This window comes from Cibotium barometz, chromosome 64 (assembly GCF_041138505.1).
Source record: "Cibotium barometz isolate CiBa-2024 chromosome 64, ASM4113850v1, whole genome shotgun sequence".
NCBI lineage: Eukaryota > Viridiplantae > Streptophyta > Polypodiopsida > Cyatheales > Cibotiaceae > Cibotium > Cibotium barometz.
Genome location: NC_141109.1, coordinates 15,687,752 through 15,759,840, shown reverse-complemented (window position 1 = coordinate 15,759,840; position 72,089 = coordinate 15,687,752).

Here is a 72,089-nt window from a genome sequence, read left to right as displayed (position 1 = left end):
TCAGGACCCTTAGGCTAAGGTCCTTTTTACCTATTTTCAATTAATTCCAATTGCACATTGGAAAGTTCTTTTTGAATTTCTATTTGAGGGGAAACTATTTAAGACACTAGGAGGATTTTTATATCCAAAAATATCTCAATTTTAAATTTCCTCCCTCTAGACATTTTCTCTCTCCAGGCCAAAACAGGGTGAAACATGATCTTTCTTTTATTTCTGAGAGGGGAATAATTATAAGATCAGAAGGGGAGGTTCTTACACCTGCACACCTCAAAATTTGGAGGGAGGAATCTTACAATATCATCCTTATGCATGTTTAATTTACACTCTATATGTGTTTCTTCTTAAGGTTTTATTTTACGTGGATATAAATGACAAGAAATGGTGGTATGTCATACAAGTTTATCCCCATTCAAAGAGTATTTTTCAAGATAGGTATGTTAAAGAGCTCATAGACAAACTCGTAGTAGTAAAAAATGCACACGCGGAGGGTCAAGTACAAGATCAAGAATGTGAGATACCACCAACTAATCAAGATGAAGGTGTCCCTATCCAAGATGATGAGGACGCAATTGAATCTGGGCATAATGATGATGGTGATGATGATGATGTCAAGTCCACTAGAAGTGGGATAGATCTTTTTGTTGGTCTTGCAATGGGATATATGAATCTTGAGATAGACCAATTAGCATGTATGGATTTGATGGAAGATGTGGCCGATGTGCATTAAACAATTTCTCAATTTGCTAGTCTTGATTAAGTCCATATTTGATTGTATTACATTTTGTGTTTTTTTGTGTTATTATATTACAAAAAAACCTAATCCTTTGTTCTCAAGGGAATATTGTGAGCTCTTTGGAATTCTAGAATTTTATTTTCAAAGTGTTTGGCTATACCCTTGGTTACACATGCCGTTATACACCTGGTTACACACGTGGGGCTATAGCGCGTGCATAGCCATGCACCCTGTAGAGTTGCACCGGGTCCCCTCTCACTACTCTCTCTCCTCTTCACATGGATATTATCTTCTTATCTTCTTGTGCAAGACCCCTATAAACTCACATACACACATAGGTAGCTATTGGCTGCACACTGGGGCACCCATGCATGTTGGGTGCTACCTAGGCATTCCGATAGCTACCTAAGTATGTTAGTAGCTACCCTCATACACCGGGAGCACCCAACCAATGCATGCGGGGGTGCTACCTATTCATGCGAATAGCTACTGGCATGCACTGAGAGCTTCCAATGCATACCAGTACTACCTGCAGGTATGCACTAGGAGCTACCTAGGCATTCTGATAGCTACCTAAGTATGTTAGTAGCTACCCTCATACACCGGGAGCACCCATGCCGGGTGCTACCTATTCATGCGAATAGCTACTGGCATGCAGTGAGAGCTTCCAATGCATACCGGTACTACCTGCAGGTATGCACTAGGAGCTACCTAGGCATTTTGATAGCTACCTAAGTATGTTAGTAGCTACCCTCATACACCGGGAGTGTTGAAAGAACGGTAGAGGGGGAGGAGACACACACACAGGAGCAAACCCTAATGTATATTGCAAACCCTAACCATAGAGGGAACATGTCCACTCTCACACAAAGCATAATGCACTAATCCATAATCCACACAACACACAATGAGTTGTGTCCACACTCTACTAACCCTAGCTAATGTCCACACACTATGACCAGTTGGACACGCGGTCATTTATGTCTCACACATGTTCCTACCTAATCTGCCAGCACATAGCATAGCTGGCTCACACTGACATCGAGCTTGAATCTCAACAGCCCCTCTCAAGCTCATGATGTACTACCCGATGAAGATGTGGATGAGCTTGGGATATCAAAACTCTCAACACTCCCCCTCAAGCTCATCTCATGTACTCCCAACATAGTCTGGAAGTACTCAAACTTCTCCCTGCTGAGTGGCTTCGTAAAGATGTCTGCCACCTGCTCATTAGTCTTCACATAGTGAAGATCAACTGTACCATCCAGCACCTTTTCTCTGACAAAGTGATAATGGACCTCTATGTGTTTGGTCCTCGCATGAAACACCGGATTCTTTGCCAACTGTATACTGCTCATGTTGTCACAATGAATGACAACTTTGCCACCAATGGGCTCACATAAATCTGTCAAGAGGCTCTTTAACCATATAGCCTCACAGGTAGCAATGGCTGCACCTCTGTACTCAGCCTCTGTACTGGATAAAGCAACTGTAGGTTGCTTTTTGCTACTCCAACTCACCACAGCACTTCCAAGTGTAAAAGCATATCCACTAGTAGACCTCCTGTCATATGCGCTACCTGCCCAATCAGCATCTGTGTAGCCATGTATGTCCAAGCTTTTACCACTCTCATAAAATAAACCATAATGTGCTGTGGTCTTCACATATCTCATGATGCGTCTCACTGCATCCAAATGTGGTTTCCTGGGGCTTTGCATAAACTGGCTAACTAGCCCCACAACATAACTCAAATCCGGGCGTGTGATAGTCATGTATATGAGACTACCAACCATCTTCCTGTACATAGAAGGATCATCCAATTCCTCGCCATAATCAGCCCGCAACTTCACATTTTGCTCCAATGGTGTACTCATAGGCTTACACCCTATCATGCCATACTTTGCCAACATATCCAATGCATATTGGCACTGTACTAACCAAGTACCTGCATGATCTTTCACCACTTCAATTCCAAGGAAGTATCTCAACTCACCAAGATCTTTCATGTCAAATTTCCCACTCAAAGCTTTCTTGACATGCATCACATTTGCACCATGATCACCTGTTGATAATCAAGTCATCCACATAGATGACTAGTAAAACAATCCCATGCTGTGTCTTCTTCACATAGAGTGAAGTATCTACTGTAGAAATCTGAAAACCAAGTGAGATAAGATATCTGCTCATCTTATCACTCCAAGCACGTGGTGCTTGCTTCAGACCATACAATGCCTTTTTCAACCTGCATACGTGAGTGGGATATCTAGGGTGTACATACCCTTCTGGCTGTGCCATGTACACTTCCTCTTGTAGATCTCCATTTAGAAATGCATTCTTGACATCCATTTGATGCATTTCCCAGCCATTAGCTGCAGCCATAGCAATGACTGCTCTCACTGTGCCCATCTTAGCCACTGTGGACTAAACGTCTCATCATAATCCAATCCTTGGGTCTGTGCATAACCCTTTGCTACCAATCTTGCTTTATGTCTCTCAATAGAACCATCAGATTTGCACTTCACTTTGTAAACCCATTTACATCCAATAACATTCTTGTCCTTTGGTAGTGCAACCAAGTCCCATGTATCATTATGGACCAATGCGTCCATCTCAACATCCATTGCTTTTTCCCATACATGCTCTCCAATAGCCTCTGTATAGCATGTAGGTTCCACATGCTTCACCATAGATGTCATATATGCATAGTGCATAGCAAAATCTCTATATGTCAATCTGTCAACAGGATATCTGACTCTCTGGGATCTCCGCAATGCATGCGGGTCACTCTGTACACCTGTAACTCTAGCATGTGGTGGCACATATCTGTCCTGTCTAGCACCAGGTGTGCGTAAAACAGGTATGCCAAGCTCCTCATCCAAACTCTCAGAACTAGATGACTCATAACCTGTGATTCCAATTCCTTCGACTTTCTTTTTGCCTTTATCCATAGCACTACTCCCAGTGCTCACACTCTCATGCCTCAACCGTCCTGACCATGGACGTACACTGCTACTCTCAGCTTCTGCTCTGCTGGCCCAGACATAGTAGTAGAACTAGAACTTGCTTGTGGGGTGGCAAGTTCACATGAACATCAGCCTCAAGTGACTCAAAAATACCCTCATCTTTTGCTTTGTACCAACTAGCAAGCTCATCAAACACCACATCTCGTGAGATGACCACTTGTCTAGTTTGAGGGTTATAACATTTGTATGCCTTTCGATCTTGTGTATATCCAACAAATACACATTTCTTTGCTTTAGGATCCAACTTCCTTCTTCTTTCATCAGGCACATGTACATAAGCTATGCATCCCCAAAAACTTTAAGATGTCCAATGTCTGGCCTGTAACCTGTGAGCCGCATCTCTGGCGTGCTTCCATGAATGGTTGCTGTAGATGTTTTGTTCAATATATACACTGCAGTAGCACATGCTTCTGCCCAATAGTAATCTGGCATGCTCTTTTCATTGAGCATCGCCCTAGCCACTTCACATATGACTCTATTCTTTCTCTCAACCACACCATTCTGCTGAGGTGTATACCTGCAAGTCAACTGTCTTCTTATTCCATGCTTCCTCGAGAAATGCTCAAAAGCTTTTGAGGTGTACTCACCACCTCCATCTGTTCTCAAACATTTAATCCAACAGTCATATTGCTTTTCTGCAAAAGCTTTGAAATCCATGAACTTTTCCAACACTTCACTCTTCTCTCTCAGAAAGTATATCCATGTCATCCTGCTGAAGTCATCTATGAATGTAACATAGTATAAACTGCCTTTGATAGATGGGTTTTGTGCAGGACCCCATACATCACTATGTACGATCTCAAGTGGCCTTTACTCATATTTCCTTCTCTAGGAAACCTCAACCTTGCCTGCTTTCCAAACTGACAGGCTTCACAAACATGCATATGTCCATCATATTTGAACCTAGGCAATCCATTGACAATGCCTCGTGTTTGCATGTTCTTTAATCTCTGTATATTGACATGTCCAATCCTCTTGTGCCACATATCAATGTCCTGTACCACATTTCTGCTCTTTGAGAACATGGCTGATTTTAGCTCAGGAATTCCAGCATCCAGCTTAAACAATCTTCCTTCTTTCTTGCCTTTAGCAATCACTCTACATCCATGTTTGAAATCTTCAACGAAGCATCCATGCTCGTTGAAACGAACCTGTAATCCCTGTTCCACCATTTGACCAACTGAGGCCAAGCTTTTAGTGATCGAAGGCACATACAGCACATCTGACATAGACTTTGTCTGACCATTATGCATGACCAATGGTACACTACCAACATGTGTAATGACATGCTGGGTATCATCACTTGTTTCCACATAGCCTTTTACATCCATAGGCTTCATATGCTCAAACCATTCTCCATGACATGTCATATGGTTTGATGCTCCTGAGTCCATATACCATGTATCATCATTCTCAGCATTTGTTGTCATAGAACCCACAACATGCTTCATGGCAAACAAATGATTTGCAGTTCCATCATTGCTACTTGATGCATAGTTACCACCATGTTGTGCATAGTTTCCACCATAATGACCACCACGTTGTGCTCTTCCCCCTCTCAAATCATTCTGTTTGCGAAAGCAATCTCTCGCCATATGACTATATTTGCCACAATAATGGCATTCCACATCTTGCATAGAATTTTGTTGGCCTTGCCAATGTCCTCGTCCACGGGGGTTACCTCTGCCTCTTTGAGGGGTATATCCACGACCACCTTGAGCACCATATGAAGGCTGAAAATTCTGTTGTGGAGGCCTGTCCTGCCACGACCATTACCACCACGTCCACGTGATGCGAATCTCCCCCTGCCTCTAAAGCCTCTCTGCGAGTAGAAAGCCTGATTTCTGCCATCATCATGGCTAGTAGATGCATCCAGAAATGAATCACTGAGCTTGATTTCCTCAACCAACAAGAGTGAAACCAACTCATTGAAGTTAGGTAGACCTGTACTCCTCACTGAGATAGATGTATCAAAGGATTTGTATTCCTTGCCAAGACCACGCAAGGTAATATCCACCAAATCATCATCAAGCATGGGGGCATTTATTGTGGCCAATGTATCTGCAAACTTCTTGATTTCTTGCACATAATCATGAATGCTCCTTTTATTCCTTTTCACATTGTGTATCTGCTGTCGCAATTGAGACTTGCGAGCACTTGTATCTGTGTCAAACATCTTGAACCAAAGTATCCCATGCATCTTTGGGATTCTCAGCATCCTGAATGTGTATGAGCATAGCATCAGAAATACATATAGACAAATAATGCAGCACTTTGAATGCTCTCTCTGACCATTGCTTATGAGCAATAAGTTGCTGCTGTGTAGGTTGCCGAGGTAGCTCAGGCTCTGGCTCAGCACCTGTAATGAGATTCCAAAATCCTTTTCCTTTCAAGAAACTCTTTATCCTGTACTTCCATGCCTGGAAGTTCTTCCTATCCAGCTTTTCACCAACAATCTGAACTGGATTGTCCGACATGTTGCTCAATGCGTACACCTTCCGCACTCGTCCAAATCTGAAACCGAGCCTTCCTCAGCTCAACCACACTCCAATGAGTGTTCCAGATACTCCAAGATAGCCAACAAACTCCAAATTTGATGTAGAAAATCAACCTGTAATCATCCAAGATGAACTGACTCACTCAGTGCGGGATACCCTGAATTGACACGCCTTCCAAGGCTCCAAATCACAATGTAATGGTGCAATCAAGTATGGGAAACTTGCATTGACACCTAATGAACCTCAATGTTGAGTATCAACACCATCTGACATGTGTACATATCAATTTTTGAAAACCCCTTTTTCTGTTTTTGGAAAAAACCAGAAAAACCAAAAAAACCAGTAATGATTTGGCTCTAATTTCTTTAATATTTCACCAAATTGAGCAACCAGGCATTCATTGGCTTAGCAATAGTGTCCATCAACTCCATGTAAGAGGAATTTGTCTAATTGTAAAACACCAAAGATTAATTGCTCAATTAAAATGCTTTGTTTCTCTGCAACCAGTGGACAACCTGTTTTAATCAGCTCATTCCCAGCTCAATTAGGCATCATTGACCAAACAAATCACATAGCCCTCTTCTCCAAAGTGTAAAGCATCTAATTGCTAAAACAAACTTGAAATATGTCAAGCATCCAATGAGTAATTGACCTCCTCGTAGTGAAAAAACCAGAAATCTGCCCTGTTTCCTCTATATGAATAGCTACTGGCATCACTGAGAGCTTCCAAATACACATAGGTAGCTATTGGCTGCACACTCGCACCCAATGCATGTTGGGTGCTACCTAGGCATTCCGATAGCTACCTAAGTATGTTAGTAGCTACCCTCATACACTGGGAGCACCCAGGGTGCTACCTATTCATGCGAATAGCTACTGGCATGCACTAAGAGCTTCCAATGCATACCGGTACTACCTGCTGTGTAGGTATGCAGCTCTGTAGGTATGCACTAGGAGCTACCTAGGCAAGCTAGGTGCTACCTAGGCATGTCGGTAGCTACTAACATGCACAAAGAGCTTTTCTCCTCTTGTAATTCTCTTCTCTTCTTACACTTCTCCTCTTCCTTTCTCATATAATAAAATGTAGTTTACTTATATATACATATACATATATATATATATATATATATTTGTAGAGAACTAATAAAAAGTTGATTACTCATTGATTTATTGTGGTTTGATTTTGTGGGCTCTTCTTCTACATCTTTAAGTCAACACAAACAAACGTCTTGAAATAAGAGCTCAACACTTACATCTCTCTTGATGTTTTTCATTCTTCTGATGCGCTCCCAGGTTCTTGGGAGTTTTTTTAAAATTACTTATTTTGTAGCTTTATGCATAGAGTGTTGAGATATTGAGCTCATCTAGTGAGGCGGTGGACACTGATGACCCACTTGGGGGATAGGCCCCACACTTACACCACTGGCATGGTTGGTGAGATCATGGGTGATATGCGGTCAGTGGGATGACAGGCTATGTGACAGCCATTCTAGAGACTGGCATAGTTATAGCACCAGCTCATTTAGTTGCGCCAGCTCATTTAGTTGGGTTCACACTATAGAGAACCCTAGTATGTATTTGGTTGAGTACCTTTCATATTGTGTGTACTCTTATCTTTGTATATGGTGTGTTGAGCGTTGTGTGTGAAGAAGAATAATATTTTTAGCCTCTCACCTTGTGTGTTCTCTTTTAGGGTTTTGTGAGTGTGTGTGTGTGTGTGCTTGCAAGAGCTCAAGCTCTCTTCTCCCCTGCATCTTTTCATGGTATCAGATCCTGGTTCATGCTAAGAGCTAAGCTGCAAGCAAGAGAAGCACAGGAAGCAATACGAGGGTAAGAACATCTACTCTTCCCTATTTGTGTTGGCGACTACACCCTTGTCTCTACGGGGGCATATACAGGATGCCAAGTCCCCCAAGGAGGCGTGGGACACCTTGGTAAAACTCTATGAAACAAATACCAAGGCACGAAAGATACAGTTGAAGAATGAACTTCATATTGTGAAGAAAAAGAGTATGTCTATGAATGACTATGCATTGAAGATAAAGGGTATTGTGGAATCCCTTGCATCTATTGGTGTTTCAATAGATGATGATGATAAGGTGTAAGTCTGTCTACGTGGTCTCGGGCCACAATACAAGGCGTTAAAGACGTCTATTCAGACTCAGGAAAATATTCCCAATTTTATAGATTTGGTGTCTATGTTGATCATAGAAGAGAAGAGCTTGGGTGAAGACCAACATTCTTCACAAAGCAAAAATAGTTCAGAGAGTAACAGGCCTTCTACACAAGTTCAGGAAGAGGACGAGGTAGAGGAGGCCGTGGACGCGTCCAAGGAGGTGGTCGAACAGGTAATCAAAATTATGGCAGCAGCAACAACAACAGTCCCAAAATTCACAACAACAACAACAACACGCAGGTGGAAGAGGCCAATTCAGAGGCAAGGGGAGTCAAATAGGTCGTGGAAATTGGCATAGGCAGTATAATGATACACGTGGATGCTTTTATTGTGGTAAGCCAAGACATGTGCAGGAAGATTGTTATAAGAAGCAAGCTGACTCATGCAAAATGGAAAATTGCAGCAAAACAACTATGCATCCTCAAGCAAAAACAATGAGGATAATTAAAGGTTTTTGTTATGCAGCATGTTGTTAATGCCATGTCTGAAAATGTTGAAGCAGCACATAAAGATGATGTATGGTACGTTGATTCAGGTGCTTTGAGCCACATGACAAGTCATAGGGGGAGTGGTTCAAGGAGATGAAAAACCTTGAAAGACCAGGTTTTGTGGAAACAGGGGATGACACTGCTCATCCAATTGCCCATGTTAGAGATGTGCCATTGTCTATTACAGGATGGCAAAGTGAAGTACCTTGCAGATGTACTTCATGTTCCGAACATAACAAAGAATCTGGTTTCAGTTGGCCAGATGATTGATCAGGGTTTGTAGGTTCAGTTGTGCAGGTTCGGTTTAACCCTGATGGTTATTATGTTGAAGACTTTAAAGAAAAGTGCAGATTAGTTACAAAAGGTAGCAGAGTGGGTAGAATGTTTACGTTGAATGTAAACATGCCTGAAGTGAGTGCTGTGATGTTTGCAAATGGTTCAAGAATTATTGCAGACATAGACATTTGGCATAAAATAATTAGGCATGTGAATGTGCAGAGAATGAAGTCTATGCAGACTAAAGGAATTGTGATAGGGCTGCCAAAGTTTAAAGTTGAAGGTATGCAGAAAATATATGAAGCATGCCAATTTGGAAAGCAAACAAAGCATGTATTTCCACATAACAGAAATGTGAGCAGAAATGCACTAGATGTTGTGCATTCAGATGTATGGTGTCCTACGAAGACCATGTCTATGGGAGGCTGCAGCAGCAGGTATTATGTGACATTTATTGATGACCACACAAGGAAAGTGTGGGTATACTTCATGAAGGAGAAGGGTGAGGTGTTCACTCACTTTCAGAATTTCAAAGTTATGGTTGAAAAGCAAACAGGGAAATATGTAAAGTGCCTAAGGTCAGATGGAGGGGGAGAGTACTTCTCCAATGAGTTCTCTGAATTTTTGAAGAAGAATGGTATTTAGAGATAGTTTACATGCAGATACACTCCGCAGCAAAATGGAGTTGCTGAGCAAAAAAACAGGCACATTGCTGAGATTGCGCAAGCATTGATGGAAGAGAAGAATATGCCGCATAGCTATTGGGCTGAGGCTATTTCTACAGCAGTTTACATCATGAACAGAACTCCTACTGCAACCATACATGATGTAACTCCAGAGGAGAGGTTTACTGGCAGAAAACCTGATTTGTCTCATCTGAAAGTCTTTGGATGCATTGCATATGTGCATGTGCAAGATGAGCTGAGAACTAAGCTGGATCCAAAAGCTGAAAAATGTGTGTTTATTGGATATTCCCTTGAGCAAAAGGGATATAGGTGTTATAACCCTGTAGGTGAGTTGAGGGTAAGCAAGGATGTTGTTTTTGATGAGATGAGTAGCTGCTGGTATGCTGAGAAGCTGTTGGGACTGATGTGAGTGGAAATGTGGTTGCACAAAATGCAAGTCAGCAATCACAGTCTTTGAGTGGACAAGGAGAGTCCTCATCTAGTGGTTCAGTTGATAGACCATGGAGTGGCAGGCTATGTCATAATACCAGTCCTGCAAATGTGATTAGTACATCACATAAAGGCAAAGAGAAAGTAGTTGAGCCCCTTAGTATGCCTGACATTTATGCAGGGCATTCTCATGTTGATGGAGAGTCTAGTGGCTCAGAGATGAGCCTTGATGAGGAGCTTGGGATACCAGCTATGAGAACACCTAGTGTAAAGAAGGCTATGGAAGCCATGAATGCAAAGCTGCAAAGATTTGGGAGAGTGAAGAATCATGTGCAGAGGTTTACCTATGATGGTTATGTGGCACATCACTATGCATACATGGCAAAAGTTGTGCAGGTTGTAGAGCCCACATGCATTGATGAGGCTATTGGAAATGTGTGTTGGGAGAAAGCTATGGATGAGGAGATGGATGCACTATATGGAAATGAGACTTTGGTGCAATTGCCTGCTGAAGGCAAGAAAGCCATTGCATGCAAGTGGGTGTACAAAGTAAAACATAATAGTGATGGAAGCATAAGCAGGTATAAGGCTAGATTGGTAGCCAAAGGATATATATGCGCAGACATATAGCATTGATTATGAGGAAACTTTCAGCCCAGTTGCCAAGATGGCAACAGTGAGAGTTGTGATAGCAGTGGCTGCGTCAAAGCAATGGTCTTTACATCAGATGGATGTAAAGAATGCATTCTTGCATGGGGATTTGCAGGACGAGGTGTATATGTTGCAGCCACCTGGTTATGAGGATATGAGTCACCTCGTATGGCTTAAAACAAGCACCAAGAGCATGGTCTGACAAGATTTCTGAATATCTTGTCACTATTGGCTTTCATGTTTGTAGGTTGAAGAAAGGCTTGTATGGCTTAAAACAAGCACCAAGAGCATGGTCTGACAAGATTTTTGAATATCTTGTCACTATTGGCTTTCATGTAGCCAATGCAGATTTCTCGCTGTATGTGATACACAGTGATAGAGGGGTTGTGCTTGTTGTCATCTATGTAGATGACTTGATCATTACGGGGGACCATGATGCAGAAATCTTTGATGTAAAGATCTTGCTTAGACATAAGTTTGAGATAAAGGATCTGGGGGAGCTCAGATATTTCTTGGGCATTGAGGTGATTAGGTCACCACATGGTATTGGATTTGCTCGCACGAAGCATATAGAGGTCCACTAACATTTTGTCAGAGAGAAGGTCTTGGCACGAGATGTTGACCTTGTTTATGTAAGCACACAGGATCATGTAGCTGACATCTTCACCAAAGCATTGGGTACAGAGAAGCTCCGCAGATTCAGGGCTTCGCTTGGTGTACATGAGATGGAGTTGAGCTCAAGGGGGAGTGTTGAGATATCGAGCTCATCTAGTGAGGCGGTGGACACTGATGACCCGCCTGAGGGATAGGCCCCACACTTACACCACTGGCATGGTTGGTGAGATCATGGGTGATATGCGGTCAGTGGGATGACAGGCTGTGTGACAGCCATTCTAGAGACTAGCATAGTCATAGCGTCAGCTCATTTAGTTGGGTTCACACTATAGAAGAGAACCCTAGTATGTATTTGGTTAAGTACCTTTCATATTGTGTGTACTCTTATCTTTGTATATGGTGTGTTGAGTGTTGTGTGAAGAAGTAGAAGATTTTCAACCTCTCACCTTGTGTGTTCTCTTTTAGGGTTTTGTGAGTGTGTGTGTGTGTGTGCTTGCAAGATCTCAAGCTCTCTTCTCCCCTGCATCTTTTCATAGAGCTTCATGAAGCCTGTTTGCATAAAGATTCATGAAGCTTCATGAAGCTCTATGCATGAAGCTGGGACATATGACTTTTTCTTAAATTTGGGGTAGATTAGGGAGTTCTGTGAGAACTTCCTAGTTTGCCCCAACGCTTTTTTTTTGCAGGTTTATTTTCGCTACTAAGCACCGTTATTTTGCTCCTCAGCAAATGTAATGAAGCAAAATTGAGGTCCAAAATATGTAAATAATGGGCCATGGGCAAGGCTACTATAAATAGAGCCTTGGGTTGATTGTAGGTATCTTTTAGTCATTCATATCTTGGACACTTACATGTACTCTTGGCTCCTTTCATGGAGATGGCCTTTCTCACGGTCTAGGGCTCATGGCAAGCTTGAAAGCCATCTTCATGGGTGAGAGGTTAAATCACTTAAGACTTATGCACATACCTTCTTTGCTACATGTGCATGTAGTTTTCCTTCTCTTTTCATCATAATCACATGGATTTCTCATATATTTTTGATGCTCATTAATAGATGCTAGATTTGGACTTTATGTGTTGATTTCTTTGATATTTGGTCTAGACCCATTTTAATTTGTATTAGAGCTTTGATTTTGATCCACTTTCTTGGATTTTTTCTGAAAATTTTTGACTTTTCTTGATCAAGAAGATGGGAATGGGGAATTTGAATGATTGAATCTCTTAATCTTTGTTGTTTCTAACCTTTTGAGGCCATGTGTTTGATTGGGATCAATTTTTGGGGTAGTTGCTCAAAATTTTAAAAAAGGCAGGACAAAATTGGGGGAGATTAGCTAATCTTAATTAGTGTTGCTAATCAAAATGTTTTCCTCTTTTGACCTTTTCTTTTTGCTTGAACTGGGTTTTCTTGAGGGGTTCACTATATGCAAACTCCCTATATCACGTGCGTTCAATGCCTAATTTAAAAACCCCTTATTTGTAATTTTTCCATCATGAATAAAACACACCCTTTTTCTATTCAATCTATAAGTACCCCCTTTAAATGGTACGCTTCTATATGTTAAAACTATGTAAAAAAGGGATTAAAAAAATCCCTTCTATTGAACCCACGTGCTACGCTCTTACATATTTATGAGTGACCCCCACCCCCCCGAGCAGATGGGGTTTTGGAGTAACATTCTTCATCTTGGAGCTTTGGGATGACTGTTGGGGATCTAATGACTAAGCTTTAAAGTTTTAATGGTGCAAGACAACAAGGGCTATTGGTTCCTATAGGCTCACGGTGTAGTTGTGCAGGCTGTCGCTCATTTCTGTGTATTTTTTGGAGAATTGTAGAGTGTAGGGCTTTGCCAACAATGTATAAGTGCTTCTTCAAGATGAGGTGAGGCTGGCCTAGCTCGGGCTGTAGGCACAACACTTGAATCTTAGAGGTGCATCTAGATTCTCATTTCTTTACCATACTTCGAGTTCGTGGGTGGAAACCACACTAGTAAGCGATGGAATGGCTTAGCCATAGCCATTGTAACCCTAGGCCTCACTTAATGCTTTCCATTTTGCCTCTTGAGCATGAAAACGTGTATGGATGATTGAAGCAATGGCTGGCTCATTTCCAAAGGATTTCTTAACCTGATCATCACCAACACTAGCTTAAGCCTCTTCTTTTACTTAAAAAGAGTAAGCAAGTTCCTAATCCTCTCGATTTCCTCAATTTCTTCTTCTCTTGCAAATTAGGGTTCCATAAAAATTGGGGTTCTTCACTAGATTTTTGAAGAATTTATTCATCAATTTCCATTTCATGCTTGGCTACTTACACATAGGTGATCAATTGTTGCATGAAATAGGAGATTTCATGGGAATTTTGACTTCTTTGCATTTTTGTTCAAATTTCTTGCAAAAATTAGGGTTTGGGTTCAGATTTTTCATGAAATTGTTACATAATATTGCTATCCCAACCTTTCTCTTCCCATACATGTGCTCAATGCTTAATTCCACCTAAGATTTAGGGCTTCTTCTTTCCATGCCAAATAGTGATTATATCCACATCCCAATGTTGCTTTATATGTGCCTGCCCGAGAGTCAGGGTTTGCCGAGAAGGATTGGGTAAGGACCTTTGATATCTTCCATCCGGAGTACCACTACTACTATCTAAAATCCAGGTACTTTAAGTGTGAGCTGATCAATCCGAGTGGCTACACTCGCCCGCTGTTCCGCCATCTTGACAGTGAACGATGCGTGTTCCCATCTGCTCAACTCGAGCATGCGGCATATTGCATCCGATAGGATGTTGACTGCAAAACCGCCATCCAATGGATCTTCTGCTATATCCACTCCGGCCAACTTGACCTGGATCATAGACAAGGGCTTTCCTTGGTGGGGTATCTGCCTTCTCAATATTCAAGGCTTCCAACTGCTGCAAAGGGCCGCATCTTCTCTTTCTGAGGTTTCAAGCGACCCATTAGCTTCTCCCAAAAACTTGGCACCAATGTGAGGAGTTGTTTCACGGACATGTGAATCGAGGCTATTGCTTCAGATCTTCCCATATATTGTATGGTTGGGTTTTGGCTTTTGTGAGCCTACATGGGTAAGCTACCCGTTGCTGTGCTTCAGCACATCCTTCTGGGCCATGGTGTCTCTGCACCTTAGTTTGGCCATTGCATCTCCACTATAGCTAGGATATTTGCCATCCTCTTACGGGTTCATCTCTAGGACACTGAATTGTGATTCTTGTCGCGATAGCTCTACATGAGCTTTTCCAGCTCCTTTTTTCGTAGCGCCTCTTTGGCCTACTGCTATTCCACCCAATCGGACACTCCCATCTAGATTTTATGATGTTCTTGCCAGGTGACCACGTGTTGCTTCCCCTTCTTATCTGAGGTCGGTTCCTTCGCCGCTTCTAGAGTCTTGGCTTGCATGTATCTTGTCACCGACATGGCTGATGATTCGGCGTCCTCCTGTGTTGTTGGTTGAGCTATGTTGGTTGAGCTATTGCTTGCTCATCCAAAGCTTGGATTTCTATAGCATTTATGGCCGATGGGCCGGATATTGACTCCTGGCCTCCCTCTATTTCTGCCCTATGCTTCCTCCATATTTCACAGTCTGACTTTTGGTGGCATTGCCCATGCCGATAAAAGCATGTGAAGACAATCCTTGGAGCACTATCACCTTTGCGAGGAGGGAAATTTTTGGGTGAGGAGAATTGGGGTGTTCGGTATGGATCCAGTAGAGCCATCGGATGGTTGGATTTCGGCCACAATGGGAGGTGGAATCACCGGAGGGGCTTGCCTGCCATTATAGTAGCAGGCTTCAGTTGTATGTGTGGCCATTCTGCAAATGGAGCACTAGAGTTCATTTAAGCCGCACTCTTCGGCTCTATGTCCATGATTGTGACACCTTGCACACCAAGGACCGAACGGTTGGAGTGGACTTTGCACCTTCCATGGTCATCTGAGCCACAGCCGTAGCCATTTCCTTGGTTGTCTTTCATGCCTTCTTGCTCTTAGACCATGCCTTGCGATCTTTCTTGGATTCTGTGGAATCATCGGAATCATCCTCCTCATCTGGATGAGGACTTTTGGACTTCCTTTTACTCTTGGACTTGCCTTTGCCTTTGAGATGGAGCCTACCAACACACACTTGACTCTGAGGGCTGAGTCAACAAGTTGCTCCTCCATAGTTATGGTAGTTAGGTTGGCACCAACGAGGACAGAGCATTTGAGTTGCTTATTGAGACCTTAATGAAGTAAGAATTGAGGATTTCTTCCTGTTGGGCGATTGGCTGCGTCTAGCATGGAGAAGCTTCTTGAATTTTGTAGCATAATCTTCCATTGTCAAGCTCTTTTGGTTCATCCTACACAGCTTATCCAGCCACTGCACAGAGGTCTTGCTAAATTGTTGAAGGAAGGCATCACAAATAGAATCATAAGTGGGGAAATGGTTGTACCCATACTGAGCAACCCAAAGAGCGGCACTCTTGTGTGTTAGGCCAAACGTAACCTTTTTGAGGTGCTGGTCCACCGGGCCGGGTACATTCACACACCATGCGTTGTCAAACAGTAGGATGTGAGCATCTGCATTCTCCGAGGATTTCCCGAAGAACTTTGGGTACTTCATGGTGATAGCCAGTCCACTGCAGCATGTTGGAGTTGAGGGGACGTGGTTATAGGGGTGGTGGTGGTGGAGGTGGTATGAATAGTGGTGAGGGTGAGGAAGTAGAGATGAGTGGCTTGTCTTCTGATTGGGAGTCTGGTTGTTCTGGTTTCGAGGTGGTGAGTTACTCTTCGGGGCTGGAAAAAAGGAATTCCCGAGCTTGGTCGCCCGCCAAGTGACGCCTTTCACGTGCGGACATGAAGTATGGGTTTGAAAACAAGGAGAGTGGATTTAAACAACAATCAGGCAGCAAGCAAAATGGCACCAATAAGAAGCAGGAAAAAGCATCGTGGTTGCCAAAGTGTTGGCGGGGGAATTAACCACTTATTCCCCCAAGAAACCTACTTTGGTGAAGATGTCAACAAATTGATCGGCGTGTGTGCTGACCTAAACAAGGTCAACGTCTCCTGCCAAAACCTTCTCTCTGACAAAATGGTAGTGGACCTCTATATGCTTCATGCGAGCATGAAAAACTGGGTTCCTGGCCAACTTGTCTATCCACATTGAGTCCTCATAACCAGGTGGCTGCAACATATACACCTCTTCTTGCAAATCCCCATGCAAGAATGCATTCTTTACATCCATCTGATGTAAAGACCATTGCTTTGATGTAGCTATCACAACTCTCACTGTTGCCATCTTGGCAACTGGGCTGAAAGTTTCCTCAGAATCAATGTCATATGTCTGCGTATATCCTTTGGCTACTAGCCTTGTACCTGCTTATGCTTCCATCACTGTTATGTTTTACTTTGTACACCCACTTGCATACCAAAATGGCTTTCTTGCCGTCATGCAATTGCACTAAATCCCAAGTCTCATTTCCATATAGTGCATCCATCTCCTCATCCATAGCTTTCTCCCAACACACATTTCCAACAGCCTCATCAATGCATGTGGGCTCTACAACCTACGCAACTTTTGCCATGTATGCATAGTGATGTGCCACATAACCATCATAGGTATACCTCTACACAGGATTCTTCACTCTCCCAGATCTTCGCAGCTTTGCATTCATGGCTTCAACAGCCTTCTTTACACCAGGTGTTCTCATAGCTGGTATTCCAAGATCCTCATCAGGGCTCATCTCTGAGCCACAAGACTCTCCATCAACATGAGAATGCCCTGCAGAAATGTCAGGCATACTAAGGGGCTCAACTACCTTCTCTTTACCTTTATGTGATGTACTAATCACATTTGTAGGACTGGTATTATGACGCAGCCTGCCATTCCATGGTCTAACCACTAGATGAGGACTCTCCTAGTCCACTCAAAGACTGTGATTGCTGACTTGCATTCTGTGCAACCACATTTCCACTCACATCAGCCCCAATAGCTTCTTTTTTAGCAGCATACCAGTTGCTCATCTCATAAAAAACAACATCCCTGCTTACCCTCAACTCATGTGTAGCAGGGTTATAACACCTGTATCCCTTTTGCTCAAGGGAATACCCAATAAACACACATTTTTCAGCTTTTGGATCGAGCTTAGTTCTCAGCTCATCTGGCACATGCACATATGCAATGTATCCAAAGACTTTAAGATGAGACAAATCGTGTTTTCTGCCAGTAAACCTCTCCTCTGGAGTTACATCATGTATGGCTGCAGTTGGAGTCCTGTGAGATCCCTCTGTCCCCTCCACGCATTGGACTCCCGATAGCTAACAGCGAAAGCAGCCCCCTCATGCGCGGGGCAGGGTTTCTCACTCGAGGCCTCGTCCACGAATGTCCGGGCACGAGACTAGGATGGTCACTCCGAAAACCGAAACCGGGAAAATTTCCCATGCCCGGAAAGAGGGGACGATTCCACCTTTTTGAATTTTCTTAACGAATTTTCCTGACGAGATCAAAACCTAAACTATCCTTCACCTGAATAAACCAGATAGAAGGAAACTATTGCTGATATAATTTCATCTGAGCAATTCAATGCTTTTTTCCTAATCAAGATCAGGCACAGCCGTTGATCCACTCAATTGAGAAATTTATCAGGGAATTAACTAACTACTCGAATCCTAGCGTAATCCTAAGATTTTTCAGTTTGATTATTAAAACTCCACTGATTCCAGCCTAACCCCATCCGGCCCGTGGGTTAGCCATTACCCTACCATTGGAATCGGTAGAACCAAACAAGTACTCACCCACCCACAATTGAATGCCTTTCTTAACTTTAGCTTTAGAAAACAGGTACGCACACACTCCTCTTTAAAACTTTAATATAAAAATAATCCATTGATAAAACAGATATGGTCACAGATTTCATAACTCAAAATTTCCATTCAATCCCTTCTTTCACAAAAAGAGTACCACTCTGGACTCTCCGTTTTGGGACCAGCTGGTCAGCAACAGATTACAATAATCATTTCGTCAACATTCATATATATCTTCCACGACATACGCATGGGTGTCCTAAGCACCGCGAGCCCATGCATCGCTTGGTCGGAACTCTCCAGGATCCTCCTTAGGTGTACTGGTACTTCACTCAGGGATCGCTTCGTCGCGGCCCTCGCCCATCGTAGTGAAAGCACACCATTTTTCGCCATACCCAAGCTGGTCAAGACCTGGGCAGGTTTTTACCGCGTGAGCTGTCCCTTGAACACTCCCCGATAGCTGTTGCAAACCGAACTTCCCTTAGATAAACACATATATCAAATGCTCCCTCCAGCATTCTGGCGTAAGACAGTCCTTTAAGAAAACAGGGTTTCTGTGTAAGTTTTCAGTTTTGATTTTATTTTTTCATACAATGGTTATATCTTAATTCGGTATCCCAATACTTCTAGATCAGAGGTCTGGATTCCCAAGCAGAATTCCTTGAATTCTGTAATCTTGATCCTCAGATCAAAATTAAAGGTCTCAACTTAGTTTCAGATTTGGTGGGTGATTTGAGTACATTTTTCTAGAACTGGGCACATCGTCATTGTTTGAAACTGACGAAAGAATTAGGCCTTGGTCAAAAGTTTGAATCAGAGTTTAAGTCTGGAAAGGTTCTTCCTAAACTATCTTTCTCGAAAGGTAATATTTCAATTTCTCTTTTTCTAAATTTCGTTCATTGAATATTTGCTTACAGTTTTCTAAACTAAACATGAATTCCTAGGAGGAATAAAACAATCATTTATCTCGATCTGCGACTTCGATAGTTTATTTGAATTTTCTCATTCCCATCTTAGTGAATATGAAACGGTAGAATTTTCTCTCACATATTATCTACTTATTCATTTTTCTAATTTTTGCAAAAATTAACAGAGGATTAAAGAGAACCCTTATTTAATTATAAGAATCCTATATGCATCTAATTATGCATAAAATCCAATTCTGATGAAAGTCACACTTTTATCATCATAAAAATCATTTATGATGAAAATCCCTTTTTTAACATGAAAGAATTTCTTTTATGCATATGTTTATGCATACAAATCATTTATGATGAAAATCACACTTTTAATATAAAGAAATCTTTCATGCATATATTTATGTATACAAATCATTTATGATGAAAATCACCCTTTTAATATACAAGAATTTCTTTTATGCATCCATTTATGCATAAAAATCATTTATGATGAAAATCACACTTTTAATAAAAAAAACTTTATGCATACAGATCATTTATGATAAAAATCACTCTTTTAATATAAAAAAATTTCTTTTATGCATCCATTTATGCATAAAAATCATTTATGATGAAAATCACACTTTTAATATAAAAAATCTTTTATGCATACAGATCATTTATGATGAAAATCACCCTTTTAATATAAAAGAATTTCTTTTATGCATCCATTTATGCATAAAAAGCATTTATGATGAAAATCATACTTTTAATATAATTTTTTTTAATGCATACAAATTATTTATGATGAAAATCACTCTTTTAATATAAAAGAATTTCTTTTATGCATCCATTTATGCATAAAAATCATTTATGCATCCATTTATGCAAAAAATTACTTTTATGCATCCATTTATGTATAAAAATAATTTATGATGAAAATCACACTTTTAATATAAAAAATAAATCTTTTATGCATATATTTATGCATACAAATCATTTATGATGAAAATCACTCTTTTAATATAAAAGAATTTCTTTTATGCATCCATTTATGCATAAAAATCATTTATGATGAAAATCACACTTTTAATATATAAAAAAACTTTTATGCATATATTTATGCATACAAATCATTTATGATGAAAATCACTCTTTTAATATAAAAGAATTTCTTTTATGCATAAAAATCATTTATAGTGAAATTCACACTTTTAATATAAAAAAATCTTTTATGCATACAAATGATTTATCATGAAAATCACTCTTTTAATATAAAAGAATTTCTTTTATGCATCCATTTATGCATAAAAATTATTTATGATGAAAATTACACTTTTAATATATAAAAAAATCTTTTATGTATATATTTATGCATACAAATCATTAATGATAAAAATCACTCTTTTAATATAAAAGAATTTCTTTTATGCATCCATTTATGCATAAAATCATTTATGATGAAAATCACACTTTTAATATAAAAAAATCTTTTATGCATATATTTATGCATACAAATCATTGATGATGAAATCACACTTTTATAATCAAAATAAAAAATTTCAATATGCTTCCTTCTATATGCATAGAATTTAACTGTAAAGAAAGTAACACTTTTTTAATAAAATATTTTTAGTATGCATTTTTCTATACCTAAGATGAAAAATAACACTTTAAGAATACATATACGATGGGAATTACTCTTTTTGAATTAAAAAAAGTAAAACTTATTTTACACAATTTTAGAAAATTTGCCATAACCTTCTTTATATGGCTAATCATTTTTCAAATTTTAACTCTCTAAAATTAAATAGAATTTAACCAAGAGTATTTAAATCATTCTAATGTAAATATTTTATACTTATTTAAGAGAAACATTATGAAAAACTTGATTTTATCCATTAATCATTCATCTAGGATAAAGAATGGTTGGATTTACTAAAGAAGAGAGAGGAATGCCTTTTTTCAATGAGGCATAACATCATATTCATTTTAGAGAAGACAAAAATCATAAAAAACCATAAAATGAAATAGAAAAGAGAAGAATCTCCAACTTACAAGGAGAATTTGAGAGCTTTCCTTTGGCTTGATGGTTTGAGGGATCTACTCTTGTTTGAAACAAGAGTGGCCACCAATCTTTAGAAGAGGGAAGGTCAAAAACTAATGAATAATGAGTAAATTCACAGTTTTTGGCTCTTGGGAGAAGTAGGGTAACAGTGCAAAAACACTATTGAGCTTCAACAAAGGGGAAGGCTTCTATTTATAGGAAAAAGTGAGCTTCTAACCAAGCCAACTGATTCTAGAATTTTCCATATCATTTTGGTCAATTTTTGACCATTTTTTGATCAGTTTAGTCCACTTTTTGGATCTAGTTGAAACAGGAGAGAGGAGAGATAAAAATATCTCATTATTTGGAAGTTTAAAACTCTCCCACACATATGAAATAGGAGCCTCCTTCATGAGGGGAATTCCCCCATACTGAGGTGTCAAAAATGCATCATTTCTTCTAAATATCTCTTTTTTAACTATTAACCTTGTCCTTAGTCAACTCTTCATCTTATGTGAGTATTTACTCATTTTTGGGGGATTTTCCTTTTATTCTTCCATTTATCTCCTCCCTACATTTGGATGAATCTTATTGGTCCATAGGAACCTTAATTTAAAATTTCAAAAAAATCTTGACCCCTAGGATAAGGCCTCTTGAACAGATTATACTTAATTTCTAATGCACCTTCTGAAAATCTTTTTGAACTTCTGTTTCGGGGGAACTTATTTTAATAAGAAGAGATATTTTTCCATCCAAAAATATTTAAAAACTGAATTACCACTCTCTAGAAGATTTTCTCTCTCTAGGCCAAAACTGGTAGAAACAAGATCTTTTATATTTCTGAAGAGGGATTTGATTATAGGGGAAGATGCTGGACATCTTAAGAGGTTGGGGAGGAATCTTACATTCTCTCCCACTTGAAAAACACAAGATGCCCTCATCTCGCAAATTGGGGGTAATCCCACAACAGATCGGCTTCATTCTCCCAGGTGGCATCTTCAAAAGGATAGAACTTCCATTTTACCAATAATTCTCTGAGAATTCTGTTCCTAAGAATATTTTCTTGAACATCAAGAATTTCTTCAGGTTGGAGTTCCATCTGCCCTTGGGTTGAAGAGGTTATAGGATTTCATCATCAAGCACATGATTTGGGCTTGGCACATATTTCTTTAGAAGGCTTACATGAAACCTGATTACACTGAAGGTAATCCAGTAATAAAATCCACACTGATACATTCCCACTTCATCTGGGGGATGTCCAATGGATGTAACTTCCCAGGCATTTTTACTCTTTTAGCTTTGACTTTCTGGCATGTCAGACATTGACGTACATGATTCAGTACATCTTTTTTCAGACCAGGCCAAAAGAAGCTTTTCTTTACAGACATGTAGGTTTTGATGAAACCTAGATGTCCTGCTATAAGGCTGTCATGGGCTTCATTCAGAATTTGATCCTTGGTTCCCTCATCATTGGGAATGCATAGCCTACGATTATAATACATAATGCCATCATCCTCCAGGCTCTGTACCCTTGAACTTTGTTCAACTCCTATGGAGTTTTTCTTTCCTGCATAAGTAGGGTAGCAATAGGGCCAAAGAATCTATCCTGCATGATCTTCTCTCTTGCTTCAATAATCAAAGGATTTGATACTACAATAATTGCAAGCAAGGAGGCTTTTTTGCTGAGGGCATCTGCTACCACATTTTCTTTGCCTGGGCGGTACTTGATTTCAAAATCAAATTCCTGCAGCGTCTGCATCTACCTTGAGATCTATCTTTGTGAAGATCTGGGCTCCACTTAGCCTATCCAAAAGCTCATCAACTCTGGGAATAGGATACTTATTCTTAACTGTCAGCTGATTTAGACCTCTGTAGTCCACACAGAGTCTAAGCGTTCCATCTTTCTTTTTCTGAAAGAGAACTGGCGCACCCCAAGGTGAAACACTGGGTCTTACTACAAACCCTTGTTCTAACAACTGTCTAAGCTGTTCCTTGAGTTCGATGGCTTCAGGAACTGGCATTTTGTACGTGCACAAGGTTACTGGCTGAGCTCGTGGGGTCAATTCTATCACATGATCTACTTCTCGAATTGGAGGCATCTCTGTTAATTCTACTTGGAATAAATCATCATAATCTCTTAACCATTCAGGTTCTTTAGCTTTTAACTTTGAGTCTACCGGATTCATTTTGACAAGATAAATGCACTGCTTCTTTCTAAGTCCTTTTAGTAACTTAGAAGCCTTTACTAACTACAGACTTGGGGATCCTAAAATTCCAGTTCCTTGAACCTTGTTTTCGTGAGGGTCATGGAAGGAAATGGTTCCATTATGACAGTGAATGTCAGCTTGATTTTTATGGAGCCAATCCATTCCAAGGATCTCGTCGAAAACTCCCAAAGGTATAACTCTGAATTGACAGTCAGTTAAACTCCCATCTAGGTTGAACTCAATACGTTCTGTTTCAAGGTGAGTGAAAAGAATCTTCCCACTTGCCAATTCAACTTGCATAGGTTTCCCTGATTTCTGATTTAAGACTAGCTTACGTAAGCATCCAGGGGAAATGAATGAATGAGAACTGCCTGAATCAATCAAAAGCTTAAAAGGTTTACCTTGATACTCTGCCGGAGTATGGATGACTGAGAACTGACGGTTAGGCCCTTGTTTTTCAATTGCAGCATAGATCTGCCCTCTTTCCTCTTCTACTACATCTGAAATTGTGACTGCTCTGGCTGCTGCAGTCTGAGGCAGAACTCTTTCTCGTTGGTTGCCCCAGTTCTGGGAAGGATTTCTGAGGTTACTTTGGACAGAGGCAGATGGCTGAGTTGGAGTTCTTCTGGGGTTTCCTTGGCATGGGCGAGACGGACCCTGATTAGATTGGTATGAAGGAGTTGGTCTCTGAACTCAGGGTCCTTGACTTCCCTATCCCCTTGACAGGGCAGGAGTCGGGCAGTCTTTCAACTGGTGACCAAAACCTTGGCATCCAAAACATCGGTTTTCACTTTTGAGCTCATCCCTCTGATTTCTTGAAAGAGGTGGGGCTCCTGAGGAAGTATTTTGGGGGAAGGATCTTCCTTCACTTTGGAATCTTCCTGCATCCTGATTCTGATTCGGGCCTTGCTGCCTCTTCGGGGGTGGAAAGTTTGAAGCACTTCCCTGGGTTTGGAATCTTTTAAAGTTAGAGGGTACAGCGAAGGCTTTGGCAAAATCCTTTGCCATTCTTACAGCTTGAGCCATGGACCCTGGCTTGGCATTTTTGACCAGTGTGTCCAAGGGTTCGTTCATTCCCCGAATGAACCTGGCCATGAGTTGTTCTTCATCTAGAGGTGGTGAATATTTGAGTAGAAGAGCAAAGGCCTGGTGATATTCCTCGATGGTTTTGCTCCCCTCTTTTAGCTCTAAGAATTCGTTCATTTTGATTTCCAAAAATCCAGGGGTACAAAATCTCTTTCTCAAATAGGTTTTTAGGTCATTCTAGGACTGAGTATTTCTGTCCAGACGGTTGGTGTCACAGTGGTTCCTCCATGCTACCCTGGCTGTTTCCACTATTTTTAGCCTGGCAAGAGCCATTTTGCTCCGCTCATTGTAGCCTGTGACGTCCAGTTGTAAGTGGCAACCTCAAAACATGCCAAATCTAGATCTTCACTAAACTAAAGATAATAATTGTACTAATTGTTTAAAGGAAGATGTTGATTGTTTAAAGATAATAATTGTACTTATTGTTTAAAGGAAGATGCTACAACTATGAAATGTTAGGATATAAGTGATTTAGTAAATAGAAGTGGTGTTGAAACTAATATAGGTGGTGTTAGTGTAATCTTGACCAAGATTTATATTTATGGATCATTTTTTATAGTCTACAACATGACCAATTGATAAATTGAATCATTGAGTTATTGTTAGAATTATGAAAGTAGGCATTTTTTTATTTGGTTACATGAGTATTCACACCCCAAAATTTGGGCCCTTTTAAAGATTATTGTAGTAATTAATCTCTTAGAATATACAACATTTTTTGGTCATTTTAAAAAATACTTTACTTGAGCAGAGAGTTTTTTTAAAATATCACTTTTTTGGGTGAGTTTGAAAAAAACTTTACTTCATGAGTAAAGAGTTTTTGAAAAATAATTTACTCTTAAGTAAATATTTTTTGAAAGATGTCACATTTTTGGGTCACTTAGAGCATTTTCAAAAATACTTTCTAATGAGTAAAGAGTTTTTTAAATTTACTCTAAAAACACATCTTTTTTTAGATTGAGTTCTTGTTGGAATTATGAAAGTAGCATTTTCTTTTGGTTGTATGAGTATTCATACCCCAAAATTTTCAAGGAGGGAATATACCCAATCCTCAAAACATTAAGAATTTTCAATCGATGAATTGAATCATTGAGTTCTTGTTAGAATTATGAAAGTAGACATTTTTGTTTGGTTGTATGAGTATTCGTACCCCAAAATTTGGACCCTCGTCGGTGTAGTACTCAATCTCTTGGAATATACTAGATTTTTTGGTCATTCTCAAGAATACTCTAGTTGTTGTGAGAAAAGAGTTTTTGAAAAATATCACATTTTTAGGTCATTTGAAAAATACTTTACTCTCGAGCAAAGAAGTTTTGAAAAATAATATCCATATAAGTAAAAGGTATCACATTTTTGGGACATTTTGATCATTTTGAAAAATACTCTCTCAAGTAAAGAGTTTCACATTTTTGGGACATTTTGATCATTTTGAAGAATACTCTCGAGCAAAGAAGTTTTGAAAAATAATATCCATATAAGTAAAAGGTATCACATTTTTGGGACATTTTGATCATTTTGAAAAATACTCTCTCAAGTAAAGAGTTTCTTTTAAAAAACACGTCTTTTCCTAGGGAATCCTTCAAATATTCCAACTGTTTCTTATAAATAGGTAATATACCCAATCCACAATAGTATTACTTAAAGACTCTAGTCAATTGTTATAAGTACATTTTTCAAAACTATTTGAAAAATGTGTAGCTATCTCATCTCTATGTGTAAAACTAATAGAAAAGATGATGTCTCACTTTCATGAATGTTTCTTGAATGAGTATACAACCAAATTTGACATAACGTTGGTAGCTATTAAGTGTATGTTACAAGGACCTTACCTAAGTACTTGGAGAAAATATTAAAGCATATCCTTCAAATAAATTAAACTAAGCAAAGACTTCAACCCTAATTATACGTAAAAACTTAGCATAAAAATATTTAAAAAAGATTTAAGAGTTAACCATATCTTCGAACTGAGTGCAGTTAAAAATATTACCATAGACAAAAGCTTGGAGAAGACCTGAAAATAGAGTGCACGACATTGGGTCCAATCTGCCCCCTCAAGTTGGGTGGCTCACACTTCCCCAACTTGAGTATTTATGTTTGTTTCATATTAAAAATAGCTTGAGCAAAAAATACATCTTGCTTTCCCACTTTTAGGTTTAGTGGATAACCATAATTATCGTAGACCTTGGGCCACTTTTATAAAATAAAAGAAAATACATGTGCAATGTGCACACACAGTTTAGGCCTCTCCACAAGGTTCCTGAATAAATAATTCCTCGCGTAGGATAAGAATTTTAAACACATGTTCCAAAGTCTCTAATTCAGATTAGGCCGAACAAAATAAACTTGTACAAAATGTAAGGCATAATTTCATTGAAGATTGTATAAATACCTTTATAAGATATTTATAGCAAGTGTCTCTCAAATTTGAGGAAAGTAACCTTTTGTTTTGAAACAGTTTAAATAAAGAAGTCTAAATACATTTAGCTAGCTTGATGTCAAACGAGATGATGATGAAAAGATTAATTTGCACTTGAAGTAAAAATAAACTTGAATAATAAATATAAAACTTGGTAATCATAAGATTGAGTCAAGAGTAAGAAGGTTGCACCTTACATAGATGCTTTACATTCAGAATACCTCACTGGAAATTATTAAAGAGAAAAAAATGAGAAAGTAATGTGAATTGATTTAAATATAATTTTTCTAGGCTATAAATATTCGAAAGAAGGTTACAAAAATAATTGAAGTAAAGATTTGATAAATCAGAATGCTACTAAGAAATTTCACCTACGGCCAAGCATTCCAAGAGCCTCGTTCTCATACATTTTGAAGAGATGATGGGGAAAAGTATTTATAAGACGGGTAATGGCTGTTTATCGAAAATTCTTGTATGAAGTTAGGGATGTGGATGCGCATTTCCGAAACCATATTAAAGAAGAATAAAATATGTAATTTGGATAAGGAATTTGGGTAAGTGTTATGGGTCAAGGATGTGATGTCAAAATCCACCACTTTTGTTGTTAGATCCCAAGCAATTCCACGCATCCATTAATGAGAGGTCCCCATCCATCAAGAAAAGACCAAGGAGGAGGTTCATGGGGTCAATAAGATTTTCCAGCAAGAGATACATTTGTGGTCCCAATGTGTCTCTAAGAGAGCCAAAAGGAGTGATGTCAAAATCCACCACTTTTGTTGTTAATCCCAAGCAATTCCACGCATCCATTAATGAGAGGTCCCCATCCATCAAGAAAAGACCAAGGAGGAGGTTCATGGTGGTCAATAAAATTTTCCAGCAAGAGATACATTTGTGGTCCCAATGTGTCTCTAAGAGAGCCAAAAGGAGTGATCGGATCGAGGACTGGTTGGCCATTGTTGAAATAGAGTCCAATCCAAGGTAATAGAAGCTTTATCTCAAAGTCCTGGCAAATTAGCTTCTAAACAAAAGTGTTTTGGTGGAAAATCAAGGCAATATTCTCAAGCCTTTTATAATATCGTATATGAAACTTTAACTAAATAAGAAACATAAATTTAACTTAAACTCTTTCTTTATGCTATGCTTTAAGCTTTAACTAATTTGGCTTGATTTGGTCAAAATTAAACGCGGTTGAAAAGCTCCCAAAGATGATAAAATAAAGAAAGAATAAAGCCCAGAAGTGGTCGGTTTTAAAAACATAGCACAAGGTTTACTTACCACCAAAGGCCAAGGTAATGCAAAAAGCCTATTAGAAGTGAATTTTCAAAAGTGATATTCACTTGTAAAAATAATAAGCTCTTTAGCTTATAACTTATAAGCTTTTAAACTCTAAAGCTTTAAATGAAGCTTTGTCCAATCTTTAATTCTAAAGCTTTTGAAATCTCTTTTCATTTAAAATTTATAATTTAAATCTCTTTTAAGCTTTATCTAGAGTTTTCCCTAAGCTTTAAAGTAAAGCTCTATTCTCTAGCTTTAAAAGCTTAATATCTGCCGTCGCAAATGTTTTTTTATGTGGGGGCTATTAATTATTACGGAATATTCTTTTTTGATATGCGAAGTTGCATGGTTAAACTGGAGTCGCCTGCATGTCTTACGCGTGTTGTCTTCTCTTCGTAGCACATCGACATGTTTGACGGCTTGCTAATTTTGCGGTGTTTGCGTGGAGCTTCTCCCCTCCTCATCACTATGGTTGGAGTTTTTACGTGTTGTGGTTTCCGTGCCTGTGTTCCTCTTCTTGCACTTTGCATGGCAGCTTTCTTTCAAAAAAATGTATTATATGCAGATTTTCATGTGTGCGTTGCATATACTTCTTGGCATGCTTGAGCACAGTCACACAGAAGAACCAAGGCATTGTCGCCTTCTCGGTTTCCTGGGGAACCCCCTCCTAGTGATCGCCTGTCTGACTCCAACAAGGAGAATGTCGCTCCTTGAATTGTTACTCCTCCTGAAGGTCCTATGGGCTTGGAAAACTTGAAGATGTCAACATCTCTCTCTGGGATTCTCTAGTTGAGTTTGTGCGTCACAAATTCACTCAAGCTATCTTCTCGCTTGAGAGAGGTGGAACTCTGCACCATCTCCATTTCCAGAAGGTTGCTCGCATACTATTAACATCCATAATATTAGTAGGCAAAACTATACTTGATGTGGAATGTTAATAAACCACCGGCGGGGGGTATTGTTATGTATCGTGCATTACGCTAGATAAAGATGCATACGTTTGAGGGAAAGGTAGGGTATTGTCTCCAAGATCTGCATAAACCTTAATTTCCATCCAAAGGGCTCACAAAAGTCCCATGCTTTTGATCCAAGGGCTCACAAAATTCCCATGCTTTTGTCCATGGGTTCTTGAGGCTTTAGTTACTCTACCTTTTGGATTTTAGTGAGCTTCTCCCTATTCTCAAAATCAAAGTACCCCTAAGCTCTTCTCAGAATCAAAGTATCCCTAGGCTCATGCACTCATACCTTACCCAAGTACTTGCAGAAAACATTAAAGCTCACAAATCCTTCAAATAAATTAAACTAAGCAAAGACTTCAACCCTAATTATTAGGTAAAAACTTGGGATAAAAATATTAAAAAAAAGATTTAAGACATAACCATATCTTCTAATTGTGTGCAGGAAAAAATATTACCATAGACAAAAGCTTGAAGAAGACCCCAAAATAGAGTGCATGAAGTTGGGTCCAATCTGCCCTCTCAAGTTGGGTGGCTCACGCTTCCCCAACTTGAGTATTTATACTTGTTTCATATTAAAAATAGCTTGAGCCAAAAATACATCTTGCTTTTCCACTTTTAGGTTTAGTCGACAACCATTCAAATTATCTTAGCCCTTGGGCCACTTTTACAAAATAAAAGAAAATACATGTACAATGTGCACACACGATTTAGGACTCCGTACAAGGTTCCTGAATAAATAATTCCTCGCGTGCCAGGACTTATTTCACTCGAGGGTTGTCCCTGTGTACACGTTAGCCCTAACTTCCAAACATATTTGCATAAAATAAATACACATAAATATTTGCATAAAAATGAATGCACGATAAAATATTAAAATTTATCAGATACGTAATAGTGTACTTTCAAATACACCTTCATAATGATCTATATGTTCTTGAGTGTTGGAATAGAGGATCACTTCAATACATTTCAACATGATTTAATCAATTATCTATTAATGCACCTAATCACAACCGAATCAAAGGAAGGATGATTTTGAAGTTCTTACAAATAACTATTTTTGTATGATCACTTATAATGATTTCACATAAAGTGATAGGTTTGGATTGATTTTGGAGAGGTTCTCATGGATGGAGTTATAATTTCTAGCTGAGAGTAATGTTAGTGGGAGAGGTAGGACTTTGGACAAACCTATACTATATGAAGATGCCTTTAAAGAGGGTAGGTGTTGTTAGAAGATAAGGGTAAATGCCTTCTTCTTGAGAGATGAAAGGTAAGAGACAAGGGTGGGAAAACAAGAAGAAGTAAACATTTGGAATACATTGGCCTTTGCTTGTCTTTACCATGAGAAACCCTCACCAAATTCATGGAGGAGAATCATTTTCAAGGTTGTTGCATGGTGGCTAGCCGATAAAATTGGGTAGAGTAGGTCAGAGTATGCATGGAGATAGAGCATAGTTGCGCAAGAAGGAAGGGGATGTGTAAGGGAGTATTTTTTGGATGTGTGAGAGCATTGGTGTGAAATAAGTGATTGTTGCTAAGAGAGCTAGTTCTGTTTTTTGAGATTGCTATGAAACTGGTTATCTAAGGGATTTTTCTTTGTGAAAGGCGATGTTGGGTTTTGAGAGAAGACCAAGATCTGTCTAGAGCAAGGAATCACAGGAGTGGGAGAGGGTTTTGTGTGGGAGATTGTGTCCCAGAACCTCTCATAGTGTAATACTATTAGAACTTATACCAGACTTGAGGGTTGCTCAAGCATCTCCCCGTTGTATTAGCCAGCAAAGCCTGCAAATTATATAGTTGTTGCAGATTATATAGTTGTTGATGATCTGTGGAAGTTTGGGAATACATGTTTGGGTTTCTTTGTGGTCATTTATGTAAGAGTTTCTTATGATCTGTTACTTGTTTCATTCATCTGTTCAAGACTGAGGGTTTGTTACATGTCGTACCGTCTTCTTTGAGTACACAGAGATTCAAGTTGTATGGTATTAAAGACTTCTTCTATGTTTTGGTTCAACTCTTTGCTACATGGATGGAGTTATCTTGGTGAAAAGGTTGTAGGTGGAGAGTTAATTATGGTTGAGTTTAAGTTGGGCTAATCAACCTGAGTAAGGGTTGATTCTGAGTCAGCTAGACATCAAAGACCTGGTATAGGTGGAAAGACCTTGAAGCAAATCTATCCAATGCTTTTACTTTATTTTTTATGGTTCCTTTAAGATAAGCTCAAGGGTAGCCAGTGGAGGGATTGTTTTGTTGAATCCCGAAGGTACAATAATATATCAAGAAGGTATTAAGTTGCAAGTGCAAACCAGCATTAAAACTGAGTATGCCACTTTAGAATATGGACTCCAACAGTGTCTTAAGAGAGGGATTAATAGACTTATCATCAAGAAAGACAGTTTACTGGTCATTAGACTTATCATCAAGAAAGATAGTTTACTGGTCATTAGACAACTTCAGAATGTTTGGAGGGCCGAGAATCCCAAGTTGAAGGAGTGGTGCTTTCAAATGAGAAGGATGTTGCAAAAATTCAAGAGGTCCAGATTCAACATGTGAAGCAAAACCAAGCTGCAGACACATTAGCTAGAGGGGGGCTAGGCAAGGATTTAGATGCATATGCCATGACTGTAACCCATCCTAGTTATGTTGAAAGAAGGGAGAGTTTACATGAAGTGGAAGGGTTTTTGCACACAGGTCTAGTATCTTCAAGTTTATCCTAAAAACAAAATATGTGGTTTCATAATGAGAGCTCTATAGAGTAGAGTATTGTAAATGATCAACTTTATATGAAGGGAAAGGATTTGGTTCTTAGAAGGGTCCCAACTAGAGAAGATATCTTTGCTATAATGGCTTCATGTCATGAAGGGTATGTGGAGGGCACTTTGCCTTCAAGTTAACTCTGAGAAAGATTCTTACTACAAGTTATGTGTGGCCCAGTTTGAGGAAGGATGTCTACCATTGGTGCAGAAGTTGTGAGCCATGTAAGAGACAAGGAAGGAGAGTGTTACACCATGAGTTGAGGAAAACCATTATTTCATATGGAGCTTTTGAGTGAGAAATGGGATTTAGATGCAATTGGTCCTGTACCCACAATTGCTAGGGGTAGGACCTACATCTTAACTAGAATGGATTACTTGAGAAGGTGGGCTGAGGCTAGATGTGTAAAAAACATTACTACTAAAGGAAGTGGCCAGGTTTGTCTTTGAGGATATCTGTGTAAGATTTGGTATGTCCTTGGATTTGTTAATAGATCAAGGACCTGGTTTTAGAGGCCATATTGTAGAAGAGCTTATGCAAAAATTGCACATTACACACACGTTTTCAACCCCTTATTATCCACAATGTAATGGGCTAGTTGAAAGGTTCAAATGGGAGTTGTGTACCATGTTAACCAAATGTTTGGAAGAACATCCCAAGCAATGGGACTTACATGTATCTTCAGCTCTGTGGGCCTAAACTGTGAGAACAGCTATAGAATTTTTACCATACCACCTAGTTTTTTTGGGAAATAAGCTCTGATGCCCATTGAAGTGGAAATCCCCAGTCTGCAATTTCTATTAAAACATCAGGAGAAAGGCATAGATGGAGCTGCAGTTTTGGCAAGGGAAGAGACTTTGGACCACTACATCCAACTGAGCAATAGGAGAGCTGACCTGTTCAATGAGACAGTGAAGGATAAAGGGCTTAAGGAGGGGGATCTATTGCTAGAATGGAGTGAATCATAAAGCTCAGATTAGGGATAAATCATCATGGATTAATATAAGATTAAGGATAATCTCATAGAATGGCCATGATGCCTAAGTGAGTTAACCTCCCACCAAGAGGATGGCTATCAAGCTTGCCATGAGCCCTAGACCATGAAAGGCCATCTCCAAGAAAGGAACCAAGATGTCAAAAGGTTTCAAGAGGTAGAAATGTAAAAAGTACAATGATAGTCCATGAGCCCCCTTTTATACTTGAGCCCATGACCAAAGTTCTAGACCTAAACTAAAGGTGTTGCTTCATTACAAACCATCCCCTCCTATAATGATTTCGTCCTCAAAATCAAAGGGTGGTCATGTACAAAAAAAAGACATATACAAGTGGCTATGTACAAAAGTCAAGAATCACATCCATGGTGGAATGTCTATGTAGCGGAAGACCCATATATGAATCATATGACCCCCAGGGTCAAATGGAAAGGATGAAGGGCTCCCATCAATGATGAGGCTATCTATGCAAGAGCGTGGATCGAAAGGAAATCCGAGGCATACAAAATCCAAGGCAATGATCCCTCAATAATCTAGTGCAAGTGGAAAGGATAAGGAATCACTGTCGATGATGAAGCTAGTTGAGTATCCTCCAAGATGTGCCCATCTCCCCTTGCATATCTTGATCAAATGTATGTAGGCTCCCTCCAGTTACTTAGAAAATTGAATGAGGGTAGAGACAAGGTTTCATGCTTAAGATGTTAAATGTTGTGTCAGCTCACTGAGGAGCTGACTGGTGCCCCTTTTTCTTGATGTTGGTGTGTACTCCGAACTGTGGAAAGGCATTGCTATAGAGGTGTTCCGTGTTTCTCCGCCTCCCTTCACAGATTTTGGTGCCCCCACTGAGGAGCATTCCAAGAACCTTCAGTTTACAAGACTGAAAACATGTGCATGTGATTAATCTCAGTGAATGACTGCTATGCCAGGACAGTTGTGTGACAGATGCCTTCTAAAATTGTGCTATATTAGCTTGATTTGACAGCCAACTGAAGTATGGTTTGCATGCTGAAATTCTTGGGATTGGTGCCGTTTCACAGTTGATGTGTTGCCTAAAAATTCTGGTAGAATTGGGAAATTAGCCAGTCGTGCCTCTTGGGAGTTGGATGGCCACTCTCAATGGATAATCACAATGGACCTCAATTTACTCCTTTCCATTTTACCCAAAGAATTCAGATAAATGTTCATGTGGACAGAAAAATTTTCTTTCAACAGCGTATGGCATATATGTCTAGGCCAGACAGACTGAGGGAAATATTGGAGTCTCCTTTGCCTCTCCGATGATTAACTATGCAAATTCGTTTGATGTGCATGTGTTCATCCTCTTCTAAACCTGAAGTGTTTTGAAGTTTTCTTCTGAGAATTGAGTTAGTAGAAGGTTTTGTTTTTGCATCTGTGTCAAAAGGGTTTTTTTTGGGTAACAATGGCTTTCCCTTATCTAGAGTTTCATGGAAAAAGTGATGAGAGTGTGGAAGAGTTCTTAGAAAGCATGGAAGTTGCGTGCATAAGCAACCATATCCAGATACCCGCTCAAATGCTCTCACATGTTACGCCTTTTGCAAATCTGTTTGAAGGGTGATGCACGGAGCTGGTGTAAGGGTTATGAGGAGGAGTTGCAGAGGGCTGATCCACCTATGCCATTGACATGGGATAATGTCCGACAAGCTTTAACAGCACAGTTTGTGAAGGTGAAAGATCCAAACAAAGTTTGGCATGAAATACAGGAATTGAGACAAAGAAAAGCGGAGCCCATTGATGATTACATCAAGAAGTTTTCCATATTATGGGAGAGCTTGTGTCAAGCCTTGCAGCCACAAGTGCCCCCACCAGATATGATGAAGAAGGATTGGTTCTTGGTTGGCCTCAAGGAAAACCTGCGTTGGAGGGTAGAATTGAAGAAGCCAAGAACATACGAGGATGCATTGGAGGTGGCAAGGAACAAAGAGTGGAAGTTGAATAGACTAACTCAATTGGGAGTGAGCTCACTACCTATGGTGTCAGAGATGAAGCAAATGGATTCCATGCAAAGTCCGGTTCCAGAGGAGGTTCATCCGGCAGATGCGGTTTCAGTAGCTACTCAAGTTGTGCCAGCAATGGTCACTACTGCAGCACAAGATGATGAACTGAGGCAGGACTTGAGGCAAGTGGTTGATTTGATGAAGAATCTTAGCCTAAATATGTTAAGTAATGTGGGAAATAATCGAGGTCGTGTGAGACTTGCAAATCAGCCAGGAGGTGAAGGACAACCAAAGAATGGTTTTGGTGGACAGAATAACGGCAGGGGTTGGAGGCAGTTGCCCACATGCTATAACTGTGGAGAGCTTGGCCACATCAGCCCACAATGTGATAAACCACCAAGAATGGGTGGAGATATGTATCCATTGCCTGCACAGTTGCCGAACCGGTCAAATGATTATGGCATAGAGATTAAGGGTGAGGCAAGACCTAGTGGACTGACCAAGGAGGACAAGGGAAAGACAAAAGTGTTAAGTGTGGTCACCTTGGAGAAGGCAGCAATGTTGGAAGATACATTAGTAATGCCTATTGGGAAGAGAACTACAGAGGATAAAGAAGGAAGAAATGAAGCAGGTCTCCCAGTAGGAAGAAAGGGAAGAGTCATGAGGGTGAAGATGTGAAAGCTAAAAGGAAAAGGAGAGCTCGCCGAAAATTTCACGTCTCAGATTTTCCACTAGGGGAAGGGCAGGATAGCTATGACTTGAAACAGGACCTGAGCAGTAGAAAGGCAGACGTGACCTTTGGACAACTAGTGGAAATGATACCGAAGCTGAAGCACCAATGGAAGAAACTAGTCAGCCCGCTGGGGAAGGAACCCAACAGAGGGTCAGTGAGAGTGTTGGCCATTGATGAGTCATCAGACATCTGTCCCATAGTAGATGTTTGGCACAAGAGGAAGAATCTTGGGCAGGGATACGTGGATGGTGGTGCACAAATTTGTGTAATCACTCAAACATGTGTAGAAAAGATGGGCCTGACAGTAGAAGGAGTCTCAGGATTTCGCATACGACTGGCAAACCATCAAAAGATAAAGTGTTTAGGGGTAGTGAAGAGCTTGGAAATCGAAGCTTATGCAGTCAAAACGGTAGTAGATTTTCATGTAATGCCAGCAGGATTAGGGGCTTATCCTATCATCCTTGGAAGACCATGGCTACGCGCAGTGCGGGCCGTTCAAGATTGGAGACACGGTACAATCAGCTTATATGGGGAGACAGGGGGCAAAAGATTATTTGACATGAGTAGCAGGAAGCCACTAGATGAAGATTATGAAGAAGGGGAGAATTCAAATAGTGAAGAGTCTTCCACTGTGTCAGATGGGGACAGTGGCACCACCACTAGTAGTGAGGGAGAGGTAAATGTGGCATTTCTGATGGTGGACAGGGTCTTTGAACAGACCAGCATAGTCGCATCCATGAAGGGGATTGAAGATGAGTCTAAGGGCCCATACGAGGTGATTGAAGAGCTAATGCAACCCCAGGTGAAGCCGCACGAGAAACACGAATTGATGGCCAGAATGATTAGCACAGATCTCTCAGTCTCGTGGAGAAGGAGAAGTATTTAAAGATGTTGTCAACATATCCAGATTTATTCATCACATCTTATGAAGAAGTTCGGGGCTTCAAAGGGGAAGATTTGCACATAGAGCTAAAGGAAGGAGCCAAGCCAGTACGTCAAAGATTAAGGAGAATGGGTCCAGAACAGATGAAGGCTTTGCGAGAAGAGGTGGACAAACTACTAAAGGCTGGTTTTATATGCCCTGTGGAGACAACAGAGTGGGTGAGCCCAGTCGTGGTCACTCCAAAAAAGGACAGAAAATGGAGGGTCTGTGTGGATTTCAAACCTTTGAATGCAGCCACAAAGAATACCCACTACCTTTCATTGATCAAATCCTGGATTCAGTGGCGGGTCATGAAAGATACAGTGTGTGTGATGGGTTTTCAGGCTATTTCCAGTTGAAGATTGCTCCAGAGGATCAGAAGAAAACTACTTTCATTACGCCATGGGGCTGCTTTTGCTATACAGTACTACCATTTGGGCTAACAAATGGTCCAGCTCACTATCAAAAGAGAGCAAATTGGGCGCTTCTGCCATTCATTGGAAAATGTGTACAGGATTTCATTGATGATTTTTGTGTCTATAGCACACGAATGGATCACTGTGAAAAGCTGGAAATGGTGCTAGAACGATATAATGATTGTGGTGGCCAACTCAATCCCAAGAAGTGTTTCTTTGCAAAACCAAGGGTAAAATTGTTGGATCATATGGTGTCTGAAAATGGCATTGAGGCTGATCCAGACAAGGTCAAGGCAATCATGCTTCTTCCTTCTCCAAAGTCTACAAAACAGTTGGCAACATTCATTCAGAAGGTAAAGTACATGGCAAGATTCATTTCATTGTCCTCACAGCTTTTATATCCATTACAACAGGTGGCAAAGCACGATCCTTTGCAATGGGATGACAAGTGTGAAGAGGAGTTTCGGAGAGTCAAAGAAGTCTTAGGGGAGATGATAGCGGTGCAGGCTCCAAATTGGGAACAGGTTTTTTATGTGAATCCTTCAGTAGGAGAGGATGCTATTGGTGCTATGTTGCTGCAAAAAGGGAAGGGGAGCCAATATATGCACCCCGTCTATTGTGCTAGTAGGGTAAAGTTAGTAGCAGAGAGGGGACTGTCAGAAATAGAGTTGGTGATGGTAAGTGTGGTGTTTGCTTGCCGACGGTTTCGCCAATATCTTTTGACAAAGCCATTTGTATTCCTAACTAGCTACACATTCTTGCCTCAGCTCATCAATGGTGTAAACATGTCTAAGGCAGTGAAAAAGTGGGTGATTGAATTGTAGGAGTTTGAGTTCTCTTTCTTGGTGGAAGAAAGCAACATAGCTACTTTGGCAGACTTGTTAACTTATAAGGAAAACCCTCTGCTTGTCAAAGAGGAAAGTGTTAGAAAGGTAGAAAATGTGGCAGAAGTAAGCAATGCTCATGTTTTGTTCTTTGATGGTTCATACAGGAAGAGCCATGATGCAGCTTCTGGTGGCATAGCTCTTTATGACCAGCAAGGTAAGCTGATTTGTAAAAAGGGATTCAAAGTTGATGCTCATACTAACAATGAAGCAGAGTATTCTACATTGGAAGCAAGGCTAAACATTTGCATTAAGCATGGTGTAAAGAGACTATGCATAAGAGGTGATTCTCTACTGGTGGTAAAACAAATACGAGGAGTATGGAAGAGCAAGAACCCTGCATTGAGGAACAAGTGTTTCAAGATCAAGAGCTTGTTGAAGGAGTTTGAAGCATGGGGCATTCAGCATGTGGAGCGTTCTCTTAATACATAAGCACATGAAGCAGCACAGGGAATGATTGGCGAGCTATATGTGTTAAAAGCAGATCTTCCACTTTATCGGGGTCGTGAAAGTCTGACACTGGAAGAAGAGTTTTTGTTGACAGGAGTCATTCCCAAGGACATTGAGAAGGCAAAGAAATATGGGTTTGTACGTAGAGCTTGCAAATACAAGCTCATTGGTGACACCTTATACATGCAAGGGGCTGACTTGGTGTTAAGGCGTGTACCATGGAAGGAAGAGCTGTACAGAGTGCTTGAGGAGAATCATGAAGAAGGAGCATGCGGTGGCCACTTTGCATTTAAAATCACATTGCACAAAATCTTACAGGAGGGTTACATATGGCCAAGTATACAAAAAGATGTGCATCACTGGTGTAGCTCATGCAAAAGGTGCCAGGCATTTGGGAAATGAGTTTTAAAACCAGAGTTGCGCAAGACAATCTTGGCCTTTGACATTTTTGAGAAGTGGGGAATTGATGCAGTAGGACCCTTACCCATTACCAGCAGGGGGAAGAGTTATATTTTGACAGCTGTGGATTATCTTTCCAGGTGGGCAGAAGCTAGAGCAGTGAAGCAAATTACTGCAAGAGATGTTGCAAAGTTTGTTTATGAAGACATCTGCTGTAAATTTGGGGTACCCTTGGAGCTTCTTTCTGATCAAGGGCCTGGTTTTAGAGCTGACTTGCTAGAATACTTGTGTGCCAAAATGCGGATTAAGCATAATTTTACTACTCCTTATTATCCGCAGTGCAACGGTTTGAATGAAAGATTCAATGGTGAACTTGTACACATTCTTGCAAAGGTGACAGAACATCAGGGCAAGAATTGGGATCTGGAGCTGTTCAGTGCTTTATGGGCTTATCGTACATCGGTGAAGACAAGCATAGGTTTTACACCTTTTCACTTAGTGTATGGCAAAGAAGCTTTGTTACCTGTGGAAGTTGAATTGCCTACAGTTAAAATGTTAGAAAAGCTGCTAGGGCCATCTAGCAACACATTTAAAGAGAGACTCTTACAGTTACAAGAGGTTCAGCTGGACAGGATGAGTGCCTTGGAACATTATGAGAAGATGCAAAATAGGGCATTGACAAAGATAAATGAGAAGATTAAGAAGAAGGGTATTGAGGAAGGTGATTTGGTGCTACGCTATAATAGTAAGCTGGATAAAACCTTTCAAAAGAAGTTCCAAGTGAAATGGGAGGGGCCCTTCAGAGTGATGAATTGCTTTGCTAATGGCACATATCAATTGGCTGACCTTGATGGGACCCCACATGTATCAAGGGTGAATGGTTTGCGTCTCAAGCTATATCATGCACGACTGATGATGGTAGACAAGGATGAAAGAATTGAAGAAGTGAAAAACAGTGTCTTTGAGAACATGGCAATATCAGATGCATTGAGCCTCACGACACTGTTTTCTGCTGACCATGAATGATCTAGCAGGCTAGGGGATGGGCAAACTATGTTAGGTATTTTTTGGTAATATTTTCTTGGCATATGTACACACTCATGCATGGCATTTACAAATAAAGGGTGTCCATCTCCAAGGGCTAAAGGGGGTATAAGGCCACATGTGAACGGATCTAACAAAAATATGCAATGTGTACAGTTAGTTATTGGTTTACCTTGATAAATGGGAAAATGGAAGGGGTGTGAGATGAGAATCAGTTTCACAAGGCAGGTTTTAGCACTATCACATGTGGACAAGGTTGTTGACAAATAATGTGAGCATGCAGAGTACTATTTTTTTAAAAAGCTGGACAGGGACCCGTTAGAGGAGGTCAGCTACAGTACCGGTCCTTGGCATTTCATGGGAAACAAAGGTATTTGTGGTCCACAAGATGTTATTAAAATGGTGCAAAGTCTTCCTTGAGAGAAAGAGTCACCTTGGGATTTAATACAAGGCTTGCTAAAAATAGAAGGTGGCCTTGGATTGCTTCAAAAGGTTCTTCAACTTGCCTTAATTTTCAAAGGAACGCCGCGTGGAGGTGGGGGTGAGCTCTCTGGCGACCTGACAACCCTGGAAGTATTATAAATATTATAATGTTTCTTTTTTTGGGTTTGAACGGGCAGCGCAGCTATACAAGTATAAGAGAAGGAGGGGAGCGAAGCCAGAGAGGGAGAGAGAGAACTCGCAGCTCTAATGCTCCCAGCGTGCCTCATGTGATAGGGAGAGCTGCGTGGTTCTGTAGCTTTCAGGGAGAAGCGCAGCCATGTGTATTAAAGTGTGTGGGAGAGCTTGTGTTCTAATGCTCTTAGCGTAACCCAGGTGTGTAGAGAGGAGGAAGCGTAGTGTAGTTCCAGTGGGGGACAGTGAAAGCTCGTTTCTCTAATGCTCAGAGAGCCTGCGCAGCTGATGTGTATAAGGGGAGCTGTAGTTATATGTATGATAGGAAGAGCTTGCCATTCTAATGCTCAGAGAGCTGCGCAGTCCACATTTTCAGAATGTGTGACAGAGAGAGCTGCGTAGTTCCAGTGTGTAATAGTGAGAGCTCGAGTCTCTGATGCTCTCAGATAGCTGCGTAGCTGTAGTTTCAGTTGTGTGGGAGAGCTCGTTGCTCAAATACTCTCGTAGAGCTGCGCAGCCATGTGTGTATAAGAGAGGTTGCGGAAGCTGTAGTTTAGAGTGTGAGTAGGGAGGGCTCATTGCTCTAATACTCTAAGAGAAGGTGCGTAGCACATATGTATGAGTGTGATGGGGAAAGCTCGCAGCTCTAATGCTTTCAGAGAGCCTGCGTAGCCAGCGTGAGTAAGAGGAGAAGCGTGGACATGTATACAAGGAAAGCTGCATGTACTTTGTATGGTTGTGTATAGGAGGGGAGGAGAAGCTGCAACGCCACTTGTATGAATGAAGAGAAGGTGCCACGCATAAAGAATGCGGCTCTCTGTCATGATGACAGCCCATGCAATGTAAGTGACGGCTGGCCAGCTTTTTTTGTTTCTTTTTTGTGAAATAACTCATATATATATGAGGAATCACCAATTTGTGGCATTGGAAAACCCATGTATATGATAACCAACTCTCTGATTTTGTGGAAAGCTCATGTGTATGAGAAAGACAGCCCTCTGGTTTTGCTTGAGAGAATATGTATGTATGGTGGTATGCTTCTTCAACAGACAGACTGAAGACCATAAAGTGATTGTGCCTCCTAGTCACACACTGCTTGCCAGGTTGGGAGAATTGAAGTTCCTTACTGATGTTGTCTTTTCTTGGGAAACTGAAGTTTTGCAGAAAGTTCATACTTGATGGAATGTAACCTTGTTATGTCAAGTGGTTCTCTCACCATTTCTCTGTGGTGATCATTTTGCTTATGGCTGTGAGCCTATTTCATAATAAGGGTGCACCCCTATATGCATATGTATCAATTGAGTAAAGGGTGGCAGATGTTGATGTGCCCATCTCCCCTTGCATGTCTTGATCAAATGTATGTAGGCTCCCTCCAGTTACTTAGAAAATTGAATGAGGGTAGAGACAAGGTTTCATGCTTAAGATGTTAAATGTTGTGTCAGCTCACTGAGTAGCTGACTGGTGCCCCTTTTTCTTGATGTTGGTGTGTACTCCGAACTGTGGAAAGGCATTGCTATAGAGGTGTTCCGTGTTTCTCCGCCTCCCTTCACATCGTGAATATACAATGTGATCACAAGTTTTAATATGTTAACAATAGGTTTTGTTAACGTGATCACGAAATTGTGAAGACATTAATGAAATCCTTGTTCATTACATTGGATGATCTAACACGTGACATAACGACACAGTTATCCATGTGTGAATACTTGCGTGGTCAGATAAAGTCCCAATACACTCAATGTTTGTCCTTGGGACTTATTTATTGACATACCAAAAGCTAACCTGACAGGAAATTACCTCCTTCTCATGTCAAACAGCAATTGAAGCATAGTAGGCACAAATGTTATCCTCGGAATAAAGACTTTGTCTCCAATGTTTGTACCTATAATGATTTCTGCTTCTATCACCTTTGAGCTAAATTGCTTTCATATCAATCTGGTACCATTACAAAGTCCCCGTCGAGTGTCCAAATTGCAGAGCAAAATGATAGGTGTATTAATCTTTAGAAGTAAGCGGGGTGAGGAGAGTAACCACCACCTAAGTTCAAACTGTTCAAGTACTCAATTGGATACATTATTACGTCATTCTCACAAGAAACAACAGAATCTGCACTAAGGTATTCTCTTTCAAGACCAAGCAACGAACTCAAGGCTAGTTCATTGATCTCATCAACCTCTAAATTTCGTGGTGCAAGAATAGCACGGTCTTTGAAGAAGCATGCATAATCCTCAACTCTATGAAGATCTTTGTATACCCATTCTACCAAACGCAAAACAGAGTTGCCATGGATCAACATTTGTGATGGAATTACTTCTCTGCCTTCATTATTTGGCTGACCTATATTGCCATCCCCAATTTGTAATGTCCATTTGACAAATTCATGTTCTATGCCACACAGTAAGCGTCCAACCCACATGTTTTGGGTGAGCTTTAAAACACTCACATATCTCCAAATATGTGACCGGCATAACGTTGCATCAACAATGACTTCACGCAATCCCTTTGGCACAACTGGTAAGATTTGCCTAAAGTGACCACCAAAAAGCATAACTTTTCCACCAAACAGTGTATCACTCTGCATAATGTCCCTCAATGTCCTGTCTAGTGCTTCATATGCATACCTATGCATCATTGGAGCCTAGTCCCAAATGATTAACCTTGCAAGCTTCAACACCTTGGCCAATGGGCTATTAGCTTTGATTCCACGTGTGCTAGAAGCATTGAGTACCAATGGAATTTTGAAACGTGAGTGAGTTGTACGACCATTTGAGAGTAATAATGCGGCTATTCTAGACCATGCACATGCCAAGGCAACATGTTTCTGTCCACGCAATCGAGATAGCATGGCATTGTAAAGATAAGTTTTGCCTGATCCACCTGGTCCATCAAGAAAAAAAACACCACCCTGGTTCAAATAAACGGCTCTAAGGATAGTATCAAATGCTCTTGATTGACAACTATTAAGACTCCTTTCCATGGAAATAGACAAATCAGCCTATTGAACAGAATCAAACATCATATCTTCCATCAGTAAACCATTGTTGACAGTGGCAACACTTGATCTATCTGGAGTAGGCAACGTCTCTTCAAAATCAGCTAACCGCTTTCCATACTGGTCTAAGAGATCTTGCATACATGTGCAACAAAGCCATTCTTTGCTGTAGAATGACAAACACCAACATCAACACACCCTCTTTGTAGTAATGAATACAAAAAATCTTTCGAAAGTTCGGCGGAGAATTTGTCCCAAAGCTTCCCAGGGTATATAGGCTCACAAAAAACCATTATAATGACAAACAATTGACGCAACTGAAATCCTATATTCTGAATTACAGCTTCATAGAGACACATGCACCACTCCTCATCATTCTCCAGCATCCCTCTAGCTTCACATGTAGCTTTAAAACATGGATACAAATGTCCATTCACTGTTCGCAAATCCTTAAAAGATTTGCACCCTTTGCACACTGTGAGTAGCATCCGTAAAGTAATATTGCTTACCTGCACTCGGACTAACATTATACATACGTCCAATCATATTTTCCCTTTTTCTTTTAGTCCATGAGAGTGAAGATCCGAGTTCCACACCCACTTGCAAGGGAAGTCAACATATAGTATGCTATTTGCATCTGCATACAATTGATTGGCTTTGAACCATTTAGTGAGAGATGTTCTTTGGTTTCTGTCATAACTAATCACATCACGCAAGTCATCCTAGTCATTGAAAAAAACATTGTTGTGCATTGAGAGATGAACATGTAACCTTTGTATATCGGGCTTTTCATCGTGCAAATCATATTGATATATGCGCCAACATGCCTCTGAAGCAGAAACATACCGTGCATCCAGATATTGACTAACCTCATCAATAACCCCATTTCTTTCTTACAACTCTATAGTAGCTCTATCATGTCCTTTGTATACATACTCATACAAATATTTTACAGTTGTAATGGTAGAGCATACTTCTATGTTAATATGGGCTTTGTATCTCAAAGAGAGAAAAGGGTTATATGGAACAACCCATCGACTATCCACCCTATAATCCTTTACGTGGATGAGACTACCATCATCTCTTTGCATGTAAGATGGATACCCATTGTCATCAACGCTAGTACTCTCGTAAAAATTCCAAGGATACCAATGGTTGCAACTCCCATTAACCATGCAAGGAGAGCGCATATTCAGTTCACCACATGGTCCATGGACATTGCACAATGACTAATTATGATGTGCAACTCTGGAAACATGACCTTGTCACACGAAGTTCAACACACACCAATATATTATAGTGAGGGATCTCGATCGGTTTACATCCACTTTCCAAAATCAATAACATATATGCATGTGGCAAGCCTCTTTTTTGAAATTCAATAACATAAACAAATCCCAATATCATAAATATTGATTTTTTCAGCAATAAGTGCATCATGTCCTTACGCTTCTCATAAAAGACTCGTGCAGTCAAGTTGGGTCGATCTTGGGCAACCTGACCTGGCAATAAAGCATTGGTTATTTCATCCCACTTAGGATTGCAAGTAAAGGTGATAAATAGGTCAGGTTTACCCATCTTTCTAACAATAGCCATTGAATCTTGGTACATTGATGCATATATCTAGGCCCCCAGTATATGTAGATGGCAATACCACCCTGCATCAACAGCAATGCCTGCAAAGACTCTATTAACTCCATCACTTAAATTAACCATATCTGCAAGACCCTGGTATACTTTTGCATGCAATGCTTTCTGGCTATTGAGTATCCATACTAATCTAGATTCTTCCATGCTACTAAATGCATCAACAATGTAATGTTGCAAAAGACGACCACTGCGTAGAAGGCATGCATTTGTATCTTTCCTAATCTGTAGTCTATAAGCATAATATTGTCGTTGAGTTACGGTGTTTGTATCCTCATTTGAGCCTTTTCTATTGAGTGGAATTCCTACATGCCAACCATCCTCTCCTTGAGGAAATAGAAGAACCTATAATAGAGGCATATATGAGCGATGCAAGTTAGATATTTTTTTTATAGCACCTGTGCGTGACATTATTTGATTATCTCTATGCCCCACATAAAAATCATCTCCTTGACCCGGCATGATAGCTGCTACCTCACTTCTTGTAGGACCAAGTATTGCCATGAGGTTGATCAAGCTTTAGTGAATGACCATTCTCAAATCTGCATGTGGACTTGCCAAGCAGCATTTCTCTCATTGAACGGAGTGCACGGGCATATGGATTATGTACATACATCATTGTTTTTTGCAACCTTTCAATAATGTTGTGATTTAAAGAGGGCATCCCATGAAGTCTATTCTATAATTCATGCTCTGTATCATACACATAAAGCTGAGCAAATTGTGGAGCTAACATGATGATAGGTGGTACCATGGATTCAAAAATTGAATACTCCTCCTCCCCTAGTGAACTGACTATCCAAGTGATGAGCACCTAGTTAAACAAATGCCAAGGCATTATTATAAGAGTGTATATTCTTTCTGTATTCCTTACTTGCATTATCATTACCAAGCAACAACTTGACCAATGCAGGAGGTCAATTTTCCAATTGCAATAAAGAGACCTTCCCACTTTCACAACAGTGTTTGCCCACATATTCTCCAAGCTTTCTTGTCGCCTCACACTTCCAAATCATTGTACCACAAAAATGACACTTGCAAGAAAGGGCTCCTAATAATGAGTGAAGAGTACAATCTCTAGAATATACCACCATAGTTACTGGGTGCTTGACATTCTGAGGTAAACAAAACACCCGCCTTATAGAGTGACATTGAGATTTAATATCTTTCACATCACCAACGACAAATGTTATAGAATGTAAATTATCATCCATAGGTAGCTCATTGAGAAAGGGCCCCGTGCCAAATCTCTATGTGTCTGAGCATTGTGATATTAATTGATAGGTTCTTGAAGAACCGTAGCATTGAGAATAGTTCTATTTGTTGAACCCAGGTGGATTCCGCCGTGGGGTTCACTATGCTCCTCATTTTCAAGACTTCCAAATGTTCCAATTCTAGCTATGGTAAAGTAATCCATAAAATTAGCACCATTTTGTTTTCGAATGCAAGTCCTTGTTTGTGACCGTTTACGACGAGTCATGCGTGTTGCATCTAGAATTCGAAGCCAACGAACTTGGTTCGTGCTCAAGTATGTACAGCTCCTAGCAATCTTTAATCTCCTTCGAAACACAAAATTACAAATACTATTTTTCTTAACTTGAAACAACATAATACTTGAGATAAACAAAGAGAGAGACAATGACATAGATATACATACACACACACACCACACACACACACACACACATATATATATATATATAGAGAGAGAGAGACAATGACATAGATATACATACACACACACACCACACACACACACACATATATATATATATAGAGAGAGAGAGAGAGATAAAGGAAGGTAGAGTTGAAACATGTTGAGAGATAGAAGAGAGAAGTATTAAATTTGAAAAAATAGAAATTTCATATATATCGCCAAAATGAAGATCCAAAATTTCTAAAAGTCGAAATACAATTTGACCCTTGATAAAAAAAACATAATCCCTCTCACAAAATCTCTAACCAACTACCCTAGCTTCTAAAACATGGCGCATCTTTTTCATAATTGAGTCGATTAACAGATATCTTTAGACTCAATACCTCCATTGCCTAATGCACACACTTGATCTTTTAGAGAGTCTATGTGTTCTTTACATTGCCCATTACATCCACGTAGACATTCCCCAATTTTAGATTGCATGTTCTCCATGAAAGAAATCATGCCTAGTTGGTTTGCCTCCATGCGACCACTACTCTCATGGACGCGATGAAGATGATGAGTCAACTCATCTCTCAACATATCTCCCCTTTGGCTGCCACTTCCACAAATCTCATCCCAAAGGGCATCTAAGTAATCCTTGCAAGAAATCGAAATTTTCTCAATGCGGTAGCATGTATCTGCAATAGTTTGAGGATGTTTAGAGCTTGTTTGTCCAGATGGAGACCTTGAACGAGCAAGGTGCTTTGCAGCTCAAATATTCATCAACTCATATGGCATAGACAAAGCTACTTCTTCATTGCAAGAATCATCCACAGCTACTGCATCTTTGGAGCGGTTATTATCATTTTGAAGCTCCATTTGTTGCTGAAATCCAAAATTAAAATCTTAAAGATCTACAATTATCTCTATGTATCTTTGCCAACATAAACCCAACCCTAGTATCCTATATGTATACCGCAACAAAAAGAAGTATATAGCGATACATATATTTCTCTATGAAAGGTTTTTTTTTCTTTTTTAAGTATCTTAATGTACACAATCCTCTCTCCGCCTCTCTCTCTCTCTCTCTCTATGCATCTCTTTTCAACACAAAAATTGAGAGAGACATTGATAGCATCAAGAACTAACCTCAAGTTGAAGACATAATTATACTCGAAAGCATCAACTTTGATTCAATCGCCCTTGTGCTTGCTTCTACACATACACATACAAAGATACATAAAATAACAAATTTATGATCTCTCTATTTTTTTCACCCTCTCCTAACTATATTTCACACCAAATAAAAGTAAAGCGGATAATAAGCATTGATTTAGAGAGACAAAGACAGACAAACAATCAAACATATAGAAGAGAGAGAGAGAGAGAGAGAGAGAGAGAGAGAGAGAGAGAGAGAGAGAGAGAGAGAGAGAGAGAGAAGACCCATCCATCGATAATCTTAAATCTTATTACATTATCTTTACCTTTTTCAATGGAATGCATTTCAATATTTCCCTAAAAATGAAGCACTTTTCCTCGGAGCTCCTACATCTACTACCCACAATGTAAAAGCCATCTAATAATCCCAATGCCTCTTTGATTAAAAGAAGCTTAAGATTGTCATCTAGCCTATGAGGATCTAAGACTATATATTAAATGTATCGAGGATTAATATCATCCCACCCATCAAGGCCAAGAACTTCCCATTTTGGGCTACAATGATATCCAAAAAAGACCAATTGTGGCATCTCCTCAAAGAAGATCGTATCCAACAATTTGTTATTGTCATAGGTCAACTTCAAGATATTTAATGACATTTCTCTACATGAAACATAATCAAACTATATATTAATAACAATCATAGAGATAATAACATTTTTTATACTTAGAGATATTTTAATAACAATCATAGAGATAATAACATTTTTTATACTTAGAGATAATAAGAAACAATAAAAAATACCTATACAATCTACCACCAATGGTTACTAAATAATAACACAACCATGTTTATTTTCGAAGAAGCTTATGCTTTGGGACACATTTGATGACCTCGTCGAATACTTATCGTGCTTGATCTCTATTCACCATGGACATTATAGTCTATTTCATAGCGATCAATCAAGCCCAAGTTTTCTTAAATAATCATGAGCGTAATATTTTCATCTAATTTAATCAAGCCCAAGTTTTCTTGAATAATCATGAGCGTAATATTTTCATCTAATTTATATGAATCTAATCGTATAGTAATTTGGAAAACATCGTTCCAATTAACGGCATAAACGAGCCATGGCCCAGACCAACTTGAAACATAGAAATAACAACACTCAAACTCGACAACCAAATTTACCCTTTTCTCAAAGGAAAGAGTGCTTCTCATGTGCAAAAAAAAATGCTAGTCACCTCTTCCATCTGTCAATCATACATACAATTATATAAGTAAGTAGAAGCATGAATACTATATATGTCGAGGTGTGTCAAATATACTAATGCGAATACATCATGTGTGTACACCCATACATTTGGTTGCTTAACCTTTGTGTGTGTACATGTGTGTTTTACTCACACACACACACACACACACAAATACATAAATATATATATGATTATTACACACACATATATATATATAAGATAATTATATATATATATATATATATTATACACACACATAAGATAACTATATATATATATATATATATGTAATTACTATACACACAAATATAATTACATAAATATAACGCATATATATACGAGTGTATATATACATATATATACATACATACAAAGGTACATAAATATATATCAACACATACACATACATATATTACACACACACATAAGATAACTCTATATATATTACTACACAAACACACAAATATAAAAGATAAATATAACACATATATGTGAGTGTATATATACATATATATACACATATATGTATATGTATAACTATATATACATACATACAAATGTATATAAATACATATATACATACATAAAAATGTATATAAATGCATATAAACAAACACACACACATGCCGTTTCCAAATTTTAAAAAATCATTTATTTTATTTTATAAAATACATAAATATATATAAGATAATGATATATATGTGTACACACACACATTTTAAAAAAAATTATACTATACTACAATGAAGGAGTTTTTGCCAATATCTTTACATATAAATTCGGAAAGATAGAATGAAAAAGAGAAAAATTGCAGATACAAATAGCAAAATCATAAACCCAAACCTAACTTTTAAATAATAAATTTAAGGACATGTCTTCTACAACGAATTAGAGGGAAAAAAAAGAGGAAACAAACTTGCAATTAATCGTACCTTTAAAATATTAAACATGTGGGTGTGTGTGTGCACATATGCATGAATGTATTCGCATATATATACAAATGTGTGTGTATGTGGGTATGTACACATCTACACGTCATGTTTGGGTGTGTGTTTGTGTGTGAGAACATGCATGCGCTCTTATGAAGTGTAGAATACTCTCTCTCTCTCTCTCTCTCTCTCTCTCTCTCTCTCTCTCTCTCTCTCTCTCTCTCTCGCTCACACACACACACACACACACAAATAAAAACATGCACACACTCAAACTATTTCAAAGCTCAATCATTCATAACACTTTTAAAAACACTTTCAACATAACACATGCACACCCACAAAATACTCTCTCTCTCTCTCTCTCTCTCTCTCTCTCTCACACACACACACACACACACACACACACACACAAGTTACACAGACACTTCACTAAATTTTAAAATTAGTAAAACCATTCAAAATTCTCTCTCTCTCTCCCTCTCCCACACACACACACACATAAAAAAACACGCACACACTCAAACTATTCAAGATTCTCTCTCTCTCTCCCTCTCCCACACACACACACACATAAAAAAACACGCACACACTCAAACTATTCAAGATTCTCTCTCTCTCTCCCTCTCCCACACACACACACACACAAGTTACACAGACACTTCACTAAATTTTAAAATTAGTAAAACCATTCAAAATTCTCTCTCTCTCTCCCTCTCCCACACACACACACATAAAAAAACACGCACACACTCAAACTATTCAAGATTCTCTCTCTCTCTCTCTCTCTCTCTCTCTCTCTCTCTCTCTCTCTCTTACACACACACACATGCCATTTCAAAATTTTAAAAAATTCACTTTTTATACAAAATACACACACTCTCTCTCTCTCTCTCTCTCTCTCTCTCTCTCTCTCTCTCTCTCACACACACACACACACACACACATGCCATTTCAAAATTTTAAAAAAATCACTTTTTAATTTTATAGAAAATACACTCTCTCTCTCTCTCTCTCTCACACACACACACACACACACACACACACACACACACTTCACTAACTTTTAAAATTAGTAAAACCATTCAAAATTCTCTCTCTCTCCCTCCCACACACACACACATTAAAAAACATGCACACACTCAAACTATTTCAAAGCTAAATCATTCAACATATTTAAAAACACTTTAACATATTTAAAAACACATGCACGCCCACAAACATTCTCTCTATTACACACACACTATTCACTAACTTTTAAAATTAAAAAAACTATTCAAAATACTCTCTCTCTCTCACACACACACACACAAACACACACACACACATTTTTCACTAACTTTTAAAATTAGAAAAACTCTCTCTCACTAACTTTTTCTCTCTCTAACTTTTTCACTAACTTTCAAGATACACACTCTCTCTCTCTCTCTCTCTCTCTCTCTCTCTCACACACACACACACACATACACACACACACACACACACTCTCTCAAAATGATATATACAAAATTCAATTTTAAAATACACACACAAATTATATATATCATTATTACACACAAATGATATAACAAATGATATATATATATATATGTCCTTTATATATATATATATATATATATATATATATATATGTCTCTCTCTCTCTCACACACACACACACTCTCAAAATGATATATACAAAATTTAATTTTAAAATACACACACAAATGATATTCATTATTATTACACACAAATGATATATATATATATATATCCTTTATATATATTATATATATATTTATGATATATATAATATATAAAGGATATATATGATATATATATATCTGCATGCGCACCCGGGACTGCATGTGCACCACCCACAACATTGGGGGAGATAAAGGTTATGCAAACGGGCTTATCTTAGAAGACGCATGCACAACTTGGGGGAGCAGTCTCGCTGTGTAGAAAAACCATAGATTTCTCTCTCTCTCTCTCTCTCTCTCTCTCTCTCTCTCTCTCTCTCTCTCTCTCAGTGTTGTTTAATTAACCATGCATGTTTAATTAACCATGCATGTTTTGCAAGTTGAGAGAGAGCCTCAACAGATGAAGACAGAGCGAGAGAGCTGGACCAAGGGGAGGTGCATGCTGCTCTCTCTCTCTCTCTCTCTCTCTCTCTCTCTCTCTCTTTCTCTCTCTCTCTCTCTCTCACTAATCTGCTAATATGTTGCATGTTTTGATGATTAAGTTGATTAGATGCATGTTTTGTTGTTGCAAGTTGAGAGAGACTTACCTCTACAGATGAAGGAGCGAAAGGCGAACGCGAGGTTGAGCAAGATAGAGAGAGTTGAGATGCTGTAAGTTTCCAAGCTGTTTGGGGAGGCTTCTTGAGAATCGATTTTGAGGTTTCCTAGTAGCTGCTGCCTCGCTCTGGCTGCCTCCTTCAATTGGCTGCCGCCTCGCTTTGCCGCCTCCTTCAATTGGCGCCTCCTCTCTCCTCTGCATCCGCCTCCTGCAAATGAAGTTGGCACAGTGAACGGTCCACCTCCCGCAGTGAAGTTCGTGGTGGCTACATGTACAGACATGGTTGCATGGCCAAAAAATGGCAACACGTGTACATAGAATATTTAGCCCTATAAAGATATAGTAGATGATTTAACAGCTCTAATAACCTTAATGTATGATTGATGCAACTCATCTACCCCCTCTATTCACTCTATGCCCATTAATTAATTAATGGGATACGGTTAATTAATTAATTAACCTTTGCGTACCCTTGCCCAACTCGCCTCAACCACTCTCCCTCGCCCCAGCTTCCCTCGCGTTGCACCCAAAAGTGAGCCCTCACCTCTAGCACCCTCTCCTCATCCCTCTTCCTCCCCCCTAGCCTTAGCCCTCCCCTCTCCCTCCCTCTCATTCCATGCTAGCCTCCCCTCCATCTCCGGCTCAAGCACCTTTTATACCACTCGAAGTCGACGTCCGATGAATCTAGAAGGCACTAGATTTTTGCCTAAGGTTATCGTAGCTTTAATTCTTTTGTTGAAAATTTTATGCTTGATAATTTATGCCCATTAATTAATTAATAGCAAACCAACATTTTGGTGCCATATTAACCTTGCTTAAGCATTATAGGACATCGCACACTCATTGGGGTGATGTTTCATCAATGTCTTACACCATTTTGATTTTATTTATTTGTATTATGGTTTGGTTTCAAATTAGAGTAAGTTGCTCACACACCCCCCTCTTGTAAGGGGATAAATATATGCATGAAAAATATTAGAGAAACATGGTAGTGATTTTTTTAAGAAGCCAACCGAGCTGGTGGTGGTTTTGTTGGAGTGTATGCAAGCTTCACTTTGCCATCTTCGACTGGCTCCAAGGTGGGGGCCTGATAAAATTAAACTTAAGATCATCATATTTAGTCTTTTGTGATGTTTAGGATGTTTTCTTAACATAATATGGATTAATTATTGATAAATTAGGGCTGGAAAATTCCAAATTTATGGAGTAGATGTTGTATGTAGATGCCTTCTTTTACTGCCATAGTTGAGAGATGTATTCTAAATCTTTCTCCATAACCAACACAAGACATTTTTCTAGCTCGTGCAACTAACTCTTATCATTTAATAAGGTGTAGTGTGTGGAAGAGTTGTCGTATAGATTCTCTTTTGAAGATAATATCAGGTATCTAGGGCTTCTTCCCAATAAGAGTTTGGGAGGCCATAAATATGTAACATTGCTTTTGTTAAATTCATGAGGGTCATACACAGCACTATAAGTTGGTGTTGGATCCCATGGTTTTGGCAATAATGGCTCAATTCAAGAGAAGTGTATTATCTATTCTTAGAGTCTTAATAGTTAAGTCCAATATGCCTTGAAATGATATAAGGATTTGGACTTACGTTACAAGAATAAAACCATGGTGTATTTCATAGCATGTAAGTGAGATTGTTAGCATTGGATCATACAAATCAGAGTGGGAGTTGTAGTGGTAGTGTAGTTTGACTATGTGATCTATGAATGGGATGGTGAGTTGATTTTTCTAATAGGCATCCTTTGCATATATCTTTAGGAGCTACTTTAAAGTGCAAGCCATGAACCATCTCTTTGCTTTACATTTGTTTAAGTATGTGCATATTGAGATGCTCAAGGTGACTCTTGGAGTGGAGATCAATGTAGCAACACACACATAGATACAACCTATAGCAAGCAAGAAGAGATAGATGGAAGCACAACACTCAAAGTAGATTGATGAGAATGAGTGCAGTACAAGTGAAGTGACATGATAAGATCACTTACACTCTCGCAAGAGTGCATACATAAGCTCGGGAAAAAAAACCTTCTAAAGAGGGAAAAAAAGCCTTCTAAAGAGGGAAAAAAAGCCATGGGCCATTATTAGCCTACATCCACACATCATTACCATATAAACGCTATAAATCTCCCATGTAGTGAGATGATATAAATATACAAGGATCATGTGGCTAATCAATCCTCAATGGCATAAGCCCAAAGCTTTGTGAAAAGCTTCAAACTTCTCTCATGAGAGAGCCTTTATAAACATATTTGCTACATTGTCATGTGTAAAGATATAAGCCATGGTAATCTCTCCTATAGAAACAATGGGCCTCTCCTTGACATAATGATAATGCACCTCAATGTGCTTTGTGTGAGCATGAAACACTGGTTTCTCTTGCAATGGCTAATGCACTTTGGCTATCCGTGAAGATGGAGGTGGGAAACTTTTGTCCAACACCAAGATATGCCAAAAGGCGTACACACTCCATAGTCATTGTAAAAGCTACCTTGTACTTAGCTTCAGAGCTTGAGGTGGCCATTGTTGGCTTCTTCTTTGAGCCATGATATACATGAATCACCAAGGTGAAAGAAAAAGCCACCAGTTGACACTCACGTGTCATAACATCTAGCCCAATCATAGTCATTAAAAGCATGCAATTGAACATCACCTCCCTTAGCATAGAATAAGCCAAGGGACTCAGTGCCTTGTAAGTATCTTAATACTTGCTTGGGAGTCTACCAATGCTTACTTCCGGGACTGTGCATAAACTTGCTCAACTGGGAGACCCCAAACTGAATGTCTAACCTTGAATTATATAGATAGATGAGGCACCCAATAGCCTACTAATAAAGTGAAGCATCAAATGGATCATGTACACCCTAAAGACTAAGCCTAGCACTTGCCTCTACTAGTGTAGCAATTGGCTTATAGTCTTCAAGACCAAACTGTGTAAGTAGTCTGCGTATGTAATTTGAATACAACATCACAATACTATCATCACGTTGCATAAATTGTATGTCCAAATGGGTCATGCTTATATATAGTGGCTGTTGAATAGTATTACCACCATTATTAAGAAGGCATGCCCAACCCTATCTTCTAAGACATTTGTTGAAGCTTTAAATCCCTTTTTTTTTTTTTGCCATGGAAGTATTACTTACATGAGTTTGTTGCTTTTTATCACCTTTTGCAAGCGATTAGTAGAGCATGAATTTGTCTCTTTTTGTCAACCTTGTGATCTGTGAGTATAAGTAAACATAAAAGTATATCAAGCATAAGCCCATCGGCGGAAGTCATTTCTCTCTCCCAAGCCTCTCTCTTGAGAGGTGTTTAGTTTAAACTTGGAGAGGTTCATGAGCCATGCCACTCTGTCTTGAGGTGTGACAATTTACTTCAGGGATTTTGGCCACGCTTGCAGTCCAGCTTGATAGGGAGAGGAACTATACCTCTTACAACAATGGGGGAGGGGGGAAGAATTCGAGTTCATATGTAACCAAACACCCATTAGCTGACTAGGGAGGGCAAATCAAAATTCATTATGTAGTACCCAAAGCTCCATGAATAGTGCACCTAAAGAAACTTTTTTGCTGTTTCTTGGTTTGCTCGTCTTGTAAGTGAAACTTGAGTACTTAAACCTCCAAGAAGTGCCATTTTTGCATTAGATTTTATATTAACTAGATACGTGGATGAAAGTGGTGAATTGGTAAGCTAGGTGACTATTGAATTTGAAGCCTTTTAATAATCTATTTAGAGAAGCAACATCAGTAGCACAAAACAGCACAAAATGAAGCATCTCTGCAAACAGCACACAACAACGGCTCCTCTGGCTTATAACTAATGTCCACCTGCATGATAATCTTTAGTAGACAAACACATATAGCAATAGTAGCATCTGCTAAGCACAACATGGTCACGTGTGCATACACACACAAGACCTCCAACACAAAAGTAAGCAGAGAAGGATTTGATATTTATTACCTTACATGTACAACAGCATAATACAAATATGTTCACCAAAATTGGGTGGACATTAGTCCTTTCTCCATGCCCCGAATATATTCGTACAAGTTACGCATCTTAGTCTCCATCTTGAAAGCATCTGCCATCATAGGGGCATCTAACAAGGGAAAGCAAATACATGATGAGGTCGTCAAGCAAGGGTAAAGTCTTGTGCTTGCTGCATATGTCTATAAGATGTTGTGCAGTTGCAAAAGCACAACAAGTTCTTGATGGGTTTGGTCTTGGTTGAAATAATCTCTACAAACCACTGGATTCTTTGTAGACCTGGTTTGTCAACTTTGCCAGCTGGCAGTTTGGGGCACATATTAATCCTAGCAAATGATGTTCAAAACCAATTTCCAAGGCATTACGACTCTTTTCAATCATACCATCTCCCATCCCACAAAATTTCAAAGCACATGATCACTAGAGTCAAGTAAAAAGTACACACATCTAGTCTGGCCATTACACATTTAACTGTCATTACACGTTTAACTGTCACATAGACAACGAAGAACCGAGATAAAGTGGTCATGTAACGTCCCTCCCAAGCCATGTATGTATGTGTCTCTTTTAATATAGATTTCAATAAGAAAAGAGAGTGTAATTAGAAAGAGTGAGACAATAAGGCTAGAAACATTAGAAAAGTGTTAGAATAAAAATATTAGCTCCAAAAATCCTAAAAGAAATAAGAACATAAGAATAGTTCTATTAAGAGATAAGTATCCCCAAAAATAGAATTTCGATTTTAGGTGATAAGAGGTCATATTTAGAGTACTTTTACACATTTAGAGTCCATGCATACTAAAAATGTGGAAAAACAACGTGTTTCCAAAGATGGCGCGTTTGTGGCTATATACACACGTTTTTGCCTATTCTGCCCACCGCGATGGCTTGTAGACCAGATGCCTTCCCGTTCTTTTGAGTGGTTACATGACTATATTCTGAGTTTTTATCAGAGAGTTATGGCCGAAACAGTTTGCTGTTTCTGTCACGGTCTTTACATAGAGAAAACTGTGAGAAGACAGCAAGTAGCCTCAAGGTAATCCTAGAGTTTGAGATGCATATATCCCTTCATTCTTATCTAATATCTCAAAAAAGAAGCTTAGATTGCTATAATCTTTCGAGGAAGAGACCAAAACTCCATAGCTTTTCTTTTAGAGAAAGAATAATATGTCGTAGCCCTGTAGGAGAAGGCTATTTTGCCATAGATCTTAGAAAGAGAGAAGAATCACAATATGAGTAAGAGGAGATAAAGCTTGGAGATTATTGGATGATTTCAATCAAAGGACAAGGTATTAGAAGACTCTATTCTCATATGTCAAGTTCTAAAGCTCTTGTTGACAAGCAAGGACAACGAGATAAACGATAAATTTCTATAAGGTATATACATATTTTGTTTTTTATTTACATATCATTCTTAGGGGTTGAGGTATGGCCTCGACTTCTCTATTGATTGTTACAGTGATCTATTTGATTGATTTACCGTTTAAAGTTTGTATTCTTTTAAGCAATAGCATATGCCTTAATAAAGAATGACTTATCGCAATCTCAAGTTGAAATGCTAAAATCTTTGTGAAAAAGATTGTTTTCTTAAAGAAGGTGACATGGATCCTAGTCATATGGTTTAGTGAGTAATTGGATTGTTATCTTGGTTAAATTAAGGTACAGGTACAACTTCTCCCTGCCTTGACGCTGCCCCGTTCTTGTGCTTGTGTAGCTGGACGGTGGAGACGTTAGTAAGGCCCGGAGTTGGCCCATGGTATCCCTCATACCATCGGGAGAATGAGGTTTGCCGATTGAGGCAAGTGATTGTGATGATGCTGCCTAGTTCTGAGGGCCCAGGCTAGTGCGGTGAATTAGCCCACCCTAGTGCGCAGACATCCCTCTGAGGGGCGGGAGGATCGAGCGATGGAGCCTGAGAGGGCGACAGGCCGGCTTGAGTCCTCGCTAGCGGCCGACGATGAGGTGTATGGTCCCGTAGGGTTTTGCCCAGCATGTGGAGGCTGGAAGGCCAAATTCTAGATCATCGACGGTATAAAAGAAAAGAATAAGAGAGCCGGTTTGGCTTGTATGAAATTGATTCATGATTAAACTTTGTTTTTATAAATCTTGTCTTTGGTATAATTGTATTGTCATGAACCATAGAGCTTGATTTCCACATGTACATAGGGGCCCATGGGCAAAAGGAGATAGTGACTATAAATAGGGCTTGGGATACTTTGGTAGGACCTTTTTGACACTTTTACTAATTTTGGTCATCTTGTACCTTTGGGCTCCATCTATGGAGATATGGCCTTCCATGGTCATCCTCTTGGTGAGAGGTTAAACACACTTAGGCTATTTGTGCATCTTCTCTTGCTACATGCACTTATAGATTTTCTCTCTTTCTTGTACATTCATGTGATGAGCCATTGGATCACTAATCTCATGATTAATGGATGCTAGATTCTTGCTTTGATGTGTTTGATTCCATATTTTGCTCTAGATCCATTTTATTTGGTATCAGAGCCTTGATTTTGATCCATTTTCAAGGTTTTGGGCATGAGATTAGTCATTTTCTTGATAATTTTTTTGAATTTTCTCTTGATTTCTTGGAGTTTTGGCTTAATCTTGCTTAATTTCTACTTAATCTTTGGAGATTAGTGGAGGGAAGGTATCATTTCATGTGATTTCATGTGATTTCATGGAGATTTAGCTCATTTGGACCTAATTTGGGTACTCTGGATCAAATTTTTGAGGCGGGGTACAAAAATTGAGAAAAATTTGAATTAATCATCTTTTAATCTCTCTGTTAATCACGTTTATCTTTTGTGCTTCTTTTCCAAGCTTTCCATAGCCATTACTTCTCCTCTTTGCCCCGTTTTTCTTCCATTTGCTAGGGCTTTTGTTGAGCTTGAGGAGAGGAACACATAGAGTACCAATTTACATGCAAATTTCTGAAAATTTTTTTCCCTCTTCCTTCCCTTTGCTCCAAACCCTAATCTCTCTCACATAGCTCACTCTTATCCATCCCCACTCACTCTAAATGGCTGCAAGTGTATGCTATGGCTATTGAGAGCTAACATTGGAGTTGATTTTGTGCTTTTCTACTCATGAGGATGGGCGTAGCTGCGTTTTTATCCCACGCTTCCTCACGGCCAACATTCACAAGAAATGGCTCCATTCCATGCCATTCCATACCATTTAGTTGTTAGCTAAGGTGTTTGGCCTCTTTTTGGTGGATTTTGGAGAGTTTTTCATGGCTATTGGAGAGGGAGAAGAGGAGGTATGAGCAGCCCACAAAAATTACAAAAATCTTCAAGATTTGGTTCCATTGGAAGCTCTATCAAGCAACAATCCAACCATTGAAGCTTTCGGAATACCATTGGTGAGTTGCTATGGCTATTTTCTCAAGCATTGGTGATTAATCTTCATGCTATGGACAAATTGGGGTTATTCATGAAAGGAAAACCCTAATTTACAGCATTTTAACATTCCTACATAACTCATTATCCATTGGAAAGTGATTACATGCTCTTATTGCTCACATCCTTCTTTAATCACACCCATTGGGATGTCATGTGGCCATTTGGGAGACAAATGCAAGATTCTTTGATGAATCCATGCATAAATGGATGAAGGAATGCATTTGCCTTGATGCATTGATTTAACCACATACATGGAATGGATGTTGGTTCATAATATGAAGGCTTTTGCCATGAGCATGATGCTTCTATGCATGGGAATGATGCTAGTGAGCATTGGAAAAGCTTGATTGATGATTGGAATCAATTGGCAATACTACATTCAAATGCAATGGATGCCCTTGGATGCCATTTGATGCCAATTACTCATAAGCAATGCTCATGGGATTGATACCAAGTGGATTTTGATACCATTGGTTTATGGTATTACTTGATTTGTGCTTGTTGATGATTGATGTTGGATTTGTGGATGAATGGTGGACACTTGGAGCTATGAGGATAAGCATGAGTTCATGCATCATGGTTCATAAGTATATTGTAAATGGCATGAGTCATGCCACATCCTTGTAAGTGATTCCCCCCATTACATTCACCTCATTTTGAGATTCAAGTTACATACACCTCACGATTGTTTACACTCACGTCAAATTTCTAGAAACTAGATATGTGGTGAGGGTACCCCGGGTGTTGGTGGAGAGGCCCGTGGGTAGAGCATGACTTGAATCTACCGTGCCGTGATTGCCTTGGGAAAGCGGTACGGTGGAGGATTAGGTTTGGTGGTGAAGACTTGGCCTCAACTCGTGCCTTGATTCGAACTCGGTACGAGGGTGGGAAGAGCTTGGCCGGGAGATCGGCAAGCTTCGACGCGCTACACCAACAATCCTCTTCAAACGATCACTCTCTTGGTTCATGCATATGCTTGGGATTGCAAGGATTGCTATGCCTTTTTGGTGATGCATATGATTGGAATTGCAAGGATTGGGATGCCTTTTTGATGATGTAATGAGGCACATGCTATGCAGTAAATTGTATTTAATAAGAAGATTGTGGAATTCTTATTGCATTGCTATTTGAGAAATATTGAGATTTAGCTCCAAAGACAAAGGAGACTATGTCAAAATTTTCTCAAAATTCTGGTTATACATGGACAATTGAGGTTGGTGAAACATAAATTGCAAACCTTGGGATGCAAAGGAAGTGCAAAAGGTGTTGACAAGGGTGCGGGAACAAACAAGGATCAATTGGGCACAAAAAGGGTCACTTTGGCAAGAATCTGCAGGTTTTCAAAAACCCTAATTCAGTCCCAACCCTTTTGGACTGACTTAAAGGGGACCATATGAGCTCTTAGTGCTTCCTTAGAGCTACCCAACGAGCCCTTAACCTCTGCATTTCGATATCTCTTTAGGGTAGAATTTAGGATTTTTGCAGAAACAGTAAACCCTAATTCAGTCATAGGGGTTTGAAGATCTTCTAAATCTAATTACATAGGCTTGTAGTACTCATTGAGGGCTTCGATTTGAGCTAAAAAGTTTTACATTTGGATATTCCTAGCTCAAGTTATACCCAAAATACCGTTTCAGCCTATAACCCTGTAAACCCTAAAACAGAGAATAGTAGCACACCTCATCTCTTACAAGTCTTTGCATAGTGGTCTAGTACACTTCATTAGCTCTCCAACAAGCTTTAGATCACTTCAATCGGACATCCCTACCTCAATTTAGAGCCAAATTTCTAAAACCGAAGGTTTCCATGGGGCCGAAGCCAAAAGGGCGACCGAGGCGCAACACTTTGGCTTCCGAAGAGGTAGAAGATGAAGAGGCAATGATAGAACAAGGAATTTTGGATGCTCCGGAGGATACTCTTGGGCACACTTCAAGAGAAGGGGATACTTTTGGGCATACTTCAAGAGAAAGGAATGAGGAGTTGAATGTCGGAAGTGCCCATAAGCACACCCCACAATCTTCACATACCATCCCCATCGATTCGATCATGCAAATGCTGATGGAAATGAATGCTAAGATGGACACGATGGCTACAAGGGTGGAAGTCAGTGGTAGGCTTGACACTATAGCTACAAGGATGGAAGTTTTGGAAGAGAGGGTCGCTCGGCCAATGAGCCAACCTTCCTATGATAGTGGTCATGGTGCTTTACATGAAGGCAAGCAATTTGGGACGGCTTTTGAAGGCCATAGGGATGGCAAGCTACCCATGGTACAAGAGGTTTCTCCCAAGGAAACACATGAGCATTCCACTAAGAATGTCACTTTTGGATTCATGGCGGATGCTAGGAGGCCTTCTATGCGACGGGAGATGAAGCCTACTACATTCCAAGCGGGTTCTTCTCAATTGGACGGAAAGCAACATGCACCTACATTCAGACATGAGGAGTCAAATTTTGGGGATCCAAGGAGAGTACCTTTGAAACTCAGCTAGTGCTCATACTACTCTAAAGGCAGCCCATACTAGTGCTCCAAAAGGCACACCTGATGTTGTACAAACAACCCCTAATAGCACATAAGGAGGCAACCATAGCGCTCAAGAAGCCCACAAACCCTATAAAGAAGGTGGCCCTGCTCTACAAACAGCCCAGGTAAACAATGCCTTTCTCTCTCAAAGCAATTCAAGTCTCGACAGGCATGCAGCGCAGGAAAGGGGACACACCCTTCAACCATCTTTCCAAAGGGCCAATGCACCTGCTGTGTATAGCGCTGAAGGAGGAAACCCCTTCACAAATGCTGCCCAAACAGGCAAAAGGTGATCTACTCCTTATCGCAGCATTGGCCATGTTGCTCCCTCTATTCAGTAACATCGAGATGAAGCCCCGGTCATGAATCCTGAACACCAGGCACACGGTCCTCTTCTGCCCAACAAAGCAGCCATCCAAAAGGATTTCTCCCCAAAGAGCAACAACACGTAAGTTCGAGTGAAGCTGTAACAGTATCCTCTTAACCTCAACATCAACCACATGGTGATCACAGCACAAGTAAAACTGATTCTCATGAAGCATAATCTCAACCCTGGCATATGAATGATGTAATAACTCTCATTATATACACGGTGCTACTCACCACACCAACCAAAAAAAACGGGTGACTAAGCATGCAGATATCAATCCATAAGGCACCGTAATATAGATGTTAAGTCTTATGGGGGTGTTGGAGTTTACATATAGGGCACTCCTCACACATGTATGTAACTATCACAAAAGGCTATAAATAGCCCACTCATGCATGTAAGCGATATAAAATATCTTATGAATGAATAGAAACCGCCTTACGTAACTACTCTCGTTCTTGATCTCTGAATTAAGTCTTTCTTTCTCAATCTCATTAGACCTCTTGGTTCTATCACATCCTCATGCAACAGACCCCATTAAACTTATGTACACCTAACTGGTCCTCTGGACCCATCTCCGCTAGTATGCCAATATTTATATCCCTAAACTGCCAAAGTGTCTCGGGAGATGTTTCAGCTAGCAGCTTTTGATCACTGTCACGCATCTCCACATGCATTCCATGCCCACCTGATCCATCCCCACCTACAAGCCATGTCAATGAATGATAGCAAGTTTGGGAACAAGTGCCATTTCGATAAACCAAGGCAATGGCCCATGACATAGAACTCGGACCATTTCAGTGAACAAAGGCCATGACAAAGGGAGTGAGTAAGAAAGAACAAAGACTATGTATGAACGCAAAGGCCATGATTATGAAGACCGAATGGTATGGGGGCTACCATACCTCCAAGAGGGAACTCAATGCATTCACCTAAAGGATGAGCAATAGAACACAACTGTTGTAGGAAACTTACCAATGTTTCGAACTTGAGTCCCTTGAGGCCTCCAAGCTCGCTTGTTAAGCTCCAAACCTCCAAGCTCTACCTCTACGTTGTCACCATAGAGTCATTCACACCGTCGCATAAGGCAATCACTCTTTCTCACTCTCCCACACAAGCATGAATCATACAAGCATAGAAGAGGCACAAATGCTAGAATGCTCTCTCTCAATCTCTCTCAAGACACAAAGAAGAGCTCTCAATAGCATAAAGGGGGATTGTGTCTTTTTATTATGAGAAAATGCCTTATATACATTTGGCCCTTATTCACACTTGGGTATCCAAAACTTACTTAACTAGGCCTTGGGTGGCCAATATCTCATAATGTACAACTTTTATAGTGCCGTTTCATGACACTTATTAATGTCCTCAATTGGAGGAGCAAGCTTGTTAATCCAAAATGAGATTAACATCCCCCCTACATGATGTAGGTTATGTCCTCATCAGAACATGTTACCGAGGTCTAAAAACCTAGTCACTGAACTCATGTCGTAGAAGTTTCGACGTGATTGAAGCTTTCTAAGGATACATCTAAATGCAGAGTGTGAGCGCCAGAACTCTTCATTATGACATCCTTGTGCATGGCCTCTGCTCTGCTGCTGCCAGGTGGTCCTTTAAAGTCCGCACTTGTGTGTTTGACTCGTTAACCGACTTCCAAAGTGCAGCATTACGATCATGCAGCATGTGTGTTGTGAGGAGGTGGTACCGCCATACTTTTTGCTCCTGCTCCCATGGTGCTCTTGTGCCTGTGCCTTCTTTGAGTCCAGCATGCGGTAGGTTTAACAGTTCATCCAAACCTTCCATTGTTTCCTGCAAGAACTGTTCATAATCGACATTTTGTAGAAAGGACAACTGGGGTATTCTTCTCCAAACGCCTTTGTTTGCTTGGGCTTGATGGCTCTTCATCTCTTGTCCTTTTACCTGTATCCATGTGGTCTATTAGATCTTGAACCGGGACCATTGCTGTCTCAATTTCCTATGGTTCCTCAGCCGGCAGTGGAATTGATGTTGCTGGTTCTGGTTCTATCTCTACAGGGGTGTGTCTGCCAAGAAGTCCATATTAGATAATTTGGGAAAATTCCCATTCCCATTTGAAAAATGGGATCATGGTGAACTTGTCCAAAAGTTTGTCAAAACCCCCTCATGTGACATATCATTAGAAAGATCTTGAAGAGTAGAATCTAAATCTATGATCTCCGACAAATTTGAAGTCAGTATGTTTAAGATATGTCGAAAACTATATGGAGTAATTGATTCCCAAAATATGAGTTTCCCAAGTTATCTAATATTGACTTCAAGGCTGATTCCTTAAGTGGGGATAGGTTCGTGAGATCAGCTATGCCGGGCTCGTTGGGGTGCAGTTTCGAATGTATCATTTCAAAGAAGGTTCCAACGAACTTTAAGACGGCCGCCTGGGAGAAAATTTACCTCTCTGGCTTAGAGACTACATTTGATGACTTTTACATTCTCTTTATTTTAATATTTCAAGATTTTTTCTAGAGAGAGAAAATAAGAATCGACCATTTTCTTACAAGGCCCTACGAGAATGACGTCTAAAATGTCCTAATGTGGTTGAGGAATGATTGGATGAGGAGCAAGGTCAGGTGCATAATAAACCATTGGAAGCCCTTGTCTTATGCGTGGGCTAGGTTGTGCCCAAGTCCCTCGCTTATTGCAATGAGGTCCATATAAGATTGGTATAGAGGGTGTATAGACTTATTTGTTGACACATCCAAATGGATAAGGTATGATCTGAAAACAGGTAAAATCTTGGAGATTAGAGAGAAGCTGGAAATAGAGAGAGGAGTTGATTCAACTTCAGTGGACAGTTATAAAGATTATTCTACAAGTTCATCTGAGACAGATGGGGAGTTAGAATTGGAACAGAGTCTGTTCCAATTGGAGGTAGACATTTGTGGTGTGTACAAATGACAAACCATTCAACAAAGTCAACTTGTGCTCAAACTGTGAAGCAAAATGCTCCAACAAAGGATGATTTATATTGCAGATAATAGCAAAGGATCTGACTAAAGAAGAAAAAGAGCAGTATGAAGGGCTACTAGACATGTATCGCAAGCTGTTTGTGCAAAGGATTATGCTCAGATGAGGGGTACCATTAGTGTTTTCCATGAAATCAAGTTGAAGGAAGGTGCTATGCTAGTAGTTTAGAAACTAAGGAGATTAGGAACAATTCAGAGATAGATTTTGGGGATAGATGTTACCAAGCTATTGCAGGCTGGTTTTATCTATCCAGTAGATGATGTTGAGTGGGTGTCTCCCATTGTAATTTTTCCTGAAAAGGGGAATAAATGGTGGAGAATCTATGTAGACTATAAACCATTGAATACAGCTACCAAGAGACATCACTATCCCTTTCAAGATGAGATTCTGGATCAGATAGCAGGGCATGGAAGGTACTTAATAGTATGTGATGGATTTAGTGGATACTATCAAATCAACCATACAACACAAGAGCCCCTGCAACAAATCACTCCTCCGACAAGCCCATCACAACTCATATTTATAGATCTCTCTCCTCTCAAAGAATCAAATCTGGTGGACATGCCAACGGAGACAACTCCCAAACAAGCAACACCAATACATGTTGAGAAAAAACAAGGTGTTGAGTAGGCCAGAGCTCCAGTGCAAGAACCAGAGGCCCCAATGGATACAAGCAAAAGACAAAGAACCCCAGAGCCATCCAGTCCAAGCAAAAGAAGAAGATCGGAAGATGAAGAAAGACTACCCCAGCTGGCCTCCCTGCAAAACATAGACTATTAACAATTCTTGCAGGAGATCATGGAAGGACTTGACGAGCTGCTCAACCAACCATAGACTGGGCTGCAAGCCGAATCAAGCACAAATGCAATATGGGAACAAGAAGAAAAGGTTTGGCAATGTCACCTCTTGACAACACATATGCTCCATGACCGTAACACTGCCCTCTAGAAGCAGGTAAAAGATGCATCCACACAGGTACAAAGGTTAAAAGCCAACTTGGAAGCAGTTTTGGGACTACCCACAAAGATGTCATCTCATGAAGAGTTTGAAAGCTACGGAGGAGCAAAAGAAAAGGTACAAGGCCTTGGAAAATAATAACGTGGTCTTAAGCCAAACAAACTCACACAAAGGAGCTCACTACACTTCATGCACAACAAATACAAGAATTCCAAGTAAATGCCAGGGCTAAAGAAGAAGAAATGCAATGCCAAATCTAGCAGCTAACAACATAGCTAAAAGCAGAGCAGGAAAGGGCGAACCATTTACAACATGAAAGGGAACAAACAAACAAGGCTCATGCAGAGAAGATACGAGCACTTAATGAAACAATAACCGAAGCATAAAGAAAAGAGTTGGCACACCAAGAGGCAGTGGCGCAGCTTACACAACTACACGACACTCAAAGACTGGCTGTCCAAAGGCTCCAACAGATTACCCAAGCTCAAGACAGGGAAACAAAAGAGGTTAGAGAAACATCAATTTCAAACCTCCTTAGCAACACAGACTCTCGCCTACAAGAATTAGAGCGTCAGCTACTAGCAATCCAAGAAAGAAGTCAGTGCCGGAGCCTAGTGATTATCTTCGTCTCCTCCTTGAGTGCCCCTCCGAGTTGGGACAGCTGCTAGTAACTCCTCGGGCCCCTCCTCAAACTTTTTCTTTGTTTTTTTCTACACTAACACTCTCTCTACTTTAATATGACATAAATCTATTTGAAGATATAGGCCTAGGAGAACTAACATTAATCAAACAAAATACTAAAAGAGATGCTGATCCCACCATAATATGTGAATTTTGAGGGGAGACTTAATATTAACTAATCCCCTAGGACATCTTTTTCTACCCTCTACATCCTATAGTGCTAAACTTTTGTAGTTGGTGTTGCATTCTCCAAAACTCAAAAATTTTGGACAACAGTGTCAAAAAATTAGACCTATTTATCCCAGATGACATTCTAGAGACGCTCGCCAACTATGAAGTAGTAGCACATAGTTACGAATGGGTTATAAGTCATGGGTGGCTAGAGGTCTATAACACTCACCAACATCTAAATTTATGTGAGTACCCTCTATATCATCCTTTTGGGATTCTAAAACTCTACTCTAATATTTACAAACATTTGGAAGCAATGCTAACAAATGTGCAATACAATTTTGATACTACCCATATAGAATATCCCACTATCAATGAAGAAGAAATTCCTGACTTACGGGAGTCTATTAAGTCTCGTAAGCCTAGCCACCCACCCCTTAGCACAAGTCAGGGTCAAGAAGAATCCTTTGCTTCATTTTCAAAATCCACTTACCCTGTCTATTCTAATGTCGCTAGTAAGATACTTAACCAATACCATAACACACCACCTACTAACACCTCTCAAGCTGCCTACATTCTCTCATCTTTCCATCCTCCTGAGATAGATTTTCCCACTAACCCTCTCGCCCTCGAGGAGGTACTGGCACATCACCCATCTCCACCATGGCACTCTCAAGAGGTACGACATCCTATCTCACAAGATAATCTTAAAGCATTTACTGATGATACCATTTTGGATTCTTTATCTCAGCAGAGCAGCTGCAGAGTACGAAGGGTTCATTCGTTCGGGCAACCCTCTATTGAAGCCAAAGTTAATGTTCAAAGTCCTCATGTAGATAATACCATTTGAGCCCACGCCAAAAGCTTATTCAGAAATCACTCCAACAAAACAACATAATGTATCATATCCTCTCCGCGCTCCACGCCCTGACATAGAATAACTACTTCCATTGGTTGGAGAGGGTACATTATGGGTGAATGTGGTAAAGCACACAAAGTCGGCAAATCCTCAGTTAGCTGATCTGCTGAAGATACGGATTGTTACATTTATGATCAGCTAATGTTTTCACAGGTGGAGAAAAGAAAACCCTGTGTACGCTCGAGGTGGCTACACCACCATAGTCACCCCACTGAAGAGCACCTCCGACTGGAAGACTTTAGAATACACCTAGATTGGAGGAAGGAGTACTGGCAATTCCGGAATACAGCCAAGTGTATATGGGTGTGCCACCAACACTACGGGTCGATCCTTAATACATGCCAGTTAAAAGAAGATTGACACCGCTAGAACTTCAGGAAGCCAAGAGGCACGACTCACATGTGTGCTACAACTTTCCCATTTTCATACCAGCAACATTTGCAAATATTCAGAAGCAAAGACAACAGATGCTTACATGGATAAGGGCATGTCATGGAATTTCAGACCCCACTATTGTGGCTAGTGTCCAATTTTAGAAATTGGAGATGGTGCTGATAGACAAACCAAAGGAGCCCTACGATGGCTATGAAGCAGAACTCTTGAAATTCGACATGAACCAAGGGCCATCCGACAGGGGTATCATGCTTTACTACCACAGATTGCCATGTCTTCCCGACTACATGCATATCACTTTCGAAGACGTGGTGGATACAGGCTTTTGGAGATCACACTCAGCATTCCGATGAGCACTCAAAAAGCTGCAATCTAGGAGGAACTTCTACCGACATGAGTTCGGTGATCGAGTCTTTAGACCTTGGTAGTAACAGGTTCTGCGGACAAAACCTACATTAGGAAGGGGGGTATTAATCCCATTTTGAATTAACAAACATGATCCTCCGATTGAGGACATTAATAAGTGTCATGAAACGGCACTATAAAAGTTGTACATTATGAGATATTGGCCACCCAAGGCCTAGTAAGTAAGTTTTGGGCGCCCAAGTGTGAATAAGAGCCAAATGTATATAAGGCATTTTCTCATAATGAAAGGACACAAATCCCCTTTCTGCTATAGAGAGCTCTCCCTTGTGTCTTGAGAGAGATTAAAGGAGAGAGAGAGCATCCTAGCATTGTTCCTCATGTGATTCATGCTTGTGTGAGAGAGTGAGAGAGAGAGTAATTGCCTTATGTGACGGTGCGAGTGACTCTACGGTGATAGCGTGGAGGTGGAGCTTCGAGGTTGGAACTTAACAAGCGAGCTTGGAGGCCTCAAGGGACTCAAGTTCGAAGCATTGGTACGTGCCCTACGACAGTTGTGATCTATTTCTCATCCTTTAGGTGAATGTGTAAAGTTCCCTCTTGGAGGTGTGGTAGCCCATAACACCAGTGGATCGTTACAATAGAGTCCCGTTGAATAGGATCACTAAAGTGCATGAAAAAAAGGAGGAGCACTGGGCATATTAGATCCATAGAGAAATGAAAAACTATCTAAAGGTTGACCAGTCCAAAATATGCAACCCGTACTACTGACCCAAGTCCTCAATCATGTGGCAAGAAGGCCTCTCCTAGAGCCCGAACCAGTAGAGCAGCCACAACTAGCATTGCTGCCAGAGCAACCAACACTAACAGAAATGCAAGAGGGCCAAGCTGTCCTAGTGCAGACACAAGACATTATGAAGGAGATAAAGAAAGGGAGGAAGAAGAAGACAGAAAGAAAAATGAGGAGCATCATCCTGGATGTCGTTGCAGAATCACAAAGACTAAAGGCTGAGTTGGCACAGGAAAGCATGAGCCAGGAAGGGAGAGTCGCAAATTTTTTATTCAAGACATTGTCCATGTTCCTAGGTGCAATGATTATTCCTAAAAGTTATGAGAAGATTATTTTGATAGAGAAGTCTAGTACCTTAGAAATTTTTGGATGCTACCCTAGTTATGCCAGCAAACCGAAGGGGTTACTTTCATACATATGCTGCAATAGCATTGTCTCTAGGCATATACAACCCAGAGGAACTAGAAGAGTATGGCAAACACCGTTTGCTAAGGTATAAACAAAAGCCAGAACCACTGGAATTGCCACAGTCATTAGAATGGAAAGATACATTGTAAAGGACTTATGTGTTACATCTATATATGAAACGATGATTAACAAAAATCTTTTGTTCTCTTTAGTGCTTCTATGGCATCTGAGTTTTTAAATGCTTCGGAACGCTTCAATCTTTTCCTTTCCATATGTCTAAGTGTCTCCATCAGTTTGGATGACCTCAAGGTTTCTTTTTTATGTAGTTGTTGTAGTATCCTTCTATAGAACCATTGGAACACTTCTTGTAGGCTGTTTTTCTTACTTTTTCCACCACCATGTTGTGTGTGCTTGAAATATGTGTTTCGAGCCATATAGTGTGATTTCTCGAGTCCTTTGTGTGTTCCAAATGTTAGGATCTCCATACTTGTTGATAAAGTAAGGCATGTGGTTGTAGAGAATATGCTGCATGAGAAAGCATACAATGTAAGTTAGTATCGAGGGCTAGGAAACAACAGTAAGCTAGAAACATACCATGTAGTGTGTAATGTTGGTGTCACTCCAAGCAGCTCTGAATACTTTTTTGAACGCTTGTAAGTTGTCTTGAAAGCTCTTTTTATCTTGCTGGGAGTAGTTGACTTTCTCACACATTTGGAACAGAGTATTAATTAAATGCCAAACATCTGCTTTAACATTCCTTGAAGCACCTTCATCGTCTTTCACTACATTATGAAGCTTTTTCCACTGTTGGTATTCGATTCGACTTGTATAGGTTGTTGTATATTGCTTTCCTAACTTTGTAGGATTGTGTTGCTGATTATTCATTGGCTTGGAAAGAAATCTTCTTGCCTTAACACCTCCAATGGAGGGCTTCATTATTGGAACTTCCTTTTCATTTGATGACTTTTTAGTGTTCTTCAGAATATAGACATTACCTCCATGTAGTTTAATTTCTGATAGCACCTTCTCCAATGCACGGATGGCTTCTTTCCTCTCTGCTACATTCTTGATCTTCCAAGTAAAGCCAATGTGGAGATATACCAGTTTCTCTATGATACGACACAAAGCATGAAGCGTGCATATATGCACATTAGAAAGAGGAATCTCAAACACTGGTTTAAAGTTATCATCCAAAATTTGTATGTTCGGTGGTCGTCTCCACCACTTAGAGTCCATCATCCTTGCGAAGTCCATGCACTAAAGGCATGGAGACTTTGCATTGGTCCCTTTGCTGTAATTAAATAAGCACTTGAGAGTCTTTAAGTCACCCGCAAGATGCTATTGGACTTGAAATTCCCCCCTTTTCTCTACATGGAGCATCCTGGTTACATTCATCTGTTCTTTGATGAGATTGGGGATATGTGTCTGATGAAATACCCAAAACAAGGATTCATAGTCCTCTTTCTTGACCTCAAATGAACCTAGCCACCAGATGTTCGTCTCGAACTGCACACTAAAATACTTTGGATCATCCCTACTGCAATTACAAAGAGCCCTATTCATAAGTGTTATTGTGACCCTTTCCATCTTTTTCTCCTTGATAATCTCACACTCATCAAGCTTGATGACAAACTGAAGTACACCTCCTATCTCCTCAAATGTAATATCATAGAACTCCACCATTCTCTTTTGCAAGAGCTCCAATCCCATGAATATATTGTTGTGTTCATTGTAGAATATGCCGCCACCTTCTCCCTTAAACTCTCCAACAATGTGGTATGAGTGCAACA